Here is a 72,089-nt window from a genome sequence, read left to right on the forward strand (position 1 = left end):
TTCCCTTTCGGTAGTTACTCAGAGCCGGCTTCTTTTTCATCGCTGTCATCCAATAAGTCCTCTCCGCCTCTCTGACCTTCCGCTTAATGCTCCTTGTTGCCATATCGCCCGCACTGCCAGCCGCATATTTACTGGTGAGCCTCCTAGTTCTTTTTCTCCACTGCGTGCCAACGCAAATACCTGAAAACTTTCTCTGCCCATCTACTCTTCTTCATTTTCCTCAGCCTCTCTTCGAATCTAATTTTGCTCTGAGCTTCCCTCACTTCAAAGCCTGTCCATCCCATATCACCCTTTACAGCCTCATTTGTCGTCTTCCCGTGAGCGCCCAACGCGAGGCGGCCCACCGTCCTTTGATTTACATCCATTCCTGATTGTACCTCTGACTTCATGCACACCACTGAGTTCCCAAATGTAAGCCCCGGGACCATCACACCCTTCCACAGCCCTCGAAGCACCTCGTACCTATTGTATCCCCATAAAGCTCTGTGCTTCATAATTGCAGCATTCCTCTTTCCCTTCGCTACCGATGCTTTCTCTTGTACCTCCATATATCTATCCCCCTCATTTACCCATACTCCGAGGTGCTTGTACTCGCTTACCCTCGGTATTTTTTGGCCCTGTATTAAGACCGCGTGGTCTTCGTGATCAATGAATACCATCAATCCACATTTTGTTGCACTAAATCCTAGTCCTAGAGCCTCACATTCCCCTCCGTTAAATAGATAGATAATGTGGCCAAGTACCCTTTGCAACGGGTGGACTCAATGAAGTGTCATAGCCATATATAAAAAAACTACGAAGAAAAAGAAAACATGAGTTTAAAAAATGCCCCCACCTCCCCGAAGGGAATCGTGAGGAAATGCTAATGCATTTCTTGCACCGAGAGTACACGGCGTAGTACTTTTAATGGCGTAAAGCTGGACACATCGACGCGCTCAAGTGTCTCCCTTTTGGGCGCCTCTTTCAACGAACGCTTCCTACGTGCGTTCGTAATCGCCTCAGGGATGTTGCCACCGCCTTCAATGCAGCACAAACGCGTTTAGAACGCGCTGTTTTCAGGCTGTGCCAAGGCAGCACAAACGCTACAAACGTGTTTCAAACGCACTGCATTGAGGCGGTGGCGCAGGGAGGAGAGAGAGCGAACGGCGAGAGAAGCGGCGAAGCACTGCACCTACCCTCTCCTACACTCTCTCCACACACGCGGGAGCTCCGCCGAGCTCCCGCGATGCGAGCGCCCTCACACGCCAGAGCGCGCTCCTCCTCTCCACTCACTCTCCGCTACTCCGCCCGCACCACCTGCTCCGGTTGCTAAGGGCGAGGATAAGCGCGCGCGCCCGCAGCTGTTGCTATGGGAGAGGGAGTGAGAGCGGAGAGGCGCGCGGACAACGTCGGACGCCTGACATAGCCCGACTAAGAAATGCATTCGCATTTAAAAACACACAGACACGTCAGAATTCAGAGGTCACACACTTCCAGCGCCGTGATTGTCCGCCTTGTGTCCCTCCACCACACTTCGAGGCTCCCCCGTTATACAGCGCCATCTGTTGACAAGCCCATAAGCTCGATCCGCCATGATTTGTTGGGCACGAAAACGAAAGCAGTCGCATATCGCAGCCTTTCAGGTGCTAGCAACTGGTTTTTTTATCTTTGATCTGCGATGACTTCCCAATGCTTCGTGCGCTGTTCAGGCAACAAGCTGAATCCATGACAATGTCGGGAACAGGGTAACGCTAATTTTAATCGAATTTATCAGTTACCTGAACCAATAAAAAAAAAGTACCGCCGCGAACTTGTTTCGTCAACAAGATCGGCACTGTGCTTTGGTTCGAAAATGACCGGCGCACGCAAAAGCGCTCTTCAACCTCAGTTCTTTCTCCGTGCAGTTTTGTTGCTCGTCTGCAACATATAAGCTAGACTTGCAGTCGCAGAACAATATTATGATATATGCATTTTAACCCAGACGGCCGACATCGCACACGCGATAGAGCACGATGGATCAACATTAGCTTGTCGGTGTTGCAGATGCACGAAAAAAATTATTTACGTATATAAACGTGTGTAAGCAGTGCCGCAGACGCTGCTACGCACGTCCGCGGAAAATCAGTGCCGCCACACAAGACTCGGTCGGCGCAAAGATCCCAACAGGCATTTCTTTGCAAGCTTCGCAAGGCAGTGTGCGCCGACGTACATATCCGCATGCCGCGTGTGCCCTTCGCTTTACAAACCCTTATCCCCCTCTAATTTTCCTCGTTCAGCGTGCGCTGCGAACACCGAGCAAAGAGTTACGGAGCCGTACAGTAGATGGAGCTGTTTGTTTGGTAGGTCAAAGGTAGCATATACGCCTAGTGCACGTAGAGTCACTGGAAAATCAGAGTACCGCAAAGGTAGCCTGCACGCGGGCAACATTGGGCGGCGGCGGCCATTTCCCTTCCGGACCGTCCGGCGCGTCGCTAGCGTGTGTTGAGAAGTGACCGATCTTTTCGCCTCGGTGCCGTGTTACGCTCAGCGGAACGGCATTATGTGTGTGTGTGTTTTTTAAGTGAATATTAGAAGTGATTTCGAGTCATCGATAGTTATGGATCGACTGCGCGGTTAGCGGTGTAACTAATGAAACGTGCGACGAATGCTGCCATGTGCTCGCGACTTCGCTTCATGGCTTCATCGGTCTCTTTTCGTGTCATGCCCGGGTGTGTTCGCTAGGTCCGGAGCTGAAAACATAGTTGCATTAGCGCAGTGACATTGTGTGAGATGCCATTTATTTCGACATTTGGTGAATCTTGCCTGTTTGCGCTAGCTTTGCAGTTGGTGTTCGGGTTCACTACACTCGAGAACGTTGTCGAACAGCATCGAGAACATTCAACATTGCGTCCTTCGACTGATCGCTGACACATACCTTGCTTGCGCACCATGCTTGCTGTTCAACTTGTTTTTATGTGTAATAGAAGTTGTGTGTGTACGGTAATTGGAAGTTGTGCGCGACGTATTTATGTCCTGATTTGGAACGCCAGCAGCCAAACGCATGGGCGAATCGGCGTGCGGTAGGTAAGGTGCGTCTTATCTTGCGATACGTAGAAAATAGGCCAGCGAAAATTATTAAACTACTTAATTGTATTATTTACTATTTCTTTTCTCCTTAATATTCTCAACTTCGCAGTGCATTTGCAAATATTTTGCTGCGTTCCGACAGTATTTTTTGCGTTGCCAGCGCATAAACAGCTGGGGTTCGGTTTCTGCATTGCTGCACCTTTTTTTTTTTTTTTCATAATGCACTCTTATTAGAATTTCATCGGCACGGTGCTTTATGTTCTTTTCATCAGAAATAGTACATCCGGGAAAATTTTTAAGCTTCTGCAACACAGTACGTATATAGACATATATAAGGCTCGCATAAAATCGACTCCTGCAATGCGTGCGATCTGTTTTTTTTTTCTTTTGCTGTGGCTATTTTTCACCCACTAAACAGTATTTTAGTAGTACGCTCGGCGCAATGCAGCATTAGCAACATTTTTTGGCAACTAATTTTAAAATGCGATTAATAACATGGCCTTATACCAAGTTTATCAACAGAGCTCCACGCTTCTGTTTTGCGCAATGGCAAATGATCATGCCACAATTGCCTTCAAGGTATACCAGTAAACAGTTATTATTTTAATAAATCTTCAATTTCACTCTCGTGCGTGACACGCTTATAACTCGAATAGCATACGTAATCTGTTCAACAGATCGAGATATAAACAGCCGAGCAAATAGAAAGGTATTTATTGTTTTCAATATCGCTGACCATAGCGAACCGAAAAGGTGAAGCATCCTGTCGCATAAGATCTTTTCCAGCAAAGTTTGTGTAGTTAACTGTAGAAAGGTGTGTTCGAGAGGGGCGAATTCATTCCGACCAACTATATGCAGCCACGTAGAACGGCGCTCTTTGACATTAATTTTTCCCACACAGCATGCTAAAATTAACGAGATTCTCAGAGTAGCTCACCGGTAACGTTCGATTGCTGGTGAGCTACTCTCTGGAATCTGCATGCAGTGGCGTAGCCACGGGGAGGGACACCGGGGCCCGTTCCCCCCCCCCCCCCCCATTTTTTCCCGTGGCATACGTAGCACGAAATGCCACTCGACCACCTCTGCCTGCCATGCCCCCACTTCAGATCTAGGAGGTGCCCCCCCCCCCCCTCCCGAAAAAATTTCTTACGCTCCTGTCTGCAAGGCGCGTTTAAAAATGCGACAAAGTACTTGTAGGGACCGTGGTACTGCTAAATGTCCGGCCACGCGCTGCACTGAACGCGCCTGCACGCAAAGCGCTTGGAAGGGATATGGCGGCGAGAGGTCACGTGATGCAAGTAAGCCAATCGCGTCGGCGCGCGGAAAACAGATGCGATACTCTGAAATTTTTAGGTAGGTCTAGAGTGCCTGGATATCCTCCTCGCCCACCGCTGCGTAGGGAGTGGAGACAACCGCGTCGTCTGCTACGGCGTCCGCCATTTTCACGCCGGCTCCAATCTAGGGGAGCATTGACGGCGCGCGTGTGAGCTGTTTGCCGGCTGTACGGAGGCTTTGCGTAAACTATATTACACCGGAAATGCATTGATGTGTTATCTTGGTTTATTAAATCTTATTTTTGATAGTTTACTGTCTAACAGCACTATGAAATTCGCCGCTTCACGGGATGATATGCTGCTGCCTGAAACCACCTTTAAACGCCCTGTGACCGCTTGTTGGCGTGATAGTTTATTTACTTTAAAACTAAAACGGCGTCGTTTGACACCGGCTGATCTTGTTCTGCGGGTGTAAAATAACGCGTTGCTTAGGCTTTACTGTAGAGCAATGGGTAATTGAGGTTCAAATCACCATATTACTTGGCATTTCCGCTCTTCAGGAAAATTTGCTCGGCGAAGCTGTGCTGGTTCAAAACAGTCATTATGCAGCAATGATGTATTTGAGGAAATATCTACAGTAAAGGTAACCAACTAATAAATGACCAATGAATGCGTGATTGCTGTCAATATCTTGATGCAATTGAATATCTTTGTTATCTATTATCATTTAATTGTCACACGTATTTGGCAGAACTCCTGAGGCAAAAGAGAAGCTAGCAAAACGACAATTTAATAAATTTCAACACGTAAAATAGCCATATCCCTCTCCGACTCTACTTGACAAGCGAAGAAAAAAAAAACAGAATAGACATCACAAAGAGAAACGAAAATGTCTCAGTTGTGCCTAATGCACCAACACACGATTTCAATGTTCACTACAGGCTCACTCCTGCACATGTCTTGCTTGCATGCCTATTAGCTCCCTTCGCCGCGACTTGACGCAGGTGCACGCACAGCCTCAGCCTCGCGGAGTTTGAAATTAGCAGCTTTTCCACAGCTTCTTCGTGTCGCTGACAGCATCCTGCCAACTTCGGCCGCGGAACCTTGTTTAGGTATGCAGTCACAACCTTCAGGGGTGATTTCATCGAAAGTACGCTCTCGGTCCAACCGGTAACACATTAATATAACTAGAGAAGACAGCGCGCAGCATGCCGTCCCAGCCTCTTGGCGTACGAAAAGAAATAGATTCGGAAGTCTTCCACGTCACGTGCAAGTTTGCGTGCGCTGAGTACGAATTAGAGGTCCATTCGATTCACCCTGCACTACCTGAACTGGTTCATGGTGGTGACGTCTGAGTTCCGTCGTGGTGCAGGGAACGTTTCAGAATGTGCAGCAGCGACGAGATGCCGAAACGAATACGAGAGTGCAGATGTCGTGCAAACCCTCTGCTATGGTCGGTTGTCTCGCGAATTGTGGAGGTTGTGATTCGTAAAAGTGGCCGCCGCTTACGCTCCCTGGCATTTCAAACTACCGGAAAGCGTTCACTGACGTATTTGTTGGGCACCGGTAAAATAGCCACGAATGCAGTCGGGTGCGTCGTCTGCTGCGGTTCCAGCCATTTTGTGCTGCACGGACTCGGCACTACCTCATGAGTAAGTGCAGGGAATTTGTGAACTAGCCTTGCACCACGGCTGCACTTTTTCGAAACGAATACCGCGGTGCCGACGCCGCCATGTTGAACTCGTGAAACGAATGCTAAAGTCACTGGAACGGGAAAAGTACCGCGACCGTCCTGCCCGCCGCCATATTTGGTCCAGCGCGGCCGAAGATGCGGCGGCGCGATGTTGATTTCACGCGGAGTAACGCATGTTTTACGCATTGCGTGCGCTTTTGCAGCCCCTAATGAAGCATACCGTTGTTCTCTAACTGATTAGGAAAGAAATAGCGGCAGTTTTCACTTGCCTACACGCGCACGCACGCGTACTAACCCGATAAAGAAATGCGAAGTGCGCGGCATTTACGCGCTCGGCTGTCGGCATTTATTAACTGCGAATCATTTCTTAGCGAACTTCTGCGAGTTTGAACGTAGTATCTATCTATCTATCTATCTATCTATCTATCTATCTATCTATCTATCTATCTATCTATCTATCTATCTATCTATCTATCTATCTATCTATCTATCTATCTATCTATCTATCTATCTAGCCGCCACAACTATGTGCTCTCCTGGCCGTTTCGTTAATGGGATGTATACCAAATTTGGTATGGTATAACATGACTGTATTATGAATATAAACTACAGGTGGTAACATGAAAATAATGATATGTACGCTATGTACGGCATGATTTACATGTCACGCTCATGGTGCGCTTGCGGCCGCTTCGCTAGCTTGATACACACCAAAATTGGCATGGCGTGACAAGAGTTTATGACGAACATAAATTACTCGTCATAACGTGCAAATCATGGCAGGCATGGCATGTAAAACATGATTTACATGAAATGGTCTCAGGGCGCTCGCGGTCGTTTAGTGAAATGCATATATACCAAAACTGATATGACGAGATATTTCTGTATGACGAACGTTAGTGACAGGTGGTAACATGAAAATCATGACTTGCATGTCATGTACAGCATCACTTACTTGCCATGCTCATGGTGTGCTCGCAGCCGGTTCGGTAACTTAATATACACCAAAATTGGTATAGCGCGAGGTGACTGTATGGCGAACATGAATGACAAGTGGTAATGTGAAAACCATGACATGCATGACATGTACGGCATGGTTTACATTACACTGTCTTTGTACGCTTCCGGCCGTTTTGTTAACTGGATGTATACCACATTTGGTAAGGCATGACATCGGTGCGTGACGAACATAAATTACAGGTCATGCGTTGTATATACCAGATTCTACATAAATGCATGATGCATGACAAACATGCGATATATAGCGAACTAGATGTCATGACATGAATGACTTCATCTGCCTCAAAGACGAACAAGGCGATATATGCAGCTCATTGCTGGCTACTTCGCATTAGACTGATTCCCACAATGCGTAGGATGTGCCGGATTGACACAAAAGGCACAATTATACAGTCACGTCACGCGCGTCCTATCTTGGTGCATATCAAGCCAGCGAACCGGCCGCGGGTGCACCATGAGCATGGCATGTAAATCATGCCTTACGTTACATGCCTGCCATTATTTTCATGGTACACACTGTTATTTATGTTCGTGATACAGCCACGCCACGCAATACCAATCTATAGCAGTGAGGTTTCATGGCGCAATGATATGTGAGCTCAAAGGCGTGAATTTTACGCCAAATATAATTAAAAGCTGCCCGGCAATGTTATTGTGCATGAACCTTCTGCGGCAACCACGCAAAGCAAGCTTCACTAGTGCCGCAGAGACGCCAACATTACCCGAAACAACATTTGCGAATTCTCAATGAAACGCTTGCCTCAGAAATGCGGGTATCAGTCGTGGGAACAAATTTTTCGCGCCGTATTCTGTGCAGCCACACAGCCCGTCGCATGGCAACCTTTTTCCCACTCGGAATAGAAAAGACGGCTTTGCCAGTTTCCCGCCGGTTGCTGCACCCAAAAGCGCAGCACCCAGGCCTCCTTCGATGCATCAACAAGCTTGCGATGAAGTGTCAAAGCGATACGGGATGTCGTAATGTTCCTGCACGCTTTTCTGAAGCTATAAAAACATTCTCCCTTCAAAGCGCCGTGCGTCGGCGGCCGGGAGACACTGGCGAGGCGAGCGAACTGGGCCATTTATGTGGTGAAGCCGCCGAAAGGCCGCGGCGGCGAAGAGAAAAAGAACGCGGTACTTTTCCCGTTCCAGTGACTTTAACGAATGCCGGAGTGCAGCGCCACCGTGAACCGGTTCACGAAGTGCAGGTGAAACGAATGGACCTTAGGATTCCAAACTCTATTTCTAAAACTGGTACAGACACGCGCAGAACTTTACAATGGGATTTGTTTTCTGAATGCTTTACACTCACAGCTAAGAGTGTAACTTGTAAATTACTTCGTACGCTGTCTCTCATCAAGAAACATCCTCCCGAACGCGATGTATGAGGGAAGACCTTTCAGTCACCACCCTCGTGCTACAAAAATATTGCAGAATAAACAAATATTTTGAAGGAATTGCGTAATACTCACAATTCACAGGGACGAGGTGTTTGTAGGCTGCCAATTGTCGCGCGCTTGATCTTAGCCACCGAGACAGTTCTCCTTTTTGGGTCCCTCGGAAAGTTCAACAGTCGCCAACCATTGCTCGAGTGGTTTAAGCACAGGCACCCAGCCAGTGACTTAGGCAGAAATGTTTTTCGGTGGGGGAGGGGGGGGGGGGACTTTTTTGATCCGATATTGGGTCTGTGCAGATAAGTGGGGTAGAGTTTCATATTGTGTTCTGTATCCCATGGGAAAAAAATTCTTTGGGGAGGGGGGAGGGGGGAGGCACGAGACCGGTGTGCCCCCCCCCCCCCCCCTCTGGCTACGCCACTGTACAAAGAAGCCAGGCATTTCGCGTGAAAGCGCTCAAAGAACGCCGTAGTTAAACCCGCATCAAATTCCTGCCGACTACCGCCACGTTGTAGCCGCGTCTCGACACGCACGCTCGGCGTGAAAATGGCGGACAGCACTACGAAAACTGGTTTTGGCGACAGGAGCTCAGTCAAAGGATGTCTCCACTCTCTACGGAGGGGCGGGCGAGGAATAGGTCGGTCTAAGGTAGGTCATCGCACTCATCTTTCAGCTGATCGCGGGCCCTTGTATGTTGTTCGCAATAGAACACGGTAATGCAACACTGCCGTGGGATGCGAAAGCAAAGAGCACAATATTTTTTAAAAAATATGTCATAATGACAATACGAAATCCGCGCGATAGATTACGACTACAAACCATTATAAACAACCAGTGTGCAGTAAAAAGGCATTACTCTGGCCGCTCTCTTTGTATACAGTTGAAACGCGCTATCAGTATTTTTGTTTCGTTTGCGGCGCACCGCTCATGTACGTACATGTTCATGCCTTGTTTATTTCGGAAAAAAAAAAAAACTATGACACATACCCGTGGCTAAAGAAATGAGCCAAGGAAAGCAGCACAGCGTTGCAGTCGCGCAGAAACAAAACGTGGTGTCGATATCTGCATGATGAAGTGTCTACGACGCGTGTATATAATCGCAGTGGAAAATACAGTGGAGATGTATTGCATTGCAAGGTTACCTTAAAAATTTGACATTCGCATCTCATTTGCAACGAACACTTTTCTTTAACGCCTACCTCAGATCGGAAGCCCACGCCACTAGAGAACAGCAATTCAGCTTTTTGCGAAGCGGTGCGCCTCTTGCAGCTGCCGTCCGGATGAGTTTTTAAGCGCGCAGAACTCTGATATTGTGTTCTCGTCGACCTGTGGCAGCACAGTGAGATTCCCCTGACCATTAGACCCAGGGTGTCGAAGAAAACGGCCGAATTTTCTTGGGCCAAAAGCTCCGCCAACGACTGCTGCTCAACCACTACGCGCCTTTCCTTATGGAGGCGTTAGCAGAGGTACAGTACACTCTAGCAGAGGATTCCGCGACGGCGCGCGCCCAACAAAAAAATGGTGGAAGCGACCAGTGTTGCCGGAGCACCAAGCATTATCGCAATAAAATTACGAGGGATATGCTTAGAGGCTCTTTAAGAATGTGAAGGCGAAATTTCATTTGGACCCATTGCGATGTGGAATGAAGCTCTGAGCCCACGCGGCGACGGATAGGCACCATGCAATGGAGTTTTCGAAATGTAACAGCAGCGCAAGAACCCACAGCCTAGCGAACAGAGGCAGTCACATTCGGCCCGGCCCCCACAAGAAGCGAACGGGAATCGCGCGCGTCTCATCCTTCTTCACCAAGTGTACGCACAGCTCGCGTGCTCACGTTTTTTACAGCAGGTCGCGTCCGCGGACAAAACGCGCGTAAAACGTACAGCTTTCGGCGCGCCTCGCCCCCCATGCTCCCTCGCCACCGCTCGCCACCGCCTCTTTCACAAGTGTCGCGATACTCGGCGGCGGCTCTTCCCACCCATCGTTGTGCCCCTTTGTCTCGTGACGTAGATTGCTCTAGCGATGTTACCAGAATGCTGCCCTTTGGACATGCTATGGGACGGACGCGTGTCGTTCCCTCGGAGAAAGAAGAGCGGGAATTGGAGGAGCGCTAACGCGCATAGAAGTGAGATATAGGGCGCGGAAACGACGTGCAGCCGCAGCCGCTAGCTTCCATCTTCACAGTTGTGGAACGGCTCTGAATTTTTATTTCACATGGGAACGCCGCAAAGACGAAGTGCACGTGCAGCTGGCGCGCTCACTTTTTTTTTTTTACCATATTTTCTGTACCTCACACAACATTCAATCCTAGATACTTAAGGAATTCGTCTTGAAGAAAGAAAAAAAAAGTCTATTTAGCTCGCTAAGGTGAGCACATGCGAAGGCCTATGCCAACACGAGTCACTCATTATATTAATATTACTTTGACGTTAGTCTATTTCGGTCGCCTAGACATCACCACATCACCACTGGTTCTGCATGCTGGCTAGAGACTTAGTCGCCAAGGTGTAAATTCACGTTTCATTCACTTGCATACCAACTACTTTAAAGGGGCCCTGAACCGTTCCTCGAGCTTGGTGAAAAAACACACACAGCAGAAAGCAGATGCTGCAGCAAACAGCTCAGCCAAATCTTGCAGCCGTACGCGGCAAGTTCACAAGCGGAGCGCGAAGTTGCTACTTTCTCAAGCGCCCTTTATTCAAACGTACACACTCTTCGGAGCGACGTGATAAAGCAGATTTTTCGTCATACAAAAGATTGCTGGACGTCAGACTCTGGAGTTTCGCAAGGCGCGTGGCGCCACCTGTCGGAGCAGTATTGGGTAGTACAACCGACTCCCTCGCACAGTGTGCTGTGGGACCAGGTGACCAGGTTGCAACTAGCAAGTGCGAAACAACGACTGGGCTTAATGTTGCGCGTGCTGGCGCATCTAACACTCAGAAAGAGAGCTGTGAATTTCTCTCCGCTAGTCGGACCGATATGAAGTGCTTGCTGGATCCAGGGGCGGATCCAGGCGCTTGCTTTGGGGGGGGGGCGGTTGGTTGTTGGGGGGGGGGGGGAGGGGGGGGGGGGGCGTTGCCCAACTTTAAAACTTCACGTTAGTAACCAAATGCTCATTATTTTTGTTCTCAGTTGCATTGCTCAGTGCCATTTCATTATCTAAAATTTCGCATATTTCCGCTAAACATTGGGGAACACGTATCAGTGTTGTTGGTAAGAGGAGGGTGAAAGAGGGAAGGGCAGGCCACCTGCTCGATAAATGAGTATTCCCACAACGGCGAGCTCTAGTATTCCTTGAACGTAGTTTCGGAGTAAGCCTCCCTTTGTTACCCCGCCCCCTCCTCCCCATTGCCTTTTTTTCTGGCCGGTCGTGTTGCCAGAAAATGCCCTTTCTATCTCCGCAGCCTAAGGACGGTCAAACGGAGCTTTCGGAGTCGCGCTCGATTATACCCCGCGCACGTGCTCTCGGAGGCTTGCTCGGTACTTCGGCGAATATAATTCACAGCACCACTGCCTGCCTTCCTTCTTTTTTTTTTTGGACCAGCCGCTGAAGGTTGACTAAAAGGTAACTTGTTCTGCACGCTTTGTGGGACCACGGCCGGGCTAGACTGCACGTGCGCGCTCAAGCGCGCACGTGCAGTCTAGCCCGGCCGTGGTGGGACGAAAGATGCCAATTTGAATGACACAGAACAGACTCCTGTCTCTGAGAAAAAGATGGGAGAATTTGAAGACCCCTCGCTTTGCTGAAGAGCTGATGGCCCTGGGAGTGGGGAGGAAACTTTAGCTCGCTTCCATAAAGGCAGCAGTTGCTTTAGCAAAATAGTTGAGGCTTGTGCTCGTCGGTGCCTATTTGAAAGATGCAGGACGCAGAAGAAATCTTTTCTAGAAAGCCTGTTTCGCTCTTAACAAAAGCGCTGGGCTGTGTGAGGGGTGCTTCCCTAGTCTCGGATTGGGATGGACACAGCGACCACCTGAAAAAATTCTACGTTCTGAAAAATGGCCTTCGGTGAGGTGAAAAGCGGGGGGGGGGGGGGGGTGGGTTGGCTTATAGCTTTGGGGGGGGCGATCGCCCAATCGCCCCCCCCCCCCTGGATCCGCCACTGGCTGGATCACTCGCCAGAACGACGGCGTAAACGACAGCAGACGAAAACGCTCTGCACACTACGAAGAAACGCCGCAATCGACGCTACTGTTGCGTTGTGAATTGCCACGGCCGTAAAGGAATGAATAACAACGTTCAGTTTCACCGATTTCCACAGTTGTACGAAGCAGAAAGGCGAAAGCGCTGGATGCGGGCCGTTGCGAGCGTGTTGGGTAAGCGAAGTACCCCCGTTCTGCACAGTGAGGGGGGGGGGGGGGGGAGTGTGATAATGCGGATCTGCTGTTTTGCGTAGCCCGGGGACGGAGAACCGTGGTTCTCCGTCCCCGGACTACGCAAAGCAGAAGCTCAGCAGAGGCTCTGACCGCGGTGCGTGACGTGTAACACGAAGTGAGCAGGTAGACGAAGACTGAAGGCGCGTGGAGTTGGTCGTCACCACACAGCATCGCGCACGTACGTTTTGGAGGCTCAGAGTTCCGGTTCTAACTAGCTAACACGTGCGTCATACAAGTGAATCGCAAAATGTTGGTTGTGACCACGTTCAGATTTGTTTTGCCCGTGGCCACCGCGACTGGCTATCTCGAAGGCCACGGTGTTGCCTTTCGTTGTACCCCGCAAAAGTGGACATACATGCAGAGACCGTTTGAGGATGCGTAATAAAACAGTCCAATGCACAGGAAGCGAGAGATGAAGGGAGATGCAACTGAAAAGGCGAAAATCGCCGGGGCCATTCGTCCCTGATAAAGCGAGTTTTGTACCATTGATCGTAAGATACATAGCTAAGTGTATGTACTTCACCGCCTTTGGATTACGTGTATACCCGATTTTAACGCATTTAGGCGCTAGAGAACGGACGTCGGAGGGCTTGCCTCGAACTAGATGTCGTGCGATGCTCGCTTGTATACTTGCGAAATGCATCGCGCCGGACAAACTGAAACTTCTTTTGCATTGTACCCGCAGTTCGCTTTGATGAGCTTCCTACTTTTTTGAAACGTGGACTGGCGGAAGAAGCTTTCCAGGTCCTTGATGTTCAGGAAACCGCGCCAATTGCGCCTCGACACCAGGGGCGTAGCCAGAATTTTTTTTCGGAGGGGGGGGGGGGGGGGGCACCTCCTTGATCAAGTGGGGGTCGCGCAGGCAGATATGTGATCGAGTGTCATTTTGAGCTCTGTATGCCATGGCAAAAAAAAAATTCGGGGGGGGGGGGGGCACGAGCCCGGTGTGCCCCACCCCCCCTGGCTACACTGCTCGACACCAACGAACGAGGGGGGGGGGGGGGTGTTCTCTTGTGGCCTATGCACATTCGCTCGAGGACGGCTCTCCTTGTACTACCCAGTTAGCGCCAGGGCTGCGATGAGGGCGCTGGTGACGGTGTTTTTCGCAGCGCCGAGTATGACGTCTATAGCTGACATAAACAAAGAGAGGCGTTTGGATCTTCTTGCCATGGGGTGCCGCCAGCACCGAAAATCGCACCGGGAAAGAGCGGTCGTTTTCATGATGCGCACGTAGCATCTTTCCCCCTTGGCTAAGAGCAGTGCTGGCTAACGCTCCCATGTTTACATACACAGAAATATCCAATAAAGTGGATGGGAGGAGGACCACCGCTGTAGCTCAATTGGTAGCATTGGATGCGTTATCCGAAGGTTGTAGGTTCGGTCCCTACCAGCAGCAAGTTGTCTATTTGTCCACATTAATTTCTTTACATATATATCATAATTACCACATTACAGATAAAGATTACAGATAATGCCCCTAGCTTCCTTAGCTTCATTGTCTGTTGGGTTCATTAGGTTGTGCAGGCTGTTTCACACTTAGGGGAGGGCTTGGAGCGCATTGCAATGTGCTCCGAGTTTTCTCACAAGTGTGAAATAGCATGTACACATAACAAAGGAAAAGTCATGGAGTTCTTCCGGGAACCAGAGGGACCTGGCCAGTACTTCGCCGAATGGACGACAGGGCCAACAGACATCAATGAAGACTGTGATCCCCATCCCCAGCCACCTTAATCCCTATTCCCTTTAAGCCTACTTAAGACAGATATAAAGATGCATTAAAAAAAAAGAAAACAAGTCCTTGATCACTTCCCCTTCCTTATTAACTAATTCTCACTTCTAATCACTTGGCATACTCTCACTACTTCAGAGGGCATTGAGGCGAGCTCGTTGGTAAGGATCCTTTTAAATATACAGCGCCTAAGGAAACACGTACACAGAGGGCGATGAACGAGTACGGGCGCTGTCTGCCAACAGTGGATTTATTGGGCGTCAACATATATAAACGGCAGGAAAAAGAAGAGAGGGAAACAAGGGAACAAAATAGACTTATGCGTGTGGGTGTGACGATGACAAGACAATAAGATGCTTCTGATTATTGACTCAGATATTGGTATTCCTTGTCTGTTAGGGTGAGCGAAGGGGAATTGACACAATCCACGACTTTGGACATCATCGTGAACGTTTCGTGTATTTCACGTGCCAGGTTGTCCTTGTATCTGCGCAAAACCTTGGCTTTTCTCAGCAAGGGAGAGCACCCACAGTCTGCGCAGTGAATAGCTAAATTGCTACCGTGCTTGTTCTTGACGTTGTTCGTGTGCTCTCGCAGACAGTCAGTAAGACATCTTTCGGACTGGCCGATGTACGATCTGCCGCATGTTGTGAAAATTTCGTACACTACCTCTTCTTGGCACACCACAAAAAGCGGAACGCAATTCTATTTGCAGGATTTGTCGTCTTGTTGTCATCTTGTCTTGTCATTGTCACACCCATGTGCAAAAGTCTATTTTCTTCCCTTGTTTCCCTCCCTTCTTTTTCTTGCCCTTTATATATGTTGACGCCAAATAAATCCACTGCTGGCAGTCGGCACCTGTCCGCGTTCATTGCCCTCTGTGTATGAGCTTACTTATGCGCTGTATAACCCTCACTAAATTAAGCTTATTTCATTGAAATCAAGAATGGTCACCAGACAGCCACAATCCATTACATATGGGCACCCAGCACAGTAATAAATGTTACCAGTGTCTTGATAATGACTTTGATATTAGCATGCCATGAGGAGCTTGGGAAGTACACACAGGCTTTAAGTGTGAAATTTTTATCCAAAAGGGCCTCTGCCCTTCCTTTATTATAAATTGCACACTTTTGCAGTCACTTTTCTTCCAGCAACGTCAACAAGGTGTTCACAAGATGGCACGTGCGCGCACACACACACACACACACACACATATGCAAATACAGGGTAGTCGCAGGATCTGCAAAGAACAAGGTAAGACAATTCTGTAAAATCCACACTCGTGGTAAATGGGCAAGGCCAGAACTTTTTAAAAATTATAATGGCAGCACTATTTCAAGTGTTTTGTGCCAAGGAAGTGACAAGTGGGCTAACACTCTCCAAATGACATTTGTCTCAATCAGACAAGATGGGATAAAAAACAACTCACTGTTTCTATCAGAATATTCTCAACTTGTCATTTCCTTTCCGATGCTGCTGCTCAGCAGCAATAGACCTCTCCTTAGACTGCAACTGACAAATCAACTGCCTTTGCTCTTCTATCTTCTTTTCCATCTGTGCATGCATAACTTTGTCTCTGTAAGCACCAAAAGAGCACAAAATGAGCCGATAGGTTAGATAATTGATACTCCACCTAGTGCATATAAGTATGCCCATGGATGCTACAACAGTGAGGAAAAAAAGAGCAGGTTGTGCCACGATATATGTGAATCAAAGCTGACTACACTGTAATCAATGGTAATTTTTATAAGCTTTTTCTATAACACAGCAAGCACTAATTACTACTTCAAACACAAAATACGTACTTCTAAATTTACATACTGTATGATCTAATGAATTCTAATAAAAACAAAGTTCGACCACATTAAACAAAGTTCGACAACATTAAACAAAGTCCCATCTGACACAAAAATACCTTAACTATGTGTGATATTCATAACAAGCATATATTTGTCATTTGCTGATATAAGCAAGAAACATATCCAGTAATTTGTTATTTCTATGTTCATTACACCAAGGTTTGACTGCACAGAAAAGCATGTTAAACCACAGCAATTATTATTATTGCACAGAAAACCACTTTTTAATAGCAAATCTTCTGAAAGAAAAGATGAGAGTCCATTTCTGTCTGAATCGATGACAGAAAGACATTATTTCAAAAAAATGCACAACCAAACATAAACCGAAAATTACTGTGAAATAATGAGGTAATAAAATTTTGACAAATGTATGGTGCAACCTTTTAACCCTTATAAGGTATATGCTCGAGCCTTCTGCATGTATAACTACGTATAACAGTCAATGCAATGTACATTTCACAAATTCCGTGAATCCTGCACCTTTTTCGAGTGGCTACTTTTGTGTGACGGGCCTGCAGAAACAGCCCAGGGTTTGTACAGGTTTCAAAGGAGAAAATTCAAGGATATTCAAGAACTTTCAAGGCCCTATAGGAGGATTTTCAAGGCCCTCTTCGAGAGGTAATTTTTTTTGCCCATGTCGACGATCTTGAAACAGTGCGCTCAAAAGGTCTGACATTTATTGTACAAAGAAAAGCACATGCCACAATACAAATCTGCTTGTATTGCATGCAATAAAAAATAAATAAAGACATGTTTATCAAATATCGCAATGTAAATTTGTCAGTGAAAAGCTCGTGTGTTTTAGAAGCATCATTTAAGCTTGGCGACTGCAACGGAAATGCTGTAGTGGACTGCTCTGTCACAACAGGCGTCAGGTAGCTTTTCAACGCACTCCCTCGCCTCATCTTGATTGCGCCAATATCCTTGGCACATTTCATGTGACTTTTTAAAGCGGATTCACCCATGGCAGTCACATCAAAAGTTTTGCCGCAAAGCTCGCACTTAGCCCGATGTGGATTCGTCGTGTCAGGTGCAATCCAGTGCTTGTAGTCGTCATGGTGAAGCCACGCAGTCTGAAATTTGCTTTTTCTGGGCATTGTTTCAAATATCCACACATCACTTGCACCCCTTGCACTAACACGAAGGCAGGCTCATTCGAAAAAGTGCTGATAGCACAAGAACACGAAAAGGTTAAAGCCCGCGCACAAACTCGGACGCCGCGTTGCACTAGTTGGGCAGAGACAAGACAATGGACATGCGATAGCGATGGGGCCACTGTGCTCGTAGCCGATACTACTTCCGCTAGTACCGGTGGTGACGTTTTAGGTCACTGACACGACATCTACAGTGAACGCTGCCTCCGAGACTCGCACCAAGTCTAATGTTGCCAGCTACCTAACGAGAGTCGGCTAAATAGGTATAAAAATTGGTATGGTTTCTTGGCCGCATTTCAGAACTCCAAACAAAAGACAAAAGTTCAGCAATGAAAACAGTTTCCATGATCACAAATACCAATTCAAATTTAGCATTCAACAAATTCAAGGTTTTTCAAGGACTGGTCTGAAATTCAAGGTTTTTAAGGGCCTTGAAAACAGACTTTCGATTTTCAAGGGTATTCAAGAGTTTCAAGGACCTGTGCGCACCCTGCAGCCATGGAGGTGCCTATTTCACATTGTGAAATTGTTGCCCGTGGAAATTATACACACTTCACGTATCACGCGTAATTAATGCAAGGGTGCAACAGCCAAAACAGGATTTGGAGAAAGTTTTGGAGCAGCAAAACGTTGCTTTTGGAGCACAAAAATCCAAGTTTGGAGCAAGTTACAAAAAAAAAACCTGAATTTTTTAGCCCGTAATCGCAAATTTGGAGCATTATAATAAAGACGGCTTACTTTTAGAAAAGAAAACAAAATGAAGTACAAACCATTCAACATCAGCCAACTCAAGCACGTTAACACTGCTATTTCAATAAAAGCAGTGTGTTGAGCCACCCCACAGTGCGAACAATGACTAAGTCCACATTAGCATTTGCAGGGCCTGTCAAATAAGTCGACAGGCACTGCGAATGCTAATGTGGACCTGCGAACATGGCAACTTCGAAATTCGGGAGATTCATAAAGCAGGAGCAAGTGGGAGCGGCGAAAAAAGAAAACTGGCGTATGTTTTTGTCTACTGTTTCTCAAGGCCGTAAAAACGCCATACACAGCAGTTCCAAATGATTGCCAATAATTTTTTAGACGTCAGAGATCATACTACAGGTTTTCCCGCTCAATTTAAACCAAGTGCCAGTCAATTTAATTGATTGGCGCTTGGGCTAAACTGAGCGGGAAGAACTGTAGTACTCGTAACTACACGGCGCGTGCACGAATGAGTAATTAAGGAACAAAATGTGCTGTGTCCCTGACAGCTAGTGCTAATAGCCCCTTCTAAATCTCGGTACGCTTCTCTGCAGGACACCAGTGTACTGCGGCAAAAGCGGCTCAAAAAGCGTTCTGGACGCAATAAAACAAGCATCAGGAAATTTGAGAACCACTGTCCTTTTTTATTGCGATGGCAATTATATGGACACTCTTGACGGGTTTTTGCCGTCATGTCCCGTATAAAGTCCAAATTGATAACATCCCCTCGCGCATAGTATGTTATACCGTGGGTAAAAGTGCACGAGCGTGGGCAACGAACGCTGCTGAAGCAGAGATCAAACTAGCCGGTCCATCTGCGTTGCTCGGAGGGCGCATGCAATAACACCACTCCGCTCGGGAGGCCTGCCGTCGAAGCAGAGAGGAAACGCCCCGCCAGTCTTGAACGAGCATGAAAAGACGCGAGGGGGGGGGGGCGCTCGAGCAGCAACTGTGAACTGCTGATTCTAAGGGCGTGGTCGCGATCGCTGGCACGCGCGCTATCTAGGCAGCCATCAGCGGGTGGCTTGTATACTCTTCTACATGCTGCACTCTCAATGCAAAGACACTGTGCAGAAATAGCATCTTTCCCTGGAGTGGCCACATTCTCTTACACCGACGTTTTGTAGAGTTACGCGAGATCGGATACAAAAGAGTTTGCTGCCAGCCTCACTTCGTACTGATTGCTTCGTCCTTGCAGTGAAACTGACTTTTTCCCTTTCTTTTGCGGGAGGGGGGGGGGTTAGGGTTAGGGTCTGCGCGTCTGTATTGGATGATGATGCCCACACTGCTGATGACCAACGCGGCCTCCATTTCTCGCTAAAATTTGCACAACTGAGAAAATTTTGAAGCTGGTAGGGCATTTTGGCGCAATTTTCAACAAATTTCACGGGCAAAAATAAGGAATTTATCAAATTGGCACAATTGGCACAGCTGTTGTACCCCTGTTAATGGCTAGTTTGTACTTATTATCATGCCCTTGCAGCAGGCCCGTAGCCAGGAATTTTTTTCGGGGGGGCCCACTTGCTGAAAACCTTGAGTTTTTGAGAAAAATACGTATTTTTATTATTTATTTTTGGTAAAAACACATACTTCACCAAAATTTCGGGGGGGGGGGGCCCTGGCTACGGGCCTGCCTTGCAACAAACCAGCCATATGCTATACTTAAACAGATACCTGTCAAAAGAAAGAGTTACCATCATGCCACCGTGACAACGAAACTTGTTTCTGAAAAGCCATTAGGTATGACCACACTGTGCACCAGAGCTGTTGCGTTTCACTGTGTCTACATGAAGAAATTCAGGATCACGCTCATAATTAAATAAAATATAAAGTTCAAAGAGAAGAAGGAACCACAACTGGTATCAGTTCAGGGGCCTTGATCCACAAACATTGATGCTCTACTCAATTGCACCACGACAACATGATTATCATTAATGCCACAATCTTAAGCTAGCAACAACGTGACAAAAGGCAAGCAAGAGGTAGTGGAGACATAGGTGACATTGAAGAAGTGCAGTGAAGTGAGAAACACCTCACGATAATAGTCCAGTCTTGTGATTACATTGCTGACCCACACAATTCCAATGTCACTATGTCACCACTGCAGTTTGTGGATGAAATGCTGTTCACTGTGATTTGTAGCTGCTGAAAATTGCACTGATCCCCATATTTTTTGATGGCTCATGGCTGAAGTTACATGAATATTCCAAATTTAAGCATCAACCAACTCATCTGTAACTCAATTCATGCTAAATTCAAGAATTGTATAATAAAAATCTTCAAGTATTCATTACCAGCTGAACACACAGCATAAGAGCCTCCATGGATAAAGCCTTTTGCGAAGCCTGTTGAAGTTCCCTTCTAATAGTCTGTCTTCAAGAGAAACACTCAAATATTGCAGCAATCACTTCTGCAAAAGATTAAGCTTGACGAGGCACAGTTGTTACCCAGAGGCTGAGGGCTTGCAAACTAGCGTATAAGTCAACTAATTTTTCATGAGAACTCATTCTCACTTAATCGAAAATACTTCTTCCCAGCGGTGCTGGCAAGCTTTTTGCATTAATTTATGCAAAATAATTTGTTCGCTTATTAAATGGGAGAGCTGGCAGGTATACATTGTGTTTAACCCCTAAAGTGCTTATGACGACCTGAGCTCGTCATGAGCAAACGTCACTTCACTTATGACAACCTGTGCTCGTCATGGCTCTTCAGCAATGTTTCAAGAGGCTTTTCATGAGCCCATTTCGTCAAATGGTGTTTTCCTGTTTAGAACATAGACAGCAGCGTGGGTTCCGTGACTGGTGCTTTTACTGAATGAGAGTCGGCACACTAAACGGTTTACCGGCCGTCATAAACGAACATGGCGCAGTGCTGAACTTTGAACGCTACCACAAGGATGGTAGCCTCATCTAGTTTGTATTGAAACTAACATTTTGTCCATGGGAAGTCGAATCGAACCCTTACTTTCTGGAGTTGCAGAAATTTATTTCGGAATACACATCAAATGCCCCAGGTATGGGCTATTACCAGGTCCACAGCTGCTGTGGGTGGGGCCTAGGGACCCGGGGAATGCCCCTCTAACCCCCCCCCCCCCTCCCCCCCCCAAAAATTCCTAGTGCAGTGGAGCAGATGCACGAACGAGTATGCGCCTGTGAAAGAGGACGAAAAACGACCCGAGATAACTGATATTTCTTCTCCAACCAAAGTTACGAAAACACGTAAAAACCCAACGTTTCGGAACCAGCTCGGTTCCTTCCTCAGGGGGGACTGCGGCGGCTTGGCAGCGGCCTCTTTAAGGCACTCTCGCAGCGGTTAACGATCCCACGCATTACCGCGGAGCGTAGCCCATGCGCATACACCGGGGGGAGAGTTCCGAGGGAACGGTTGATATTTTGAGTGGTCCTCTGTATGTGCCACGACTCCAGTAGTAACCTCCTCCTCCACTTGGTTTCACTTTCGAGGATGGCGGTTCCGTTGAAGTCTATTCTGTGGTCAAACGTCTCCGTGTGCTCGGCGACGGCACTGCGCTCTTTGTTGAGTTTACGGACGTCGTTGACGTGTTGCCTAATTCGTTCGGGGAAGTTTTTGGTCTCGCCGATGTATGACGAGAGGCAGTCGGTGCACGGTATTTTGTAAACGACGCCGGGCGCCCTGTCCTTTGTTGGTCGGTCTTTCGGGCGGGGAAGGAAGCGGCCCAGCGTGCATGAAGGCACGTGCGCGATGTGCACACCTTCTTTTCTAAAAATCCGGGCCAACGCCTCGCTGGCTCCCTGGACGTATGGGACCGACACGCGTTTTGGAGAGCTGTTCGTCAGTGCTGGCTGGGAGTCGCGTAACCTCTTTTGCTCTGCGCGCCGGGCGACGGATCGAATGAAATTTCTGGGATAACCGTTTTTTCTGAGGTCCGCAATTACGCGGGCCTCTTCTTTCCAGCGTTCCATGTCAGTGGAACGTATCTTTTTGGCTCTCTGAAGTAATGTGGACACAACGGAGGCCTTGTGGGTGGAGGGATGGGACGAATCGTATTGAAGGTATCGGCCGGTGTGCGTCGGCTTCCTATAAACGGAGAACTCCAAGTCACTGCCCCTTCTTGGCACCTGGACGTCGAGAAAGGGGAGGGTGCGGTTGCGTTCACACTCGACCGTGAACTGTATGGCTGGGTGAACGGAATTTAGGTGCACTCTGAAGTTTTCAATTTTAGATGTCTTCACGACACAAAAGCAATCGTCCACGTAGCGAAGGAAGAGCTTGGGTCGCGGCAAGAAGGAGCCAAGTGCTTCCCTTTCTATATGTTCCATGGTCAGGTTTGCCATTGTGACAGAGATGGAGGCTCCCCTTGCGGTTCCACTGTTTTGCCTGAAAATCGTTCCTTTGTAGGAAAATTACGTGCTGGACAGGCAGAATTCCAGTAGGCGGCAGAGTTCGTCAATAGTGAGCGGGGTCCTTTGACTCAAGCCATCGTCACCCTCAAGAGCAGCACGGGCACAGGATACAGATAAGGGTACTGGCACATTGGTGAACAAAGATACGATGTCGAACGAGACCAGGCTCTCGTCTTCGTCGATGCTCACCTCTGATGCTAGCTGCACGAAGTGGCTGGAGTCGCGGACATGAGTTGGGGTCTTCCGGGTGAGAGGGGCGATGATTCGGTGCAGGAAGCTTGAAAGGGCTCGGCATGAAGAGGAAGTGAAGTCGACGATCGGTCGGAGGGGGGCGCCAGGCTTGTGAATTTTGGGTAGTCCGTAGAAACCCGGTGCGGAGCCGTTGCGGCAGATTAGACTTAGGTAGAGTGCTTTTAATTGTGGGTGGTGCTTGAAAATTTCGGAGAGTAGCTTGTTTAGCTGAGTCTGAGTTTGCTTCGTCGTATCCTTTTTTAGCTGCGTATATGCGTCACCCTCTAAAAGGGCCGAAATCGTCCGGTCATAGTCCCGGCTGTCCAACAGCACCGTTGAGTTGCCCTTGTCGGCGGGGAGGATGACAATGCTCTGATCTTGTCGGAGTTCCCGAAGGGCTTTGCTCTCTTCTGCGGTCAAGTTCTTTTTCCCTTGTGACGGCAATTTCGAAAGGATTCCAATTGATTTTAGCCTAATTTCTTCTCTGGCGTTTGGCCTCACACTCTGGACGGCTTCCTCTACAGCTGCGACAACTTTCGATAAACGGGGCGTCGTTGACACGTTATACCCATGTCCCTTTGCCAGAACAGAAGTTTACCGATCAGTGAGTGGGCGGGATGACAAATTGGTGACAAACCTGGGATTTGGGTTGCCTTGGGGCGAACCCCGGTCCAACAGGTGAGAAAGTTTCCTATCCTGCGTGGTCCGATGCCTGTCTGCAGACGACGCCGCCACGGAGTCCGCGAATGCGTCGATCGGAGGCATCAATCCAGGGATGCGGTGCTGAAGTTTATGCTTGGCGAAGAACAGGTCCAATTCCTTTTTCCGTAGAGAGGCGTTGATTTCGTGCAAGCGGGCGTTGACCAGCCGTTGTTCTGCTCTCATGACGATTTCCATACCTTCGGGGGTCGAGACAGGGCGTTTCAGGCGTAGGCTTTGAGAGACAACTTTCCTATCTTTGCAGGTGCGATTGAAGTCCAGATGAGTTTTGAAGACTGATATTCCCTCCTTGATGCGTATGTAGCGCTTGACTAGCTGCATGGTATCGCGGCCGAAGTCCTGGCTGATTGAATTGAAGGTAAACATTAGACAGAAGTCTGTCTGTCAATCTTTCATAATTTAATCGGCACTTAAGGGGTTAATGATCACATTAGAACAATAGGCTATGAAGGATGTCTTAATGAAAAGATGTGTATTCATTTTGATCACCTGGAGTCATTTAAATACAACTAGATGCACATTTTTCCATTCATATCTCCCCTCCCCTTCCATCTTCTTCTTGTAGTGTGGACGCCACAGCTGTAATCAAACCCGTAGCGTTATTCTCAGCAGCAGAAAGTCATAACTACTGAGCTATCATAATAACTTCCTTGCTCTAAACTGCTGCACAGCAAGATGAATACAACAAAGAACAGTTTTCGAATTCATATCAGATACTGCAAAATGTTGCAGCTTTAAAATCCACCAAGCACGACTTTACTTTCAGAAAGTGCATACACACTACAGCATTGTGGTCAAACCATTAAAGCATAACTTTTTACATTTGCACACTTTTGCCCACCTGTCTTTATTCCGGGCAGAAGAATGTCCCAGTCTCACAATTTCCCGTTCTGCTCTTTTTATCGCTTCTGTCACTTGCAGTGCCTGAAAGCAAATGAAAACATATTCACACAAAACAAAACTTCACACAAATGACAAAATATGAAAAGAACAACAACAGAAAAAGCACACAACAGCCAAGCCCCCTATGAGGACAAATTTGATCAAATTGCAGTAGTTGCTTGTTGTATACAGAAGTAAATACCGGTTAGTGTAGCCATGCTGTCTTTGATGATTGGTGACCAGCAGGAGCCACGGGGACGCTAAAGCTGAGCATGTGCTTGTTGTACGCAATGAGCTTTTACGTGCAGCTAAACCGTATGGTCTGTGGCTTTCGCCAAGCACACTTAAGTGAAATTCAAGGGTATGCAAAACAAAATAACAACGCATGATTTATTTGACAGACAAGGCTAATACTCCACAAGCTGTCTTTATGGGAGTCCGGAAATCAGAGTTGAAACAGTCACTGGTAAAAGCTGCTACACAGCCCAAGGTAGAAAACTGCACGATACTTGGTACAGCACTCCCCAATGTGTTCAAGCAGGGAAGAAACTATTCTTCTAGGCTTGACCATCAACAAGTAGTACCCTCTGTACTTTCTTTTGCTTGCCGCTACAAGTTCACCACAAGCCCATCCAGCTGCCATGAGACCTACCTACTCTAAATAAAAGTACCCCTCAATCTGCACACCATTATATATATATATATATATATATATATATATATATATATATATATATTTTTTTTTTTTTTTTTTTCACGTAAATGCTCACAAGAATTGGGCTCCAGCGTATGATACATAAGGCCAACTAAGAGTAAGATGCTGAGCCAAGGGAACTTACCTCAATACCTAGGCCCCTCATTGAAACTGATTTCAAATCCTGACTGTTATTCTTTTCATTCTTGGTGTTATACCGCTCACCAGCATTCTTAGAATCTGCATGTAAGAAAAAGACAGCAACGAATTGCAGCAGCTAATAATAATGTATCATATTTTCTGGTGTATAGGTAGACAACTCTTTTTCCCAAAAATGGTGAGACCACACAGTCATGCCCAGTTATATCGAATTATTTTTACATCAAACAGTTGCAACATCCACTTTAAAATCTCATGAAAATGTATAGCACTGTACTATGCTTATATTGAACACCCATTCACATTGCTATTGCACACACACTGTTATTCATAATTTATTGAATGCTATGCTACACTGCACCCCTGCATGTGCACTTCTCCTTACTGACCTGTGATTGCTTTTTGCGCCGGTGGAATTGCTCATGCTGATGAAATGGAAGTATTTTTTAGAGGAGCAGTGCCATCAAAGAAAAATAAGCGAGGTGCATGTTTTAAAACCTGGTTGGCTCATGCAACAAAGATTTCATTTATGCTCTGCAATGACAGATTTGTGTCAACAGTAATGGAAGCGACATTTTTTATTTTTGGAGCAGATTCTGGAGCAGAAAAAATGGTGCTTTGAAGCGGCCATAAGTGTTTTCGGAGCAGAAAAAATGCTAGTATGGAGCAGCTATTGGTGTCTTCGGAGCAGATGGCAAAATACTCCAAATGACTCCTGGAGTTTAAAGCATCACTTAAGCATCTCAAAAATATTAATATGTATCATTAAAAATATTGCACATACAACATCACTTCAGATTGCAAGAAACAAATAATTAAGCAGATGGTCACTGAACACAAAGTAAGATGAGCAACACATATTTAAGATACCAGTTCTTGTGGCAGAAATGATATAAAAGCGATGAAGCTGAGCACCAAATTACAAAACTAGCCACAGTCACATGCAACTATTGCCAAAGCAGCAGTTTATAATCGGTATGAGTTCAATACGTTATTTTCATATTTCACCAATATAGCCAGCAAAAATAAGCTAAATGAGCCACACACTTAAAATGCCAGTTCTTGTGGCATAAATAAGGTCAAAGCTGATCAAGTGGTAAATGTAATCAGTTGCACATCAGTCAGCAGCAGTTAGTAATCAGTATGATACCGAACTAATCTCACACACACTTCACCAAAATAGTATGCTTGTCAGGTACAAATGTGCAGCTATATCAGATATATATTGACAATGCCAGTACATGTAGCACTGTCAATAAGCTAGTATACACCTAATGTACAAGCTGCATACTAGATGACAGTATACAGCTTGTTACTGTTTTTGTTTCAATCAATCAATCAATTTTTATTAGTGGCGTCAAAAAGGTAATATATTGCAGATAAATATGCAGGAGGAGGTCCCAAGGTTACAAACCGCAGGCGGGACCTCCTATGCTAATACATTGAAAAATCTAAACAGTGAACAAGGAATAGCAAGAGCCTTTTTGAAGTGTTACCAGCAACAGGGACCGTACTAAATGTTCAGGTCAGTACTTAGCGAATTTTTTACATACAACACAATTTCACAAAATTAACGGAGCGCATCAGTTGTACATTGAATAAACACAGTTTTAATCTTCGTTTGAAAACATGAACAAGGCTTGCTGGATGGTCACACAGTTAAAGTTCACTGTTTTCAGTTTCCCAGCGTCATTTTGGAGAAGGTTTGGAGCAGTTACTAACAAACATTACACTTTGGAGCAGCATGGAGCAGCACTTCTCTTTTGGTGCAGTTTGGAGCAATTGGAGCAGCACTTTGATCACTGCAATAAGGTGCACCTCAACACAGCCGTGTAATTCGGTGAAGCATATTAATAGTGGAGAGAACTTGGCACTTTGCCGTGAAGCATACCACCTGTGGCTGTCATCATAATGAGGGCCGCTATGTAGCTTCAAGAACAAGAAAGGTCCTTTAGTCTGATACACGTGTTCCTTAAGAAGGTGTGGGTGAAAAATAAACATCCTGCAAACTTTTGTGCTTTCCATGCAGCCTTGGAGAAATATATTAGAAAATTATCACTTTTCACAACCTCAAGAGACTGCCTAAGACACGTGGAGTTTCCATAAAAATTTCATATAGTTGGTGTTAGGTATTTTTTATGTTTCAAATTATCAGTATATCAAAGTCTTTCACAATTGCTTTCGAGTTCAATATATCCAGGTTTGACTGTACATGCACTCAAGTGATATGTATTAGCGTGACCAATATGTGCATAACTTTTTCCATGAGCACAAGATACCATGTACAACAGCATTCTGAAAGAAATCTTATCTTATCCTAACAGTGGAGTGACCGTGGCAACAGAGTGGGCCTTCTGGGCCTCACAGCACTTGTCATATTGGCAGTGTGGTGCTTCCATAATGAGGTTGTGTATACAGCCACGCAATGAACGCAACAAAAAGGCACCACAGTTTTTCATTGTTGGATTGCGGCCTCCAATCGTAGTGCTAGTGTGTTCATATGAAACACCCTACATGACAGCAGCAATGCAGATGCCAAGCTAATTAAAGAAAAGGGCAATGAGATACACCGATGGGATCAACAGGGTTTTGTTAGCCACCACCTTATGCAAGTTGTTGAATTTTTCTGTTAGCATCAATAAACTCATTAGTGAAACACAATTACACTAATTTATGTGAAATTTCACATATAAGATCATCCCCTCTCCCCCCTTTTTTTTTTCAGTGTTTAGAAGTTGCAGCAAAAATCGTCAATATGTAGCGTGCCTCTCACATGCACGACAAAGTGCTCTCAAAAGGGGCTTCAAAGAAATATCCCTCCTTGATAGACCCAGGTGCATGGATCCGACATACAGCACGACGCAGCTGCTTGCTCATAGCAGCAACCAAAAGCTAAACCACCGCCTTGTCACTTGCTGGCACCAAGTAAAGTTACTGAGTACAGTTAGTTTTTTAAAGGCCCCTCCAAGAGTGCTGCCATGGAACACTCAGCTTGCTTGCTTGCAATGGGTACCACACGTTTTAAACTTCGAAAAGGAGTTAACCCTCTGACAAGCTATGTATACAATTGCGTACACCACTTGTTTTTGCCATTTGTAACGACTAGGGGCAAAGAGAGAGCAAGATACATTGAGCTTTGAATGAAATGAAGCTCCTGCATAACAAATTTGTCTTCATTTAACCTCATTTTCCAATGTACTGTTGCATATGATCTGTTTGCTGAAGGCACTACACATTTCAAACGAGTCGTTTGACGCGCCCATTCCCGGGAGCCACGTCAAAAGTATAATTTTTCTTTGCTCCAAATGGACGTACCCGAAAACGAATTTGCACTATATTTCTGGCATAAGATTTCATTCTATTAATGCAAAAACGGAGCATGAATGACTTCACAATAAATATATAATTAATTACAATTTATTCAATTTATTAAATAAATATTTAATTACAATTGCATTAGAATTAATTACTACAACACATAAATTAACACATTTTGACATTATTTTTTTGCAATAGAATATCGAGTACCTTGAAATAACGGTGCATCGATTTGACGCATTTACAGACCGTCCTTCATAGGTGGCGTCTGAAAGGGTTAAGAAAAACTTGGAGGACGCTTGAGCTTAGCCTTTAAGAGTAGTAGAGCGTAATTGGGCCCCATTTCCATCGCCTTCTCATTTGCTAGCCAGGCTTCACTTCACAGTAAACACCTCAACTGTGTTGTGAGGAAAGGAACTTTTCGGCGTTTTAAACTATCTTAGAATGCTTCCTGCAAGTACAGTTGCGAAGTGCCCACTATGCCATAATTCCATCATTTCGTGAATTAGTGAAGTACCCACCATGTGTCCATAATGCATTAGGGTACTTACTCCTCTGCACACTTTTCTGATGCTGTTGCTGATGACTATTAATTATGCCTTAGTGCTTTGTAATGTGTGGGCCTTTAACCCTTTCAGACACTATGTACAAAATTGTGTACATCACTTGTTTTTGCTAGTTTTGTCAACTAGGGGCTAAGAAAGATCAAGATACACTGAGGTTTGTATGAATTGAACCCTCTGCCTAATAAATCTGTTGTGAAGAAGAAGACGCATCGCCGGTCAGCACTATCGCCAACGCTCAGTGTTGCTAGACTCGCCTCGCGCTGCTGGTCGCTGGCATCTTTCTGGACGGTGCTCCGTCCTGACTCGCTGTGTTTGTTCATTGAGTCACCGCAGAAACGCACCGCTAATAAACCTCTTCTCACTGTCTTCATTCAACTTCATTTCACAGTGTACTGTTGCACATGATCACTTTTCTGAAGGCACTACTATCATGCTCGACGAGTCGCTCGACATGGCGCTTCCCTCGAGCCACGTCAAAAGAATAATTTTTCTTTTTTCAAAATGAACAAAACCAAAACGAATTTGCACCACATTTCTAGCCTGAGATTTGATTCTATTATATGCAAAAACACAACATGAATGGCTTCAGGATAAATATATATTTAATCAGAAGTTAATTTGGATTAATCACTATAAAACACATAAATCAATATATTATGAAATTATTTTTGTTGCAATGGAATATCGAGTGCCTTAATGTTGTGTCAATTTGATGCATTTACAGACAGTTCTTCATAGGTGGCGTCTGAAGGGTTAAACCACCCACTCGTGCAGTTCAAACAGTGTGTTGCCTGGAGCGATTTTACGCTTCTGCCACACAACTTTACATGCATTAATGCGACTCCTCGCACTACATGACACCTGCATAGGGTTTTTTCTGAAACAATTTCAAGCACTGCCGTGGCTCTATGGTAGGACAGCTGCTTTCCACGCAGAAAACCTGGGTTCGATTCCTGCTCAGGGCCACGATTTTTATTTGCATTTTCCGCAATTTTTTCAACACCGATTTTTCGCTTACAACAATGCCACCACCAGAATTTCCCAAAACGAGCTCTTTCACGTTAAAAGTCATAGCGAGATGGAAACAACTTATTCTTTCAAGAGTGATGCACTATTTCACATGTGGTCTGAAGTAATTAAGCAAGTAATTAGTCCTTTGGATAATCAATTTTCACTAATTAGGCAAGCAATGCTAGCAAAAAAATTGAGCAGCATGCGCAAGTCGGTCAATAAAAAAAACACCGCTGGTCTAATCGTAGCATCTCTTTCCTCCTTCCTTTAATTTGCTTGGCAAGAGTCAGCTGAAACAAACTGTATAAAATGTAGATACACTACAAAAAAACGGATGCCTCAGTGTTAAGCAAACAAAGGCAACTACTGTAGAAATTTTCCACTGTACATGTATATGCTTTATACCTTATGGCAATAAGTACTTTGTGCTGTGGTTTTCTTTTTCATGCAACTTATTAAACAGTCAAATTTCCACAGTATGTAATTCAATACCGTTCAAGATAGATGTAATACGAATGCAACAACCAATCTTGTGGTACACCCGCCATGGTGGTCTAGTGGCTAAGGTGCTCGACTGCTGACCCGAAGGTCACGGGATCGAATCCCAGCCACGGCGGCTGCTTTTTCGATGGAAGCGAAAATGCTAGACCCGTGTACTTAAGACTTAGGTGCATGTTAAAGAACCCAAGGTGGTCAAAATTTCCGAAGCCCTCCCCTACAGCGTCTCTCATAGTCATTATCATGGTTTTGGTACGTTAAACTCCCCCCCCCCCTTCCCAAAATCTTGTGGTACATACAGTAAAAGCTCGTTAATTCGGATTTCTAGGGACCGGAAAAAATGTCCGAATTAACCGAATGTCCGAATTATCGAATGGTCGAAATAAACACAATAAATGCACGAGTTTTTTCAACATACCTTTACTTAACAAAGTAATCGCGGATGCTTGTCTGTTTTCGAGCAGAAATTCGCGCGGACAATTTTTCTGAGCCCTTCAAGGTGCTCAGCAGCTCGCATGATGTATGCAGTGACCGCAAAAGTTTCACCCGTCATCCACGCTTTTCGGTTGGCACGGTAATCGGTAATCCACGGGAAGATTGTTGATGTCCTTAAAGCAGCGTGGCTTTTGAACCTTTCCGATAATGAGAAGCGGCAAGCGCTCTGTTCCCGTCACGTTGGCGGATAAAAGTACGGTTACTCGTTCCTTGCTTCTTGCCGCCGATTGAAGGATCCCATTTCATCACTCTTCATCACTTCTTGTCGGGAGAGCCCGTTATTCAGAGCACGCAAAATTTCTACTTTGGTGGTGAAGTCCTTGGCCTCGTACTTGGGCCGCTTCGCCGGCGTTGCCATCGGCGGAGAGTGCGGTCGCACGAGAAGTCAGCACAAAAGCACCAGTAACGATCAAGCTAAAGGAGCCGTACTGAAACGTTCCTCGATAAATCGGCGATCAACGATGCAGCCAGGGTTGCCGTTGGGTAGATTTGAAAAGGAGCCAGAATTCAAGCTAAAGGTAGCCAAAGTAGCCACGTCATTTAATCTTATCGCCAAACTTGTAGCCAAATGGCAGAAAAGCGTATTATGAAGAGTTTTTATTATTGAACAATATATAATACCATTTTGCGTCAGCAATAAAATGGCATACGAGCACAGTTATTTTCTCCTCATGCTTGGTCTTCAAGCCATAAGCAAGTTGCAAATAAATGAACAATTACCTGCATGTGGTCTATATAGATTAGATGTAATTGCCAGAGACAGAGTAAGATTGGAACATTCCAGCCAACCATTCAGTAGGAATATTAATCGTAAATGCAGGTCGTGCTTGAAGTCTGCGACTTCAAGCACGACCAGCTTCGAGAAGTCATATCTGCTTGAAGATGACCGGTCCAGCTTGATTTTGTATGGGATCTCTGTTTTTGTCAAGGTCACACGATAACACACGCTGTGCATCAGCATGACAAAACTGGCTCGTATAGCGTAAGCACCGATGGCGGGCAGCGTGAACAGCGTGCTAGCCACGCGTATGCCAACATGCGCGCAATTTCGTCACTTTTGATCTTAGCCAAAAGGCGTACCCAAATTTCATCTTTAATTTGTAAGTTATATTTCCAATTTCTTTATTTTTATTTAAATTCATAAAAGCACCGAATTCTTGATCTATAGTGGGTGTGAGACACTGACTAGGCGAACAAGAACTTCATCATTCCGTCTCGGCACCCCGCGTTGCGTTCAGGTGCCTCGATGAGCCCCTGACTCATGGCGGGGCTAAGACACGCGCATACACTGGCTGACGCGTCAGAAAAGCTTGGAAACAAAGGGTAGTCGTCAGGCTTGCTCGGTATTTTATCTGCAAATAATGAGAAAAAATGGCGACTGAATGCGCTAAAATAGAGGTTCAAAGTAGCCAGAAAGTAGCCGTGGCGCCAACCTGAAATTTTTGTCGCCAGACTGGGTCGTAAAGTAGCCAATTTGGCGCAAAGTAGCCACCAACGGCAACCCTGGATGCAGCACACCAACGGGACCAAAGCAACAAAACCCACACGCGAAAAAAAGGCGTTCAACCAGTCTCGATCCAAGCCAAGTCGATAATTGATGTCCATGGCGATGCTGCGTTTGAGCTTCACTTTTGTTCCGAATTGTTCTTTTTTCGTTTTCGAGCCTCGCCAGCGGCCCGAAAGTCGCCGAATTATCCGATTTGCGGTCAAATCTGTCCGAAATAACGAGCGCCCAGTCTCATAGAGTGATGCGTATATTTACAGGGACCAGATGACGTGTCCGAATTAACCGATTTTCCGAATTAACGAGAGTCGAATTAACGAGCTTTTACTGTATTTGATTTTTCAAAATGTTTCAAATCTGTTTCTCTCTGTGTGTATGTGCATGTGCATTTGTGCATGTACATGAGAGGGAAGAAGTGGCTACATGCAGTTTTGAGTGTAAATTTATATCCAAAATGAAGGTCTACTGCAAATCAACATGACAATCTTAGCCTTGCAGCAGCAGTGCTACAAGGACCTATCTTTTAGTCAGTAACAATGTACCCTTATTTGCGAATATAAAAGCACATAATGATGCTGATATCTAGGAGCTACAAAATACATAAAGCATTATCGCTAATACAATGTTCAATGTGACTAGGCAGAAAACATAAAAAGCCAAAAAACTCATATGTACCTGTATGCAGGTGTTCATTTTATCTTTTGCATCCACACTGCTGTGAGGAGCCTAACCAATTTTCATTAATGGAGCCCAATTGCATATATTGTATATAATTGCTGTATGCGCTGAATCACTTTGCAATGTGAGTGCATAAGGAAAACCACTTAAAATATACCTCAGTCGTTCACTTATCGCTCAAGATTTAGCACTGGGGGTTCCTTTAAGTGTCTTGCAGCAAAGCCTAAAGCCCAGGACAAAAGAAAAAAAAGCTATTGCACCAGAGTCATTACCCTGAATGTAAAGTGAGTGCACATTTAGACTAGACATAAGGAAAAAAGCTTTGTGGAGTGTTTGCACAAATAATAATATGAAGCCTTTCAGCGGCTTCTATCAAAAATATCCTACCTAGAATTGGAACACTTATTGGATAGGGCCAAGTAAAAGTACTCACCTTTTTTTGAAAATATCTGACAATTTAAAAAGTCAAACACTGATTCAGATTTTGCTGCTTTGTGATACCGCCTTTCAATCTTCTCTTCCTCTCTCTTCATTTTAAGCAGCATCTTTCTTTGTACTTTGGCAGAATCCTGCGTCATGCCCAGTTCCTTCAGTTCCATGCATTTGTCAAGTGACTTTCCTGGAGCATAACATGACAATAACAATTTCAGTGCTGCTATGACACATGTCTCATTAAAGGGACACTAAAGGCAAATAACAATTTATGTCAGAGTGAAAGGTGAATGTTTGCGAACGTCTAAAACGTCCAGATTATCAACAACAGTGCGTTACTAATGGAGAAATTAAGGTAAATGTAGGACACGATATGCTCCACTAGTGGGACATTTTGGAATGAGCCCAATGATGTCAAGAGTCTCGAGTACAATTAATCACTAGTACTCAAACTACTTATAATAAAAAAGTAACATTCAATACATTACAAGACGTAATAAAATGCTGATTCTGCGTTTCTGTTTCATTCATGGAAAAAAGAACCTGGCGTTACCAAGGAGAACAGCGCGGGTGGTTTAACAGTTCCATTTTCGCCGGGCTGCTCTCTGCTCGCGCAGTCGCATCTCAGTGGTAGTTTCGTTATCGCGTACTGTCGCGTGTGCTTTGCACACTCATGAAAGTCGCTCTAACGGAAAGTTCGACAAAATTCCCCATCCCTATTATGATGCCGGGTGCCTGAATCGTGTGCGCCACTTGAACAACAGCAGCTGCAGCAAAGAAACCGACGTGACTTTCCAATGGGTGCCGCAAATAAACCACTACGCCGAAGTGGCCGAGTGCCATGCCTCTGCGACAGTGTGCTAAACAACCAAAAAATCTGCCTGTGTGCTCGCTGCACTTTCGTGCAGAGGATTACGAGATCAACCACAACTTGGGCAAGGCTTGTAATGCGCCCTTCAGAGCAGAAACTGCAGCATCGGCTGCCGGGCAGTAAAGGTGGGCAACATCGGGCAAGGCAACTACTACGTCAGGAGGCCCTTTCCAGGCGGGCAATTCGAAGGGCGTTAACGCTGTGCGGACCACTAAAATGTGATTTTCTTTCAAAATAAGCATTTCCTTGGCAAGAAACAAGCACTACGAGGTCTCTGGAACGCTATTTCAGCAATCAATGTCGACTTAACATTTGCCTTTAGTTTCCCTTTACTACAATCAATGGCTGAAAAATGAATTCAGAATGCAGCTTTTTCAACATATGCTGTGTACTAAAAACATTAATACAGTGATGTCCCCAGTTCTCAATTAAAAAAAAAATGTCAGAACTAAGCCTCAGAACATCCCCTAAAAAGTTACAGCAGCTATGCCAGCAATGTTTATGAATTATTTTACCAAGAAAGAAACTATGGGTATAAAGCACACATATGATAAAAAATTATGATTAGTTAAACATATGATTCACAAGAGTCCGCACTACAAAAACAAATTCTCAATTCCTAGAATTTCAAAATAACAATCATAGTCGCATGCCTCAAAGTACAGACATCAATCTGAGCACTTAGTATTACACAGTCATGAAAATTTTCAAAACACAAAGAAATGTGTTTCCTCAATAACAATGTGACCCCTTATAGCATGAATTTTTTTTTCTTGTGAAAAAGTTTCATCATCATCATCATCAGCCTGTCTACGCCCACTGCAGGGAAAAGGCCTCTCCCATGTTCCGACAATCAACCCGGTCCTGCGCTTTCTGCTGCCACGATATACCTACAAACTTCTTAATCTCATCTACCCACTTAATTTTCTGTCTCCCCCTCACGCGTTTGCCATCTCTTGGAAAAGTTTAGATGAGGCTTTCCCCCCCCCCCATGCCATAAATATCCAAACTTCGATTTTCTAAAGAAATGCAGGGTTGCGATTTTATGAGTGAAAATTTTACTTCATCATATAAGATACACCATGCACTTGCAGGTATACCTTACAACCATACAGACAACTCAACAAAATGAGCATAACATTGGCACGGCTCTCAGATACAGAAAATACATTGCCAGGTCCTTGATATGGCACTTATATTTATTTATCAGTTTCACTATTACACAATTTTTTTTTTAAGAGGAGTTGCTGCAAGGCGTACAATAACTCAAAGAAAGATAAAAGCTTCCGACTCCACATTGTGCAGAAACTGCACCACTGTCTCTGCAAATATCTGCAAACTCAACAGGTGTAGTTTTCAGGTATTCTTGGCTTCATTCCAACCTTTCTGGAAATTTAAATCTGTTCGGTATTCACTTTTAGCTACCACCAGCTAGTCACAGAAATGCTGCCAATGAGAGAGAACTGCAATATAGCACTGCATGCTAGCATTGCACTTATGGAAGTTATGACACAGCAAGCATTGGTGTTTTACCTTTCGTTTTTATGAATGCAACATGGTAACTACATCACTAACTTGCAGTGTAGTATATCAGCTCATACGAAATTATACATGTAAGCTGTGGAGCATGCAGGACAAGACGAAAAGGACACCAGGCAATGCAGGTGAACGCTTGTCCATGCTGATGCTTTTCACTTTTTTTTTTAGTCTCATTCCAGTCTTCCCAACATGTGCCGGCATAATCATTGCAGTCGCCATACATTACAACTCAACAAGGCATGCAGTGTTCCTTGTTATTTGATATGGGCATGGGGCCAACTTTGACAAGTACTTCAAAGAACAAGGCAGTCTCAAGAAAATTTGTTCCTTAACTCTTCACTTATGCTGAACACAGGGCCATCAGTAATCTTCAAGCCACCTGATTCCGTCAGGTAAAAGACTTGCAATACTTGAAGTCATTGCGGATCAGAATTTTTACAAGGGAGCGACATGATCTCTGTGCTTGTGTTAGTGTTGAAATGCTTTTCAGGTTTAAAAAAAGAAGAAAATAAGTTGTTTCTTACCAGCAGGTAGCACAACAGCCTCAACTGGTTCAGTTCTACCATTGCCCCTAATGCCAAGTCCTTGCCTGATAAGGCAAAAAAAGGATGCAACTATTAAATGGGAAAAAAGGACCAAAAAACTCAACCTTATATTCTTGCTGGAATTTTTACAGTTCTAGCAAGAAACGAATATGTAACTATTTCATAATAAAATACGCAATGCTTACCAAATCATTCACAGGTTATTGTATTTTAAAATGTGCACAGCTATCATTAAGAAATATAGCTTGTACTATTTGCACAAGAATCTTAACACTTATTTTTCAATGTGTCTTCATGGTACACCAAGCGAGATCGGATAAAAATGAGGGGAATGAAGGGAGGCTGATCAGAATTGAAACTTTTTGTTTGCTACCCTACACTAGGGGGAAGGGAACAGGGAAAGAAAGATTGAAAGAATAGCAGTGACAAATGGGTGTTGCATGTGCCTATGTGGCCCCTCAAAAAATAAAGGAATCTTTGTGTTACAATTTGAGTGTTGCAAGAGAAAATTTCTAATTAGAAGGAGACACTGAATGCTCGTTGAGAAATAGGGACCTAAATGCCCTGCTGTTCCTTTTACTAAGCTGTCCCTGTAATGTGAAAAATGTAATGTTCCAAACCAGTTTGCTAGAGCTCTGTTACATGTTTTGATATAGAGATGAGCTGTTCATTCTGTACATACAAGCAAATGTTCTAGAAACCAAGACAGAAATGTTAATTTCCTTTCAATTCTGAACAAACACGTGAACAATGTCCCTATTTCAGGCAATGCTCTGACATGAGGCTCAGCAAACTTTTTAAAGTACTGGAATTGATTATAATTTAATTGAAACAGTTATATATACTTTACAGCCATTTCTTTCACACTGCAATATAGACAAAACTTTTGCATCTTTTCTTTCCTCTATTTCATATAAGGATTGTTCAATGAAAGAAGATATTAAGTAAGCAGAAAAAACTATTTTTTGGTTAAAAAATACACCATATTGTCTGCTCAAAAAGATAATGTAGAGAGAGCCTAATTATGAAGTTTTGAGGCGTTACAACAATCAAAACAAACATTTGTGCCGCTTTGTTTCAGTAAGTAACATTCTGCAGTGGGTTAGTTGGTTTAACACACCATATTGATTGCACAAACCAATAAAAGGAATTGACTGGAACTACAACACATGCACACACACAAGAAGCTTAGTACAAACTACAAACTGTTTACTTTTAAGAAAAAATGAGAAATGTATAGTCATTAGCATGTGCAAAGCTTCCTTCCCTAGTCTATCGACACCACTGACTGCCTCCGATTAGGCTAATCACTTTCTTTCTAAAGTTAAGGACTGTGCCCTGACACACGTGCAATAAGGGTCCACTTTAATGTTGCAAGCTCTGACCACTTCTTTTTTTTTGGTTGCTGGGTTTATGAAGCATCACCACCTGAGTGTGTCCAGATAAGGACGAACACAAGGTCCTGGTCACCATTCCCAATTTTGATGAAATTTACTTAACACATAGGTTTTGGACCCATAACAACAATTATGAAGGTAGTTTTGTGAAAATAAATTTGTTCACCTAAAAAATGTACAAATTTGGCCACCAAACACACCTTTCAGCCAATTTAACAATTTCTGAATTTTTAATGCACCTAGCGAAAAGACTGTATACTTCTTGGTCACAATATTCACTCCAAACAAAGAGCGAAATGCAATCTTATGAACATTTTATTTCCCATAGCTGTGGAAGGAATTTCGAGAAAAAAAATTCATGAACAAGATAAATGGCCCAAAATACCTGTAATTCAGGAATTCACTGCTGGAGAAGTTAAACTGAGGATAATAAAACTCGGTAGATACTGACTTTGATATCTGCACTTTCCTTTGAGATAATTTTCGTGGCTTTCTCATGCACCGTTATGCTTCAAAATTGTGCTGAAATGTGTGTGGTTTACCGAAAATGCCGAAGTTTGAAAATCATTTTTATTTTAAAAAATTCCTGTATTAATTTTTATGAAAATCTCTGATTAAAGTCAAGGCTGTTGTCTTAACATTCTGCGTAAAAAAAAATGTTACATTATTTCAGTTCCTCACAAGTTACAATGAGTCGAATGTGGTGAACCCAGCCTTGTCCTGTTCTTCCGTGGTATGTGTTTGTTCTGCGTTTTCAGAAGCTATTGCTTTTGTACTGAAAATAGGATGCAGGCTGTTTAAAAGCAATTGTACCTGACAACAAGAAACCAAGAAGACTCTGTCCTATGTCTTCTTGGTTTTCTTGTCACGTTTGTGCTGTTATACCAATTAACTAGCTTTTATTCCCAGAACATTTTCTGTCACATGTTATTCCACTAGTTATATACAAAAAAAAGCAAGCACTCCTTAGGCAAATTTGTAAAGAAAAAAGACACAGCACGAAACTGTCATCATAAATGTGATCATTGCAACACTAAACAGTTGCGAGTGACAGACCAAAAAAATATACATATAGTAGTGCACTCTTGGGAGTACAGTAAAAGGTCGTTAAGTCGGATTTCACGGGACTGAAAAAAATGTCCAAATTAGTCAAATTGCGAATTATGGAAAGTATCAAGAAAACAGACAAATGTCTATTACATCAATAAACTTTCATTTTCTTGATGATTACATAGATGCTCTACTGATTTTGCATAAGAGCAGCGCAAAAACTGCAATTTTTGTCATCCCGCGACTTCTTTCACAATGCGACTGCAGCGCAAGACCCCCCATGCCTTAATTAGCCCAAAATGTGCTCTGCACCCCACCCTAATTACTACTACCACCACCACGCGCACGCAATCATATTTTTTCCCCAAGTAAATGAAAAAAATTTGCCACAGCAGCTGAAGTCTTGGTCGCCAGCAATGCGATTGTGGATAGTGACCACGCCTTTTGAACACCCGTGGCCAACAAGGTATCACACGTGGTGGTAAATAGGCATAAAGCGTTCTGGCTTTCCAGTCGTTACCGTGCAGTTCGTAATGATGACAATGGCGGTGCGGACTGCGCCGCCTCATTTTAGTTGTCCGCGAACGTCGTCTTCGTTCTTTTGCACCGCATATTCATGGCACTCCGCGCTCTGCACACTCCCTGGATTTTCCGAATTAACTGGGTTGTGACCAATTATGATTGAATTAACGAGTTTGATCCCATTAAACGATGTATATGTTGGCTGGGACTGAAGAACACATCCGAATTATCAGATTTTCTGAATTAACGAGGGTCGAATTAACAAGCTTTTACTGTATAACAATGCTCTCAGTTTCCACTTTGACATCATGTTCTACAAGCAACAGGCACAGTGTTCACATAACACTGCACTGCACACAATATTGCATTAGGTATACTGTCACCCACTCTCTTCATTTTCAGACACTGCCCATTTTTTGTTAGATACATAAAAGCACATCCCAACCCATTCTCCTAACAGCTCCATGTACCAGGCACAATGCTTCAACATGCACCCAATCCACACTTTATGTGGAAAGAAGTGCAAGTACAACACAAGCTAGAGCAAACACTCATGTCAACTTACCCCCAAACATAGCCCATTTTCTCCATCAGTTTGGAACCAATACCCTGAGGACAAAGCAAAATAAATTCAAGGACCCATCAGGATCTGGTAGGCTTTATGCAGGACAAATATGCAAGAATAATAGGAAGAAATGGTGAGGGGGGGCACATTTATTTAATGAACTAAAAAAAAAAGTTAATGCCAAGGTAAGCTGGTGAATTTTTTTTCTTTTCAAAGCCATGATAAAGCAAAATGGAGAGAAATTGAATGATAACATTAGAGTTAGATATCTGGTGCATTTAAGCTTAGGTTTCGTATTTTGACTAAGCAAGATCGGGTACTGCAGAGGCCACCGGCCATATCAGACTAAATATATTTTGTCATGTATTCCTCATTTTTGTTTTACTGCTAAAGCAAAGCACCAGTGGGCTAGGTAATTCCTTGGGAGGAAGCTCAATTGAAAACACCAACTGCTGATTGATGGCTTCCCCTGCTGAGGAAAAGTTTTGATACGGCCAGTGGTAATGCAAAGGCCACCGGCCATATCAGACTAAATATATTTTGTCATATTCATATTGTAAAGCGCGGAACTGAAACGACAAGAACAGGACAGGGAGTAACAAACACACACAAGCCCTAACTTTCAACAATTTGTTGAAAGTTAGATAACTTTGTTGAAAGTTAGCGCTTGTGTGTGTGTTACTCCCTGTCCCGTCCTTGTCATTTCAGTTCTGTGCTTTACAACATGAATATGTCGCACCAACAAGGCCAAAAATCCACCCTTGCCAAGTTTATTTTGTCATGTATTCCTCTTGTTGTACTGCTAAAGCTAAACACCAGTGGGCTAGGTAATTTCTTGGGAGGAAGCTCAATCGAAAACACCAACTGCTGACTGATGGCTTTCCCTGCTGAAGAATAGCTCAGATATCTGCCTTCAGAGAGACTGCTACAGCCTGCGCAGTATGAGACGAACCCTTCTTGCTGCCTACTACTGAGGGAAATTTTTCACTTTATTATTGCAGTCACGTTTGCTTATTGTTACAAAATTTTACCCAAGTGAAACAACACCACATTAGTAATATTTGAACCGACAACCTTCTGCATATCAAGCAGCCTGCTTTAAAATTCGAGCTGTGTGGTCTCCTTCCCCTATCACTTTGACAGACATTTATGTACAGTCAGCGGCAAATGAAAAACACAAAAATTTAAGAACCCTACCCAAAATAGAAAAGAAAAATACTTCTTATGCAGATTATAAAAGCATCCTAGCAGTGAGAAGTTTAAACCAAAACAGGTCACATCAATATTTCTCATACCATATGCACATACAGCTTTTGCTGCTATGAATTAAAATTTTTAATTTTATTTTCAATTTCAAAAGACCATACAGGTGCACATATATCATACAATCATCAGATATCTCCAATTTCCTTTGGGAATTCAGAATATTCTGGAGCAAGTGAATGTTAATACCTTTGTGTGCTTCTCCCAAGCTCCAAGAGGCAAACCTGATGCCGTGCTTGGAGACCAGGCAACAACAGGCACACCCTCCTGATCATCTTCGCAGCCACCGGTAAGTGGCACAGCATCAGAGGCTGGCTGAGAGTCACTATCAGAATCTGAGCTTTCCACTGCTCCATTGTCTTCCAAAGGAAAGACGTCCTCAACTGCAATGGACACTGTTTTCCCAGAATGAGAAAGACGGACCGCGACCTCATCTTGCCGTTCTCCAATGGACTCCAAGGCAGCCAGTTGCCAGAGGCCATCTTTGTCACTCTTCACAAGACATGGTGAGCCAGGTTTCAAAGTGCTGAAGCTGGGCTCAGAATATTCACGCAGCTCGGACAGTGCAACAGCATGGCCATGAGAGAAGCGACATCGTTCCTCGCTAAACTTGCAGCGACCTTCAAGGAAGAACGAACACGGCTTCATGGCTGATACAGTAGGGTGGGTGAACATAACCTGTAATGGTAGAAAAAGGACACTGAACCAAAGTGAAGAATAAAGAACATGAATAAAAATAAGGCGATAAGAAAGGCCAACATCGCACAAAACAGCGTAATGATTAAAAGTTTGAAGTAATGATGGCATATTACGGTGTAAAAAATAATTTTTACTTAACCCTTTACTGCACATTGTTGCATTTTCGCAACATTCCAAGAAATGGCAAATAAGACAAAAGGAAAGCCTGTTTTAAGCCGTCTGTACGTATTGTTGCATTTCCGCAACATTGCTTTGAAAAAGACAATGTCTTGTGTTGCCATCAGTGCTCATCCCGTGTGACTATTTTGAAAACATCCACGGCAGACGTTGCACGTGCCAGTGTGCAGTGATACAGGTAAGTTTTGCCCATTATAAGTGCATTGCTTAACGCGATAAAGAGTGGAAAAAATTCTTAAGCCCTGCTACACATCCTCCTGATTGTGTAGGTTCTAAAAAATATTGTCTTCTCGTAATAGTTTGTTCCTGGCGACGGAACGTTGCTATGTTGAACAAATGCAACAACGTGTACATGGGGTTAGTTCTCCTCAGAAATGGAAATGGGCCCTAAATGCTTCTATGGCAGAGTAGTTTTTTCTGATAGTGAAGACAGCAAGCTTCCGGGACTGATGACGACCGTGAGTGTAAATCCATTTTGATTCAATATGTGTACAGCATGTTTTTCAGTCTATGTCCAAATTTTCTCATAGGAGCTCGGTGTTTTCGCGTGCTACCGCGTCACCTCATCCCGGGTATACCCTCACATCTCTACTTTTACACTCTGAATTTCGGGCCATACCGCTAAAACACCGTGCATCGTGGTGGCGTTTCATTACACATTTCACTCTGCCCTCAGTTCCGAGCGTCCCCGCCTCTTGTGCGCTTGCGATCCTCTTCCTCTTCGTTTCTTGACCGAGCCTGGAACGTGTAATAAAAGTAGTTCTGCCTGCTCTAAAGTTACACAAGCTTTGTTTAGTCTGTGGCTGCATTTAGCTCTATTTTTCCACAAATTTTATTTGCTTTGTTGCGACCTGTTTCCTCCTCCTGAGGTCCTCCGAGCCATAATACAACGGGCTCGACACATTGCCGGAATCATCCTAGGGACCCTGGACTAGGGGATCCTCCCATGCTCCTAGCTCAATTCCAATATTAATAATAAAGACGTTTTACTCTCTCTCCTTCAAATGTTCAACCTGATGTGAAAAGGCGCTGCAACTTTCCTGGCTGCACGAAAACCTCCATGGCGTACGTACTGCTAGAAGTGTGGAAACGAGCTTTGTTCAACTGGTAAGAGCAACTGCTTTCTTTTATACCACACTACAACACGAGTGCACCCACTCATTATCATGTGCATAGGTCGGCAAACTCACTCATGAGTCGACCCACTCCGACTCACTCAGACTCAGATCGAGCTGTGAGTTTTAGTCTGAGTGAGTCTGGTTGAGGAAAATTTGGTGAGTCTGAGTCCGGGTGAGCCCTAAGCACAAAATATATTTCTTCAGCGAGTATGAGTGAGCAAATATTTTTGCTGACCTATGGCGATAACTACTCAACTGCAGCATTACTATCAGCCTTATGACAGCTCACGTTGATACTCACCTCCACTCAAAGATATTTCAACGCAACTAGTGTTCATACGCCAGCTCAATATTTACTGATCAGAGGCGTGTCTCGACACCACCCCCCTCCCCCGCAAAACTTTTCAAGGAATGTTCTTGATAAAAATATCACGTGTGAGTCATATCTTTCAATAAAAATGTCCTTACTGGATTGCAATAACTGATAACTCATGTGTGAAGGTTTAGGATCAAAATCCGCATCGTAGAGCCCCGATTATGCAAGATATTGGCGTTTAAGTGCGTTGACACTCTGATCGAAAAAGCTAATTATATGCTAACGGACTCATTTTTATGTACATTTGCCTGTGCTTCCTTTGGCTGTCGAAATTTTCTAGTACGGCTGTTGTCCCTTAATACGTGCCTACTTTTCAAGTGTTATATGATATCAAGAAAAATATTTCCCCGCATGAATATCTGCAATTACGCTGAGGGATGAGCGTGGCAATTTCGCAGGGGATTGTGTTTCGATGCATTTATCAGTCAAGTTATTGCGCAAATTTACAAAAATACGTGATGACTGATAGCTAAAATTGCCTCTCAGAAAAACCAGAAAGAGGAAATTATCCAGCATTTAGATTGGTAGGTTATTTCTATCTGAAGAAGAGGAAAATTCAGAACCTATCATAAAAAATTTGCCGAAATTGAGCGCCATTTTAACACTACTTCCGCCCTTTGAAAGCGTGGTAAAAGAATTTTCCTCAGGATTATGAAGACTTGGGTAAGATATGAGTGACTTAGCGTTTCGCTAATTGCAACAGGTGATATGGGAGAAAATTTTTCCTGTAGACGGAAAAGTGGGACGTATGTGTTCCACTGTCGCAAAAAGGGTTAATGAATGACTGCTTGACGCTTCCTGACGAAGCGGAGGCTCTTGTGGAAGACGACAAATACAGGCACAATTTCTTTTCCTTCAGCACTATTGTCCCAATAATTGCTTCAAACCAACTAGCTTACAATCCAAACTTCAAAGGATGCTTGCTGATTTGTAAAATGACATTCAGGGACTGTGGTAACAGTTGAACAAGGCTCTCAGTAAGTGTCAACACAACAACATTAAAGTGGTACCGACACGAAAATTTTCAGTTGTCCTTTTTTTTTGCGTCAAATGAAAGACCAAGTCCTCAAAAGCCTGGAAAACGTACTGGTAAGCGTGAGTGCACCCTGAAAAATCAATTACATCTTAAAAGCTAGTTTCGGTTCCTACTGCACCCTGACATCACGACCCGGTATTCCACGGCCACTTTGCTGCGTGGCTCCATGGCGATGCACAAGCGGCCCATTTTGTATGTTTAGGCATCTGACATCATCACAACTAGCCATACCGGCGCGCAAGTCACCAGAATTGACACTGTAGCCTGACGTCAGGCTAGTGTCAATGTCAGTGGGTGTGCCATGCAAAAATAACCTTTAATTTCAAGATAAAATATCTTATCGGCATTTACTGAGCTTCACACTTCCTCAGAGAAGTCTCTGTATAAGGATATTTGTATGACAGAGTAAACTTGACTTCAAAAATTGGTGTCTGTACCCCATTAAGCCAACCTGTCAAGTCTGCTTTTAAGATAAATGCAAACTATGCTGCAATAATTCACTCACATTCACTTTGATGTCATCAACATGAGTGATGTCAGAAGCATTGACTGAGAGAACAACAGCACTGTGGTATGACATTTGTCCCCAGTCTTTGGAAAATGGTGCCTTCACATTAGAGCCTTCTAGATGGTCCACAAGTTCTGCAAGCTCTTTAGAATGGTCCTCGGCAGCAGTGACTGCTGGATCTTGGGGTCCTGATGAAGCACCAAGACTTGCCATCTCTGCCTATATGAAATGAGAAAATACATTTACTGATACCCATTTGTCTAGCATGCTTTTCTCTCCCTGTCATGTTGGACATGACATTGTCCAGTACAACTAAGTTTATAATTTTTCTTCCCAGTGAAGCTTTGTAATAACTGCATTATGCCCCATATTATGCCACCGCAACTCTATGAACACAATCAATTTATAATGTATTGCTAATATTGGCCTCTACAATACCACCATAATGAACAAGAACAAAAATGTGCACTGACGCAAAAAAGAAAAAAAGTGTCATCAATTTTTTTTAATGGCACAGGCCACGACTTAATGCTTAGCAAAGGAGGAACATTTTTTTTTCCATAATTTTTGTGAACAAACTTCGCCTCTTCAAAGTAAAATTCACAAAATAACTTTAGAAACTGTTACTGTCTGTCACTAAAGGCTAAAAAAAAAGGCATTTGCATGTTAATGCATAACAAAAAAGGAAAAGAAAAGAAACAAGGTCATCCTGCATAGGTGAAATGAAGTAGTAGATTTATAAAGTAATCTGATAGGTAAGTTCTTGCTCGGAATACAGAAAGGGTGTGCAAATATACAAAGTACTGCATATCAATTTGTTATTCAATTAGTATTAATATTAAAATTCTCTATTAAATATTAACAAATATTTGTGGCAGTTTCAATATCAGTGATAACAGCAAAAAAAATTAAATCCTGGAGTTGTTCTTGTTAACACGGCAATACAAATATGAGGCATGCTATTGTTCACAACAAGGGGTTAACATACCCCTAAATCGAAGTACACGACTCTTTTTGCATTTCATCCTCATCTAAATGCAGTCGCCATGGCCGGAAAAACTCATTCTAAAAAGACAGGGCGTGCAAACACGGACACAAGAAAGAAGTCAGGACACCACAAACGCCGGCGTTTGTGGTGTCCTGACTTCTTTCTTGTGTCCGTGTTTGCACGCCCTGTCTTTTTAGAATGAATACTTACCAACTAGCTCAGCTCTCTGTTATTCTAAGAAAAACTCATGTTTTCGAGCTTAGTTGAGATATAACAGCACTTATTGGTGACTAAAGAGAGAAAGACTGACGCAAGTTAAGTTTTGTCTCTTTTCTTCCCAAGTGCGTTTGGCCCATTGAAAATACACCCTCCAGATTGCATATATATACGTCCTATTACGGTTCGTTATAACAGGGTTTGAAACCAGTGAAGAAGCGTGAAAATAAAAAAATCTGCACACTACGCAAAGCTAAACAACGCGCTGTTTTGCGGCGTCTTGAACGCAACACGACCGCGTTCCGTTCAAAACGACGCGCTAAAGCAGCGGTCACGCTTCTAGTCACTCGTATTGCCACGGTTTGAACGGAAGCGCTCACCTGAAACCTTGCAAACTCTTCGTCGATGTCATCGTTAACTTGTTTCTGATTTGTCGTCGAGTCTTCGTCCACCGCACCACGCAGCGTTGCTAGAAGCGGACGATAAATTCACGATCCGCATCTCTTGACAACTAGCAGTTTGTCACACTTACCTTGGGTAAGGCTAATGACTTCTTCCAAGTTATGTTTTAATTCCAGCAAGTCAGCAGCCTGAGATTCACTAGCGCTAGACGCCAGAGCAAGTTCGACCGCTTCAAGCTGCAATGAATGGCGACGCTTAGAAAATTTTCAGAGAGAAAAAAAAATATTATAGAGACTTACTTGCTGCTCATATTGTTTTAGGGATTCATGGAGGGCCTTTTTCTCCCCTGTATCCATGTCTCAGATGGCAACGAATGGTTTATGCATTGAAACAGCTACGGACGTAAAAGCTAAACATACACATCGCCGACATCGCTGCACTTGAAACTTCTTTTCTTGACTTTTTGTTTGCACAGGGTCCCCAGACGAGAGGCAGATGGACGCTAAATGAACAAAAGTAGCTGCGCGCAAAAACAGTACATACATACGTTTACAAAAGTTTAACGCAGTTTAACCTGTATAAGCCATCACAGCTAAGTTAAATTCCGGAGTTTTATTAGCAAAAACCGCGATAACCACGTAACTTACGCATTTAGATAGTCAAAACGTCAAAACGCAATGTGTTGAAACCAAAGTTGAAACCGAAACGGGTAGCTGCTACAAAGACGTCACAGTGAAGAACGCCTAGCGCGCGTAATTTAAACGTGCAGTGTGAAACTATGTACTTATTGAGTAATACCACGGCCGCTACATAAAAAAAAAAGTGGTGCGCCCTATTGCATTACACCGAAACGGCGTCTCGGGCCCAGTTCTCCTAGCGCCTACTCTGGCGCCACTGTTCCGGAGTCCGGACAGCCGCTTACGGAGAAGCGCTTTCACGGACGTGTTTGACTGTTCCACAGACGCATTGGTACGCGCGACAGTGACTCTAACCAAGCCGTAAATAACGCGTTTTATAGTTGCACATTACAGGTTGCATACTGAAGTCGTTATTAGAAGTGCCGATTACCCCACATATATGAACAGTTTGCCCTAGGAGTGCCAATCTTTTGTAGAGTGGGCCTCAATATACTCTCCATGAAGTTTGATGACATTTGCTGGCAGGCAAATGTTATTGAACTTCATGGAGAGTGCAGGTGATGCATAGTTGATAGGTAAAAACAGCACAAACGAAATGTAGCATGAACCGGCGTCTCCATGAAGGCTGCCCGCTTGACTCACCTGAAATGATAAGAAGTGCTCTATTACGAATAATCGTGAGTTAAAAGGCATTTCATCATTTCATCTCGATTGGCCTGCAATTTTTTCAAGTGTTCTCCTTGACGAGCAACTTTCTTTTTCAATCTGTTCACTGCTTTCTTTGACTGCACTTCCAAGAGATGTGCAAGATCTAATGTGTTTTGGCAGGCCTGATCTACAAGAAAGCTAGGTTCTGTGCACGATTCTGAGGCCCTGTGGAACGAGCGCTTCGATCTCGTCTTTCACAGGGTGCGAGGAACATTTGATCTTGGGGCTTTCTCCTGAGCTTTCACAATCACCTGCCCATTCATTATTGCGTCATCAGCTGCATTCATTCGCCGACGTTTTCTGGACTGAGCGTTCTTTTTTTTTTTGCCTGTAGTATGGATAACTGGGAAACACAGTAGGGACCGCAGTCGGAAGCATAAGCCTAATCTTCGTGTTCTTTTTGTAGTCATTATCAGTTAAATGTAATCAACATACCAGCGACTTGTCCCATGGCTCCGCACTTGCTTGCTTCCCCTGACGGTCCTTGGCGAGAAATGTTCTTCAGCCATGCTTCCCGACGCTGTAGATCGCAGGAGAATTCGTGGTACTTTACAGCAGGCCCGTAGCCAGGAATTCTTTTCGGGGGGGGGGGGGGGGGCACTTACTGAAAACCTTGACTTTTCGAAAAAAAGAACCTATTTTTATTATTTATTTTTTGGTAAAAACACATACCTCACCAAAATTTCGGGGGGGGGGGGCTAGTTCCTCCCCCCCCCCCCCCCCTGGCTACGGGCCTGCTTGACAGTAGCGTCTTTTCTCGCGTTCGAGTTGCACAGAGGCACACAACAGCTTCGTGGCATCAAACCACTAGAGAAAAACGTCTGCCACACATGGCGGTCCCTTAAGGACCGCTCCCACCCTCCCTGTAAATAACATCTGTAAATAAATGTTTTTCAGCAGCAGCAGCAGCACACCAAAGAACCGTACTCATCGCACAGGAAACATGAGGCAGGCTGCTCAGTGCTCACACACGATCACACAAAAAGGCACATAAGAAAGCACACGAACACGCATAAATCCTGAGGCGACCACACTGTAGCACGAACCGGCGTCTGCCTTGAGTACTGGAGAAGTGGCGTCCTTGCGAAAAACAGCGGCCGTAACTGTCAACTTAGCCGAGACGCTCTCGCCCATTGATGGCGACGCGACGCAGCAGGCCGCACTTTTTTTTTTTTTTTTTACGTAGCGGCCGTGGTAATACGTTCACATGACACAATTGAAACTAAAATTATTGGCAAAATTTAACTACTATGAAGCATATGCATGCATTATTGCAATAAATGAAGATGGTTCTGCGTCGCCTGAGCTTGCACGTTTTCTATCGCAGGTCATTGTCTGCATACTTATTGTTTTGACTGAAGAACGCATGAAAAAGCACTTCTCTATTCATTCCATGCATGCATGCATGCATGCACACACACACACACACACACACACACACACACACACACACACACACACACACACACACACACACACACACACACACACACACACACACGCACGCACGCACGCACGCACGCACGCACGCACACACACACACACACACACACACACACACACACACACACACACATATATATATTGTTACGAGTCAGGAGGCGTTTATTGAGAACGCTCAGCGGCAGAGCACTGGATGGGGTGAGGCTACGGAAGCAGCAACAAAGTCCTCGTCGTCGTCTTCTCCTACCACTCCTCTTTCTCGCTCCAGAGGCGCCGTTACACTTCTCCTCGCGCAGACGAAGCCCGCCGGGCGAGTCAGGTGTCCTCTCGTTGTGTACATGGCTTTAGCCGGGCGACGTGCGTAACTTGAGTTCTTGGAGAACGTCGGCCGCTGGGTGTGAGGCGCGCTATCGTATAGTTTACCTCACTCAAGCGGTCGATGATGACAAACGGGCCAGCATAGTGCGCCAAGAACTTGGTGCATAGACCGCGCTTCCGTACTGGGGTCCACAACCACACAAAATCGCCAGGGACATAGCTCACAGGGAGGTGCTTACTGTCGTATCTGGCCTTTGACGTGGTCTGGGAAGCTAGCGTGCGGAGTCGCGCTAGTCGACGAGCTTCCTCAGCACGACAGAGAGTCTCAGCTACTGATAGGTTATCAGCGGTGGTCAAAGGAAGGATAGTGTCCAAAGTATAACGAGGTGGGCGCGCGTATAGAAGAAAGAATGGGCTATAGCATGTCGTTTCGTGTCTTGCTGTGTTGAACGCGTATGTTATAAACGGCAAAATCTCGTCCCAGTTCTTATGATTGGATGCCACGTACATTGAAATCATGTTCGTAAGGGTCCGGTTCGCACGCTCGGTAAGTCCGTTTGTTTGAGGATGGTAGGGTGTTGAATGTCGAAAAGTAGAAGCACATAAGCGTAGCAATTCCTTGACAACATCTGCAGTGAACTGGCGTCCACGGTCGCTGATTATCACTCGGGGCGGTCCGTGCCGGAGAATGACGGAATGTAACAAGAATAAAGAGACGGCAGCAGCAGTCGCAGAGGGGATGGCGGCCGTCTCGCAGTACCGAGTGAGGTAATCGATGCACACGACTATCCAGCGGTTACCGGTGGAGGATCGGGGGAAAGGACCTAGAAGATCAATTCCCACTTGCTCAAAAGGCGAGCACGCAGGCGGCACAGGCTGGAGTTGACCGGCGGGAGCTTTCGTGGGACGCTTGTGACGCTGACACCTCGTGCAGCTGGCGACATACTGCTGGGTAGTCTGGCGCATTCGCGGCCAATAAAAACGCTCTTTAGCTCTATACAGAGTCCCCGCTGATCCCAAGTGGCCGGAAGTGGGGTCATCATGCATGGCACGTAATATAGAAGAACGGAGGCTTTCCGGTACCACTAACAGCAGTAAAGGCCCAGTTGCAGTGTAATTCTTCTTATATAGCATTCCATTGCGAACACAGAACTGACGCGCTATCTGAGAATCTTGAGCGGCAGAAAAGTATGGCTGCAACTTTGGGTCCTTCAGCTGTTCAGCCTTGAACACGTCCACGTCGGGAAAAGCAGGATCAAGGGAAGAGAGGTAACGATCGAAGTTTTCTGCCTCGCAGTCTGTGGATTTTAGAGGTAGTCTTGAAAGGCAGTCAGCATCGGCATGGCGCCGGCCGGTCTTGTAAGATACAGTGAAGTCGTACTCTTGCAATCTGAGGGCCCAGCGCGCAAGTCGACCAGATGGATCACGTAGGCTCACAAGCCAGCAGAGGGAGTGGTGGTCTGTGAGGATCGTGAAATGCCGTCCGTACAAGTATGACCGAAATCTTTGAACAGCGAAGATTACGGCAAGGCATTCCTGTTCGGTCACAGTATAGTTCCGCTCCGGCTTGCTCAGCGAGCGGCTGGCATAAGCGATGACATGTTCTTTATCCTCAATGCGCTGAACGAGTACGGCACCGACGCCCACACCACTAGCGTCTGTGTGAACTTCCGTTGGGGCGGAGGGGTCAAAGTGCCGTAGAATCGGTTGTGACGTCAAGAGATGCTTCAGCTGTCGAAAAGAGGCGTCACATTCATCTGTCCAATGGAACGGTGCATCCCTTCGCAGGAGGCATGTCAGTGGATGAGCAACGTCAGCAAACCGATTAATAAAACGACGAAAGTATGAGCATAGTCCTAGGAAACTACGCAGCTCCTTCACAGACCGTGGTGGCTGGAATTCTTTGACGGCCTTAGTCTTCTGCGGGTCAGGTCGGATACCATCTTTATCAACAAGGTGCCCTAAAACGAGTGCTTGCCGCTCACCAAAATGGCACTTCTTTGAATTGAGAACAAGCCCAGCGTTCTTAATACAAGCCAGCACAACATCGAGACGCTGATTGTGTTCGCTAAACGTTCGCCCAAAAATCACAACGTCGTCGAGGTAGCACATACAGATCTCCCATTTGAGGCTACGCAGGATGGTATCCATAAACCGCTCGAAGGTTGCGGGGGCGTTACACAGACCGAATGGCATAACATTGAACTCATAGAGCCCATCGGGAGTCACAAAAGCTGTCTTTTCTTTGTCCACCGGATCCATCGGTATCTGCCAATAACCAGACCGCAAGTCAACGGAGGAAAAGTACGAGGCTGAGTGAAGGCAGTCAATAGCATCATCAATGCGAGGGAGGGGATAGACGTCTTTTTTAGTGACTGCATTGAGACGTCGATAGTCCACACAAAACCTCCAGGTGCCGTCTTTCTTTTTTACAAGTATCACTGGGGCCGCCCAAGGACTGCACGACTCCTGAATTACCCCCTTTTCCAACATTTCGCGAACTTGCTCATCGATTATCTTACGTTCTGCCGGGGAAACTCGATAAGGTTTTTGCCTTATCGGATGCGCTGTACCTGTGTTGATCTTGTGGCGTGTGCGAGACTCAGGGATCGGAAGCGGTTTGTCCTCTTGTGCAAAGTCGAACACAGATAGGTGCCGTGACAGGACGTCGACCAAGGTGCGGCACTCACGCGCACTCAATGACGTGTTAACCATGCCAAGTAGACGTGAGTCGGAAGGCCGTAGAGTGACCGCTTCGCCCGGAGGATCTCCATCTGTCAACGACGCCACCGTAGAAAGCTCGTCTGCTCGGAAGGTAGCGAGTTTCATTCCGTCCGGGAGTATGGCGGGCTCTGTGGAGTAGTTGACTGCCCACAAAGCAGATCTTCCATTTTCCACTGGCACCAGGCAATGCGGAATGACGATGTTCTTTTTAGCACAGGCTGAATGAATGGGATCCACAGTGGCATCAAACGTGGCGTTTGTAGGGCTGGAGCAGGTCACTGGTACCCACACAACTGATAATGCTGGCACGGTGGTATCCTCAAAGACAGCAAAAGTACTTTCGTGGCCGGGGTTACTGTCCTCCAAAAGTTCAGAAGGAAGGCTGTCGGTTACTGACAACTCCCCAGTTCGACAATTAACTGTAGCTCCGCACTGCTTCAAAAAATCAATACCCAAAATTACGTCGTGGGTGCACCGAGAAATGATCACGAACTCGGTGGTGAAAAGTCTACCACCCAAGGATACGTCCACAGTACACATTCCAACAGGAGACAATGATTCGCCGCCCACTCCAAAAAACAGACCTTCTTGATTCCACCGAAACATCACTTTGCGGCGTAGCGCCCTCTTAAATACGAGACTCATTACCGAGACAGTCGCACCTGTGTCCACCAAAGCCATAGTAGGTACTCCATCGACACACACATGCACCTTGTTCCTTAACATAAAAACGGGAGGAGGTATATCTGTTGAACGCAATTTTCCAGCGACCTCACCCCCATCGGCCGCGCTGGTTAGTTTTCCGGCGGTGGCGACGGTACGCGCCGCCGTGGCGAGGGAGAACGGCGCGGTCGAGGTCCTGATGGTGGCGTCAAGCTCCGGTCGGAGGCTGGTGAGGTGTTCCTGAAGCTCCTTTGTGCAAAATTATCCCTCGATGTCGTGTGGGCCGGCCATCGACTACCGGTGTGCCCGTCGTTGCGCCGAGTACCAGCCGATGGTCGTTCATATCGAGATGACTGCCGGTGCTCACAGAACCGCGCGATGTGGCCAGGCACACCACAGTTGTAACACACCGGGGAAGGCGGTCGCTGCACACGCGTCTCGTCCAAGTAATCAGGCATATTCGGATATGGGGAATACGTAACACCTTCGGGCTCCGTGTCGTAACCAGTGGCCGGTCGACGATAGCGGCGGGGGAAACGAGGACGCGGTTGGTAGTCGGACCTCAGAGAAGGTGGCGCCATGGGACGTGGCACTTCCGTGTGATAACGGACATCGGTAGCGTTCACGGACTGCCATGCTGGAACAGGGCCTGGCATGGAGGGATCTTGCGCTGAGCAGGCACTCGCGAAACATGGCGGGGACGAGGTTAATTCTTCACGCCGAAGAAGCTCTTCGCGAACAATTTGGCGTATCGTTGAGGCAAGGTCCGAAGACGAGCTCACGTCAACAGTTGCTACCGTCGCCACGTTAGACAAACGGCCAAACTTGGTAGTTATTCGGCGCATCTTCAACGTTTCGAAGGTCCGACAATGCCGTATGACATCGGACACAGAGCTCAAGTTATCCTTGCCGATGAGGAAGTTGTACACGTCCTCAGCGATGCCTTTCAATAGATGCCCAACCTTGTCTTCCTCTGACATACATGGGTTCACCGTCTTGCACAGCTTCAAGATCTCCTCAATATATGCGGTGCAAGTCTCACCAGAAAGTTGAGCCCTCTGGGCGAGTGTGTACTCAGCACGCTTTTTCTTCGCGGCGGCGTCACTGAAGCAGCTTTTCAGTTCTTCAACGAAAATACTCCACGTCGTTAAGGCGTCCTCGTGATTCTCGTACCAGACGAGCGCGGTGTCGGTCAACGAGAATACCACATTTGTGAGTCGATCATTTGCGTCCCATTTGTTGCTCTTGCTCACCCGCTCGTAATGGGTCAGCCACTGGTCGACGTCTTCCCCAGCTTTTCCTCCGTAGGGCCGTGGCTGTCTGTAAGGCTGCGAAGGACAAGCAGGCGTTGATGTCGCAGCGTCAGCGTCTGTAGACATGTCAAGCTGCACTGGCGGAAGACCCGCAAGGCGACGACTGCGACGAAGACTTGGTGGAACAGCTTCCGTGGTTGGACGTACCCAGCACCTCGACCACGATGTTACGAGTCAGGAGGCGTTTATTGAGAACGCTCAGCGGCAGAGCACTGGATGGGGTGAGGCTACGGAAGCAGCAACAGTCCTCGTCGTCGTCTTCTCCTACCACTCCTCTTCTCGCTCCAGAGGCGCCGTTACAATATATATATATATATATATATATATATATATATATATATATATATATATATATATATATATATATATATATATATATATATATATATATATATATATATATATATATACAGGCATGGTGGTGGAGTGACCGTAGCAGTCAAGTAGATCCTCCGTGAGAAGTCACAACGTTGTTTACTTCGACGTTTCAGCCATGCAGAGTCTGGCCTTCATCAGGAATGAGGGTACAGTTTGTTGGTGCTCAGCTTTATACAGTCTTAAAGGAGAGAGGATACGCGAAAAAAAAAAAGAACATGAGGTAGACCCCCCCCCCCCTTCTCCGGCCGCCCCCTGTCCGCGGCCTGCATATCCTTCCCTCCATTAACGTATTGTTTCCGACCAGGCGGCGCCGCGTGGCTCCGGCGGTGCGGTGTGGGGAAAAAAGGAGCTTTTTTAAGAAGTTAAACCTTTAACTACTCAGTGCCACGTGGACGTCTCGTCCCCGAAAGGGGGACACCGTGTATTGCCGCAAAGGCTAGCAAGCGGGCGCAATGTCAATTTTGGCCCGCTCCTGGATTCCGCAGTCGGGGGCTCCTGATTGTGCACAAGGGTCCTGTTGGACATGTCATGCTTGGCACAATTGATTGGTTAGTAAGACAGAAACAGAAACAGACGACAGCTGTACTTAGAAAGAGTAGTTACACTTGGAAGTATTTTCAGTTGTCCAGTGATCGTCGCAGCTGCAGTGCCGTGAACTCTTCAGTTATTATTGTCATTATTGCCGTCATTGTTTTCTAATGCTTTAATTGCTGCAAGTGTACCCGGATTCTCATTTATTCCTCTTTCGAGGGTGTTAAATCGGTGGATGAGGTATGACTCTCGTTGTTCACGTTCTCGGTTTGATGTAAATCCCGTTTCTAAGAGTGTTACTGATAGTTTGTCGAATGCATGGTCGGGAAGGTTGAGATGTTTTGATAGAGGTAGACTTGGGGCTGATTTCGCATGGGCTCTGTGATTATTGAAACGAATCCTAAATGGTGTTTCTGTTTGTCCGATGTACTGCATACTGCACACGTTGCATTCGAGTAGGTATACCACATTAGAGGAATCGCATGTTAGGTTTCCTCGTATGTTAATCGAAAACTTGGAGTGTGTGCTGGTTGCCTTGTCTGTTTCTCGCATCGCTTTACATACAAGACATCCTGACTTTAAACAAGGTCGGCATGAGTTATTAGGTGGTGAAGTATTGATCTGAGAGTGCACAAGTGTGTCTTTGAGGTTGCGTGGTCGTCGGGAGACGACGCCAGGGGCGGATGGAAATGCGCGTTTCAGACGTTCACTTTGTTCCAGAATGTTGTAATGTCGTTTAAGGATTTTGTTTACATTGGGGAAGTTCGTGCTGTAAGTTAAGCAGAAGTTTGTCCGTTGCGGATCTTGTTGCGGTGGCCGCTTAATAAGTAAGTCATCACGCTTCAGTTTTCTAGCTTTTTGAACGGCGTCATCAATTACATGTGGAGGGTATTTTTGTTTATCGAGCATAAGTTTTAGCCTCTGTGAGCTCATGTCAAAATCAGCGTCTTTTGAGCATATTCGCTTAAACCGGTGAGCCTGGCTGTATGGAATACTGTTTTTACAGTGGCGCGGGTGATCGCTTTGGTAATGGAGGTATTGTTGTCGATCCGTTGGTTTGCGGTATAGGGTTGTAGAAAGTTTGTCTTCTTCTATTGTTACGGTAACGTCAAGAAAATTTACGGTTGCTTGCGAGTAGGTGTGTGTGAAGTGTATGTTTGGATGTACAGCGTTGTAAGTGTCGATAAAGTTGAGAAGTTCATCCTCGCTGTGGGTCCAAATAAGAAAGATGTCGTCTATGTATCTTCTGTATAAGATGTGGTTTCAAGGAACTTTGTGCAAGAAATTCGGATTCTAGCTTTCCCATAAATATGTTGGCATAATTGGGTGCCATTTTGGTGCCCATAGCGGTCCCGCTAATTTGTCGAAAATACTCTTGGTTAAATTCAAATGAATTTAATTCTAGGACCATCCTCGTCAAAGTTGCGATGGCAGAGAAATCTGGGGTGTCAGGCTGTCTATGGTCTGTGTAAATGTTTTGCAATGCAGCTATGCCGTCATCGTGAGGAATATTTGTATACAATGAGGACACATCAAGAGTAACCAAGTACGAGTTTTTCGGCACACACAGACCTGCAATGTCTCGAAGAAAATTATTGGTGTCCTTTACGTACGACGCGAGAGTGCATGGAATGTGGCTTATTAATTTGTCCACGTACCCTGAGTTTTTTGGTCGTCATGAGCGAACAGCACTGCACATTTTTCCAATTCCGGCGTACAACCACAGCTTCGGCAATGCGTCGCCACATGACCTTGCAGACCTCCCCGGACATTGTACGCGTGCTCCCCGAGAGATAGTAGAAGCAGCAGAGATGGCCAAAGATGTTAGGCATTGTACCGGCGTGCCTTCCATTGCTCTGTCAGTAAAATAACTATGTTTTTTGGGTGTATCGCAATATAGTGACATGTGATTCATTAACTTTTATTTCTTCTATGGAACTGGTGATGTGCATTTAGAGAGATGAATCTTATCACCTAGGGGTGAATGTGGTTACGTGGATGTGAAGCTGCGCAGGCGCGGTGTTACCCTTTATATTCATGTGTTTTCTTTAATAAAATTCAGTTGGAAATTAGCACCTGTGTGTGTGTCGCATTCTCCTGTCTTTCGTCCCTGAAGTTCGCGCTATTTAACTGTTCAAATGCAGTACCAACTAGCCCAAACATGCACCTTGCTAAGTTGTATATATATATATGGGTCATTCTATGCCAAGTGTTCCAGACGTGGCGCTCGCACATCGCAGATTTTGCTGACAAAATGTGTGCCTTTTTCCTGTGCCACATAGAGTATTGTGGTAAAACATTTTTGCACGAAAAAAGTTTGACGATCATGGTGCCCCCTCGAAGTTCGCTTGTATTTGTTAAACTGTGCCTAATAGAAAAATGTGTGTAAAATCTATTTGTGTGTGTTGAAGTTCGAAACCATGCTTGCGCTATCGCAGAGGTTCTGTTTACCGTATTTATTCGAATCTCAGTCGAGCGGGGGGTCGGCTTAGATTCGAGTATAGATTCGAGTACAATGATTAAGTTTTTTTTTTTTTCTGGCCTTGCGAATTTCGGGGGTCGGTTTAGAATCGGGGCCGACCTAGATTCGAGTAAACACGGTAGTTGTCTTATTCATTAATTCCGAAAGCTTTGTGTTTCACTACCAGCTACGTAACTTCAAAAACTACAAAAATCTTTAAAGTTCGTGATTTTTTCGTGAGCTATCTGGAACTATCCCTAACCAATCTTAATAATAGTATAATTTTCAGGAATGTGTGTTTTAGTACAAAAATGTTTAGGGGTAAAATATACCTCAAATCTTCCCGAAAAAAATTGTGAAATTAGAGAAAATATGCGATTTGTCGCGTGTTTGACCGTATTTTGCATACTGATGCGGTCCAAGTAAAAATCCTCGTCATGCGGCGTTTGATAGAAGACTTCATCGTTAAGTAATGAAGGAAGTCTAATCAAATCATTTTTTTTTTTTGTTTTAAGGAAGAAAATAATTTTTTGAATTTGGCCCTCCGAACGCGCCCACTAAAACGCAGTCCACTAAAACGAAAGATCTGCGCGCAATCTCGTTACAAAGAATCACTGTAAAGACACATTCTTTTTGCTTGGCTCCGTTACGGCTCCCAGTGGTCATGCGACGCGACAGGCACACGCACATGCAGACGGTTACATGGTATACTGCCGCAACAGCGTTAGAATGTGCAGGAATAGCATAGGTCCATTAAACAATTAAGGTGTAGGGAAAAGTATATTCGCTTGACCAAATGTCTGACTTGAAAAAAAAAAAAAAACACTCGCTAATTCCGTGTCGAGAGATGTCCCCTTACCTCGAACCATATACACCCAATGAGTAATCATCGGGAAGCTTATTCGCACCTTTATTACCAAAGTGGAACGAACCCCCAAATTAGATAGAAAATCTCTTCGTCCAACTCTTGTCAGTCCCACGTAGTCCAATCGCCACCTTCTACCGGTACAACGCATTTAGCAAGGCATACACCGTTATAATATGGGGGAAAAAAGGGAGAGTACACGCTGTACATAACATACACTGCTTAAACCTGCAAGGAAAAGCCCTCAAAGAGGAGCTTTATAGAGTGGCACGGCGTTCGGGAACAAGAGAAATGAAGGGATGAGCTGGACAGATATGTTCATTCTGCAGAGGTCCGCAGAGACGGCCGAAATTCGCTCCAGTGGTGGAAGTCTGAGAACAACGACTGCCGACGCCTTCACAATTCGCAAGACAGATTTTCTGCGCCCCTGCAGCTAGCGCAAGCAGTTCAAGAAACTTTAGCGCTGCAGAATATCTGATGCAACAGCGCATGGCGTGCTTACAGCCAGAATTTCTTGATAATATGACTTTTCGCACTATGACATGTGAAGAAATGAACTCTAAACTATGCCATAAAAAACACACAAAAAAAAACAGACTGTATCTACCAGCAGCGCCGTGATATATGAAAAGAATGCTATGACAAATAGTTAATTTCTTCCTTTCGGCTGTCTATACATATTTCGAAAAGTACACGTGGTGCACTGAGTTCGTTATAATTTTTATCTAGGTTCGCGTATTTACAACAAAGGTAATGAATTTGGCTTTTTCCCTCTATTTCACTTGCTGTACGTGGCAAGGTTCTACTATACTGAAGAGATGTGCTACAAGGGTGCACGATTGGGTTTGTTTGTAGAGCATGCTTTAAATAAAGCGCAAAAAAATTAATGCTTGCAATAAGTCGCGCAAAGCTTGGCACGGGCCCGTTCGCCGCTCGTTACTCATCTTCGACATATGCGCGGCTTCCTCCTCGGGAGTGCGCACTTTCTTAGGACGCCCTATGACTCTTCGGACACGATCGGTCCAACGGTGGGCGTGGCTTGCTCGCTTCACCATCCTCACCGTCACACCTCTCCTCCTCCCGCTCGCTTGCCTTTCCCACCCCTTGCTACACTATACGAGGCTATGCTATGCGCTGCTAGCGTGCCTGGATAGCCGAGTGGTTAGAACGCTCACCTTCGGATCGAGGGTAAGCGGGTTAGAATCCCACCTCCTGAAGATCTTTTTCGGCAAGAATTTTTCTCTTCCTGTATATCTTTCTTTCCGTTTCTGTACTTGTCTCTCTCTTTCTCTTTGTACTCATTCTCTCACCCAGCAGGGTTATCAGAGGCCCCGCCGTAGCGGTGAGTAGTGGGATTTGCCCAAATTCTGTGGCACATACCCGTTCATGATGCTGATTGTGTTGCGGCAGAGTCGACATTTTACGGCCGGCTTAAAGAGCTTCGATGTGAAAAACAAAGTGAAGAGTGCGTTCTGTTCTCTCCTCTGTTCTTATTGCGCTCCCTGTTGAAACTGAACTCATGCCGCAAATCACTTTTCGTGCTACAATACCTGCTACCAAACGCTCTTGATGATTCCCAGTGTATTTGCATAAAAAATAGGTACAGTATACCACTGCCGAATAGCCGTTCAATGTACCCAGTATGTCCGGTCAACTGTTACCACAGTGAGGCCCTTTTGGAGAAGGAATTACCGTAGATTATAGTTAGGGCTCTATGTTTTCGGAGTTAATATAATAATAATATCTGGGGTTTAAAGGAGTACTGACATTAATTTAAAAATTTTTCGGGTTGTTGCTCTAAATGAAAGCACGGGTGTCGAGAACCCTAAAAAGAGTGTCGTGGTGCCTGGGGATGCATTGCATATATTTTTAATACCGCTTCTTTCAACCAGCAATTTCGGTTTCGGTTTCGAGAGGGCGGCTTCATAGTGACGTGTCAAGTCTGCCCGTGACGTCACCGGCAGACTGCAACCCACGAAATGTGCACCTGCTGTCCTTTGCTGTCAGTCGAACGTGGTTCACGATGAGTGAACCGACAGCGATTTCTGTGATTTAGGCTGCATGCAGAACCCAGACTTCGCAAACCAAGTGAGCTGACTTGAAACGTCATAGGGCTTTCCATGCGGTGAAGCTGCCTTGCAGATGCTGGGAGATGAAAACTTTAAAATCAAACTTAAATATTTATACGTGTTTCCCGGATGCGGTGTGGGGAGAGCGTTAACACTACATGCCAAGGAAACCAAAAACGTCCGTTTTGCTGCACTTCAAAATCGTGTTGGTACTCCTTTAACGTCTCAAAACCACAATATGAATATGAGAGACGCCGTAGAGGAGGACTCCGGAAATTTCGACCACCTGGGGTTCTTTAACGTGCACCTAAATCTAAGTACACGGGCCTCAAACATTTTCGCCTCCATCGAAAATGCAGCCGCCGCGGCCGGGATTCGACCCGGCGAACTTCGGGTCAGCAGTCAAGCGTCATAACCACTAGACCACCGTGGCGGGGCTGTTTTCGCAGTTTATTTTTCTTGAAATTCGGAGGGTGTTTTTCTTAGTTTATTTTTCTGGTGGAAATTCGGCGTTATCGCAGTCTATTTCTCGTAAATCCCCAATTCTCCGAAATCCGGTGTTTAATTTTGCATTGTAAGTTGCTGCAATTGATGTGTTCTTATTAACTTTATTTTCAATGGAAACGCGTTGCATTGTTGCTGATAATCTTATTTCTCCATCCTTTCTTTTTTTTTTGCGTGCCAGTTAATAAGGCTGTTCATGTGCACTGCTGTAAACTCGCCAAAGTGTACTCTTATGTACTTTTGGGGGGCACGCGCTAGGCAAGCTGCTTCTCAGCTTTTTCTCCCAGCCTTGATCCTCATCTTCATGATGAAACATAAAGGACCTATTATTATTCTCAATAGTCCGTAGTCATAGATGAAATGATATCTGAACACTAAAACATGCCAACACACTAAGTGAATTTTAGATGTCTGGAATGTTGAAACGCACAAAGACATATACACATGAGGACAAATACTTGAATACAAAACAGCTACGTTTCTTCGTATTACAACCTTATCTTGTTGTAATAGACGCAAGCATACGAGGTTGCTGCCTCTGATGTAGGTGCGATCCTTTCAGCTGCTGATTCTCAGCTTTAAAAATGACCTTTGAACGTTGAAAATGCTCCTTTAAAATCGGAGTTTATCGGATAAATCCGAATTGTCAAAAATTTTACCGGCGAGCGTTTATCGGATTTTTTCGGAATTATCTGTAAACACGGAGCCCTAATTATAGCATACTTGTTAGCGTCAACGAAACAGATATTTACCCCTTAAAACGCCTTACTGTGGATTCCATGTTCGGACAACACGACCTAGATTATTGGTTCGGGCCCCTGTCGGGCCCGATCTGCGGTCGGGCCGGGCCGGGCCGGGTAGGTGAATTTTTTCTCCGGTTCGGGCCGGGCCTGGGTCTCGCTTTGAGTCACCGGGCCGGGTTCGGGCGGGTAAACTTCAACGACTTCTGGGCCCGGGCCGAGAATAACGGCCCGTGCAGTGCTCTACCGTACACATACAAGAATTCGCTAACGCTGCATCGCAGGCTGGAACTTTTAATTAACTGTCAAGGGCGTCCGCAGAACTTTTTGCAGGGGGGTGCAACAGCAGGGTGGGGAGGCAGGGGAGAGGCTCGCATCCAACACAGGTAGCTTTTCTTTCACTGCCGTGACATCACCGGCAAGATTAGTCAGTAGTAGTGTGTAACGTGCAAAGTTGGCTGGCAATCCTGAAGCTGCGTACTGCATAGAAAACTATTATCCGAAATTCCATTGCACCCCCCTCCGGACGCCCATGTTAACTGTACATTCTAGCTAAGCGGGAATTACAATTTTTCGCAAATCTCTTGTCCCGTAATTACTTTTGTCGCGGGGTGTAGACCACTATCCGTGGCATATATGTATCCGTTCGTTGTGAACAATTTTGGCTTCATCGATTTTCACTCGATGAAGAGGCGTATGTCGATTGCCAGCCGTGAACTGGAAAATCTCGCTACCTCACCACTTGATGCAGAAACTGAAATGTTCGTGGTGCTTGCGTACCGTCAAACCAATGAATCCCAAAACATAAAGCACGCATTGTTCATTGTTAGAATGTTTGCATCAGCCATTGGCATCGTTATCGTGCATTTCAAGTGTACTATATATACGTTGTGCTTGCGTTAGCATCTTGTATGATTCCGATAGCGTGGCACAGCGATTACATGGGGCTGGTAAAGCAATGCGATACAAAAGTTTTGTGCTTCGACACCACTGCTTTGTCCTGTAAAGCAGACTAATAACTAGCCGGAAATGCACATAAACCCACAGGGTCCCTTCTGCATTCGCCTAAGACGACTCGAAGGCAAAATTAAGCCATTTTCTTCTCATTCTCAGTCGATATAATGATTCTTCCCGCCCCCTCCCAAAGCATTCTGCACCTAACGTGGTTTCAACGTTAGGTGCAGAACGCGTCCAACGCGTGGTTTTATGCTGCCTCCAGGATTAGAGGCCTCCCAGGATTTGGGGACATCTGTGTGTGGCGCCATCTCTCGGCGATGACGACGGCCTCCTGCCATAACTGAATGGGAGATATGCGAAAAAAAATCATATCTTTTGAAAAAAGCAAGCTATCAAAAACGACTCGGGGTTCTATACAGTAGAGAGCTACTGGAACATTTTGGTAAAATTGCAGTATCGCACTACAAAGCCTGTGGCTTCCCAGGGCAATTGAACACCGCCCATTAGAAATACATGGGGCCCCATTGTAAAATTTTAAACACTTTGGGAAGCCACGCGGTTAGTAGCGCCACACTGTAATTTTAACAGAATGTTCAAGTAAGTCTCTGCTGTATAGAACCGGGAGTCGTTTTTGATATCTGTATTTTTTCGTCAGGTACGATTTTTTTCGCCTATTTCCCATTCAGTTACGGCAGGCCACCGCAGTCCCAGACGACAGATGGCGCTACTTGCATATGTCCCCAAATCCTGGTCATAAGCTTTCTGCCCCTCACCTAGTTTTGCACTGCCTCCATGATCGACCCAGCGTTGACCAAGCGACGATGTGATCTCATAACATATTTCGCTGTAAAACATAAAAATAAAACGATGTCTACTTGTGAGAATAGAATTTCTTCGAAACAGTCTTCCTCTTTGCTTGTGTTCGCTTGCTTATTTTAACTGACTGTAAACCGTACATTTGCCTTGTATGTGTTGGTTCACTGCTCCACTCCTGGAAGTCTCCTATAATATAGTTGCCGTATGTTTAACTAGATACACAAACGAAACAGTTTCGGTCGATTTGCGGCGAGTACGTAGCACGCGCGAGAACCATTTTACTCGTGGGCAAAAATCGTGTCTAAGTAAATAGGTATTCAAACTATGTATCTAAACTAATTTTGAACGCTCCTAAATGTAAAAGGCGAAATTTATTGAGTACCAGCAGAACGGTACCAACGCTGTCATGACAGCCACTTGCGTTTTTTTTTTCGTTCTTTAACTACTCAGTGCCAACTCACTGTCGTGCTGTTATGTCACACCGGTGATTCCAGGTTCGCGCTCGGCGCTCAAAGCTAATGTCGTACCCTTACTTTTTGTGCATTCTGATTTTGTCCACTCCACTGCGTGTACCACTATACCATCGCGCGAATCTCCTATCTTCAAGGTCCGAACGCCTCGGGGTGGAAAAGCGTTTAACTTGTGGCGATGTCCGCAACTGGTAGAGTTGTAATCTTACTGATTTATTAACGTATAAAAGGTGACCCCTGAGCTATACCGCAAGCACTACCAAAGATGACGGAGTGGAAAAAGCGTATGTTCGTGCGTGCGTTTGTATATATGTGTGCGTGCATACTATTTTTTACAATACAATTTTTTTATAAAATCCTATGGCAGTAAGGCTCCTTTGCCGCAGCTATAATGACATTAAAGTGACAAATTAACAAAGATTTGTGAATTAACTTTTTTCATTCACTTGAGGGCAGTAGTTTATATTAGAAAGTTGTTGTCCATGATAATTTATGGCATACCCATTTTTCAGAAATCGCAGAAGTTGCACGTAATTCGATGTAGCCATCATGGAATTTTAAGGGCAGTATATGGAAACTGATCGCGCCCGTCGCACACGAAGCGCGACTGCTCTGTTACGTCAGACAGGAGCTATACCCGTGTGACAAGGAAATGACGAAATTTGAATGAAGGCGCGTCGCGGCCATGTCTACGTGAAAAGCGGCAAGTAATCTCACCTGCGCTAGCGCATCGCCTTACCTTTGCGTGTATTGTTTGGTGCTTATCTGTTTCTTTGGAGCTGTGCGCAAGAATCCGCAATATCAACCTTTTCTTTCCCTGTGAAGCATAAAACTGGGGGGCTGCCACAGCGGCGCTTCCTGCGAGCAGGCGAAATAGTTTGTCGCACCTGTTTATATTTTAGGAAAGAAACAGATAAGCACTACACAACGCACGCGAGCAATAAGTTGTCTACGCGTACCTGAGCATTTTCAGAATGCTTGCCGATTTTCCCGACCAGATTCTGCTTCGGCGTGCCTTGATTCAAATTTCGTCCCTTCCTTGTCACGTATAGTTCCGGTCCGACGTAACACAGAGGCCGCGTTTTCTGCGCGGCGGACGCCGTCAGTATTGATATCGCCCTTAAAATTCGATTATGAATATCTCTAATTGCTTGCAACTTTCGTGATTTCCAAAAGAAAATGGGTATGACATAAATTGTCCCGCACTGAAACTTTCTGTTCTCAAGTCAATAATTAAAATGTTAATTAACGAGTGCTTGTTCATTGGTAACGTCAATGTCATATTACCTGCGGACGCCTGGACGTATAGACTTCATGTGCGAAAACGACAGAAGCCTGACTGTCATAAAATATTTATTAAAAATCTGTATTGTTAAAAAAAACACCCTGCAGTACACACATGCAACACTGAAAATTCAAAAGGGGGGGGGGTTGAACCCCCCCCCCCCCACAAACACACACACTCCACCTGGCTACGCCAGTGTAAACCAAGTGCAATACCGGTCTGCATCAGCACACGGCAAAAATGCTCAAGGGCATTTGCGTGCGTGCGCTGTTGGTGTACTGTTGGTTGCAAAGCAGAGTGTATTGTCTAGTCAGCTCACAACCGGGGTTCAAATAAAAAGTGCTGCTTGCTCTGGAACACTGGACAACATAAGTTCGTGGTGTGCGGCCGCGGAGGACGAGGCACAAAGAACTTCGCACTTCCCCACCCGTTCGGTCCGATGACACTGCTGACGGTTAAGTTCAAGGACATGCGAGGCCGATGGCATCGCGAAATGGCGCCATACAGTCATGTCATCCTTTGTCTTTTTTTTTTTTTTTGTCTTCTCACTACTACCACACCTACAGAGTATATAGACTGTCTGAAGCACGCGTGCACGCTAAATAAATGGTGCTTTTAGTCAATCGAACTTTCGTCGGATGCTGAAGCAGATGCATAATCACTTCGCCGTATACATATACACAGTGTACGTGCGTACTGCACCCACTTTGTTTCCCATCATCTATAGACGCGGAATAACCACTCTGGGGTCAAACGACCTGGGATATCCAGCATACGTCTCCGAAATGAACCTTATAGATGACGCGCACCACGGGCGAAGAGACGAGCTACGCACTTATTAAGAAAGTAGGCGAGTTAATAGAGCCGAACAGATCAGCTTGCCTCACGAGCAGAGGGCGATGGAACGTTCTGGGAAAAAAGGGCAATGGCTGGGAGATAGCTGCTTGAACTCAACAAGAGGAGCGATCAAGCGTTCTCCCCCAGCCCGTACGCATTCTAAGAGCACAAACGCGGCCACACATTCCCCTGCTATTCGATGTTGAATAAACTGCCGCAAAACTCTTGCTCTCTATGTAACACCGGCCTCTCGGTGAAACGCACTGTTTCACTCTTGCGTGGAATGCTTCACTGCGCCACTCGGTTCACACTGTGAACCGAGTGGCACTGCATATTAGTGCGCTCATCGGGGGTAATTGGCAAGTGATATGACCCTGGTTCCTAAGGCTAAAAGGGAACTGAAAGAGAAGTGATCCAGTTTTGCATTCTTGTAGGTTTTAATTTAAGTTTTCAATTATGTTATCGTTTCATGTGTGTCTGCGTGCAAACTGCAGACTTATAATATAATAAATGTGGATATTCATTGAGAATGCGAGAAGGATTTCACGGAGCATATTGCACAGGAAGGTCAGTGTGTGAGAAAACGACTTGAGAATTAAAACTGCCTTCCCGACTCAGAATTTCCTGCAGCGCACAAGTCCTTTCACCTTTCGGAGGTGCCTGCTACACACGAACACACATGCAGTCTTTAACCGCCGGCTCACTGGAAAGGCTCTTTGTCTTAAGAAAAAAAAAAACTGATGCGGCTCGCCAAACAGGCTGGACGTTTGCATGCACAGCGCAACTAAGGTACTTTTTCGTCACTGAAATCCTTCAAGCCGAATAGTATAAGAAGATCGGCAGCAAGCACCGTTTTGCCTTCGAGGAAACTCCACGATTCAACGCCATAATACACAAACTTGAGCACAGTGCTAAGCCGAAATAACGCCGTGACCCTGAATATCGCAGTCATCTTTGCTTATTTGAGCAGTCTTGCGAGCAGAAGCAGCATTTTCTGGAGTTGTGAATACAGAAGCAAATGTTAGAAGTTGAGAGCTTAGATCAATAACGTATAAAAACTTAGGGATGGGAGTCTGCATCGGAATCTGCAGCGCAACCTCGCATCGACGTGAGAGGCATTGATCCACGAGCCATGGCGTATCGAATATGTTGAAGGTCGGCCATTGATAGTAGGGATGATGACGATCCAGCGCCCTTCAGCAGTTAGCCGCGCCTGAAACAGGCGTTTGTGAGAAGCGGAAATGGCGACAGAGCACGAAGAACATGTCCTAGCGGAAACTCCGACCTTCGACTTCTTTTTCTTTTCAAGTTTGCTAGTCGGCATCTTCACCGTGACAATATGATATAAAGGACAGAAGAACAACGAAAAGCACGTCACCTATATACAGCTTTCTACGCGTACGAAAAGCAAATAAAACAATTGAATGAAAGAAAGCATAATATTTCACGAATAGAAAGTAAAAGTAGACTACATGTAAATAACTCAAAGAAGGGAATACACATGCAAAAACCATAAAAGCGTTATTACCAGGACCGTGTATGTAGATGCATGAGTATCTCTGATGATTTTCAAAATACAAAGAAAGCAACAGGGATAAAGAAGAAAAAAAAAAGCAATCACAAGGAAAATGTGGGGAAGAAAGCATGAGTGTTATAGACAGATAAGACAGAAGACGAAATGCCATTTGTTATTGTTTTCTGCCAGCTACCATTTATTTGCCAAGAAAACTAATATGAAGTAACTTGTCGCACGACAGCCATCATAAAATGTATACGGCCGTGTCATTGTCACTAGTAGGTTAGGGAGTAGTAGGTTAGGGAGCATTCCGCAGTTCATTATCTGCCTCATATAAATAACGCTACTGATGCCACTGAGTGATATGCACTGAACCCACGGAACCCAACCCTGTTTGAGGGGGGGGGGGGGAAGGATGAATTTATCTAAAAGTTCTTGCATTCGTCATGAAACATTTTCTAGGCTGTTAATCAAAACTCGTGTGATCAACATCTTGAAGTGCTGATACGACCTTGGCGATTTTTAGCTCCTTTAGTCACGAATTGTGACTAACTATTAAAAAAGAAAGAAAACTCGTCAAACTCACATCACTTGTTTGTTAAAGTGCGCTAAGTAGTCAATGGAAAGAAAGTCAAACATAATGAGGTGGTCATGCGCGCATTTTTAGTAAATCTCCGTAATTGCAAAGTAATTAAATTTCGCACTGCAGGACGGTTAGCTATAGTTCATAGGGATAAGCTCGAGGGCGCGAGTTCAAGTTCCCGGCGACGACGGCCGCATTTTGATGGGGGCGAAGTGCAAAAAGCACCTGCATTTCAGGAAACCAAAACTTATCTAACCTGCCGCTCCGGCTGACGTGGTTTCGTCTTTGCCGTTTTTTTTTCGCCGCCCCCGCTGACGCGGTAGCGGACTTTCGTTTGAGTTGAGTTTATTCTGGAACTTACGCGAGAATTTAAGTATTCGCGATGCGCAGCGCCTATAGGGGCACCACTGAAAGCCGCGTAGCGGCGGCCGTTGGAACCGCACGCGGGACGCGTAGCGAACGCCTCCTTTCACTGCAAGCATGACGGAAGTGCGCGCGTGCGATTTGCCGCTTGTGCGCGTCCCTGACAATTACTTTTGCGGCGATAGTGTGCGCAAAGGAGCCGCGCTTTATAATAGTGGACATGTGTCCGATGTAACAGCTGTGTGGGACGACACTGTCACTATACGCGCCAAGTGTTTGCCACAGACAAGCGTCAACAAGCTTCCTTACGAAGTGGAGCTCATCGTAAGTATACACCGCTTTCTTTACAACGTCCCGATCACTAATGCCTGCATGCGTTGACGCATGAACCAACGTTTTTTCTCGACACAGTAGCTCCGTTTACGTGCCATGTGTTTATATAGTAGATTTTGAGGGAGCGCTGTCGCGCCAGCGCATGGATTTCACGGGTGCGGCCACGCGAAGGGTCAGCGTTGGTAAAACTTTGAAACCAGCACGATAAACTTGCGAAAAAATATCTCGGCAGCTTGCGCTAGTGGCGCGGGACTGAGTCACTGCGGAGCTGGTGGTCACCTAGCTTGTCATAGCAGCTTGGCTACGTATTTGCTGGGTGTCTTCAGAGAAGAACGTCGGTGCATGTCCGTCGACCCCCTGTAATTTCGCTGAAAAAAATATATTTTGTTGTCTTCACGAATACGTGTAGCTCTTCGACAGCAATTTGTTCCGGAACAAAATTTTTGTCAGAATGAGATGCATCCAGAGACTCTACGGCGATCTGTTTGAAGCGGTTGAAACAGTTCTGGCACAAAATGTCGGTTTCTTCTCTGATGGATGAGGCTTCTTCTGGCGTGCGCCTTCAGGAGGAGTGGCGTCTTAGCCGCGCCAGACAGACAGATGGGGCAGAAGGGGCAGATTTTGCGCCCCCCCCCCCCTCTTAGGCAAATAGGAAAGCCCCCACGCCCCGTGAGCACGCCTATGGCCCCACTCATAACACAGCTTGTGTAAAGCGAATGAGTATTAGTGGGATACATCAAGGGTGTTTTTTATTAGCATGAAGTCATGTTACGAGGCATTCAAAGGGAGGTTGAATCGGTTGAATGTCCTGTCAAAAGCCTTCAGTGCGAACAGGTGCCATGTTTTACAGCCAATATGCATACAGTTGAGGCGAGCGCACAGCGAACATTCTGCACCGGTGATCGCATTCCAGTGCCATCATTAGGTAGAATGCAGCCCATTTCGTGCAGCACACGTGTGATTCCACGGCGCTTTTGTAAAGTAGCCGCCACCTGCCCCACATTCTCTGGCATAGCGCTTCGCGCCATTCGTTTTTCAAGAGAGCCTAGGCATCGCGTCTTATCAATGATAACAACCTCATGTGCATTGTAGCGTCTACAATGCAGGCGAGGCGACCAAATGTAAACGTAGTAGCGTTCGCTGAAGACGTAGCGACATAAATGGAGAAATAAAAACACGGTAATCATTCTAACACTGCCTAAACAAAGCGCGATTGCTTACCTTTTGCGTCGGACAGCCGCAATCCACCGTCGCCGTCGCTCTCGCTCATGAAATAGCACCGGAAACGTGTAGAAGTGCGTTCCTGGCGAGTTTTTGTACGTGTTTGAGCAGCCGACAACGCAGCAGTTGTTTCTCAACATCGCTGAAGCCCGAGAGAGTCGTTAAATCACGTTGAAAAACACAAACATCCGTGCACTCGCGTAGACGCTCGCTGAAACACTGTTCGCCGGGTCCCGCGAGCGCTTCCGAGCCATGGCGGCAGATGGCGTGGTCGGCGCTTTGCGCATCGCCTATACCACATGCACGTATAAATGCCGATGTGCGTCACCTTCTGATCAGCAGGCTATATCGACGACCAACGACCATGCGCATTCTCGCCGCTATCGTTGTACACCTGTGAGTGCTTTGCTTTGCTTGTATACAGTGGTGTGGCTAGCTCTGCGGGGCAGAAGTTCGCCCCATAGAGTTCCGTGTTTACTGGTTTGATTGCTGCATTTCTTCACCGTTACAATAACATGACAGTATGACAAAAAATGTTGGGCCATGCAGACACCGACACAAGTTTAGGGAAACGGAAAACACCACGCCGACAATCAAATAAAAAAAAAATGGGTGAAGCTGCCGCTCAGGAGCGGCAGCTTCACCCATCATTCGGGGACACGCGCGGACATACGCTAAAAATTTCTGTTTATGGACGTGACAGTTCGCGTTCATGTTAGGCATCGAATCAGGCTATAGCTAAAGCACGCACTTCCGCCACTGTTGATGGACCAAAGCCTGGGCCCTGGGTTCTTCGTTATGTCTGAATAAAACGGTGCCATCATCAAGTATTGGAGTGCAACCAAAAATTTTGGATAATCACGGCAGTGCGACGAAAGATTAGACAGTGTTTCTCCGGTTAACGATCTTTCGTGTTCTATTGCTCTCTGAAATAATTACGATTGTGCATAAAAAGTCGTCAACCGTAGAAACATGTTTGTGCGATCCGATTTGCACCTCGGTTATCGCTCGGCTTCTTTTTTTCTGCAACTATTCCGAAATTCGTATTTTTTCGGGTCAAATTTACAAATGTTCCAAGCAATACATTACAAATTAATAAGTAATCATAATAGTAAGGAGCCTGACGCGCGCTGAGTTAGCGCGCCAAACATCACAGATAAGCGCGCTCGTTGGGCGGTTCGCTCAGAACCGTGTAGCGTCCACAGCTCTGCACGAAGCTTCTGAA

At 45.3% G+C, this 72,089-nt stretch overlaps 1 protein-coding gene across 1 annotated transcript; it reads right to left on the bottom strand.

Moving 5' to 3' along the window:
• Window positions 1-15,958: 15,958 nt before the first annotated feature.
• Window positions 15,959-47,604, bottom strand: LOC119402457 (zinc finger CCCH-type with G patch domain-containing protein). The gene is made up of 11 exons (XM_037669614.2): window positions 47,428-47,604; window positions 47,259-47,364; window positions 47,107-47,195; window positions 45,520-45,741; window positions 41,798-42,286; window positions 40,346-40,389; window positions 36,791-36,855; window positions 33,858-34,043; window positions 25,341-25,435; window positions 24,461-24,543; window positions 15,959-16,105 (listed from the first exon to the last, which is right to left on the bottom strand). The coding sequence occupies exons 1-11, from the start codon at window positions 47,482-47,484 to the stop codon at window positions 15,967-15,969; spliced, it is 1,575 nt and encodes a 524-aa protein (XP_037525542.1). The 5' UTR covers window positions 47,485-47,604; the 3' UTR covers window positions 15,959-15,966.
• Window positions 47,605-72,089: the final 24,485 nt, after the last annotated feature.

Source organism: Rhipicephalus sanguineus, chromosome 1 (genome assembly GCF_013339695.2).
Source record: "Rhipicephalus sanguineus isolate Rsan-2018 chromosome 1, BIME_Rsan_1.4, whole genome shotgun sequence".
Taxonomy (NCBI): Eukaryota; Metazoa; Arthropoda; class Arachnida; order Ixodida; family Ixodidae; genus Rhipicephalus; species Rhipicephalus sanguineus.

What these genes read in the sequence shown, in the direction of transcription:
- LOC119402457 (XM_037669614.2), bottom strand. Translation starts at nt 47,484, where the DNA reads ATGGATACAGGGGAGAAAAAGGCCCTCCATGAATCCCTAAAACAATAT. An exon ending in TTGATGACATCAAAGTGAAT is followed by an intron (nt 42,287 to 45,519) that starts GTGAGTGAATTA and finishes CTACCATTACAG; the next exon opens with GTTATGTTCACCCACCCTAC. An exon ending in GGCTGTTGTGCTACCTGCTG is followed by an intron (nt 34,044 to 36,790) that starts GTAAGAAACAAC and finishes GTTATGCTCCAG; the next exon opens with GAAAGTCACTTGACAAATGC.